The sequence below is a fragment of the Convolutriloba macropyga genome, chromosome 4, assembly GCF_964194025.1.
Source record: "Convolutriloba macropyga chromosome 4, txConMacr16.3, whole genome shotgun sequence".
Taxonomy (NCBI): domain Eukaryota; kingdom Metazoa; phylum Xenacoelomorpha; order Acoela; family Convolutidae; genus Convolutriloba; species Convolutriloba macropyga.
The window spans coordinates 44,549,330-44,621,418 of NC_134471.1; the positions used below are offsets into that span (position 1 = coordinate 44,549,330).

The 72,089-nt window shown below is 36.5% G+C and overlaps 1 protein-coding gene across 1 annotated transcript; it reads right to left on the minus strand.

Annotated features, from left to right (window-relative positions):
* Positions 1 to 1,985: 1,985 nt before the first annotated feature.
* Positions 1,986 to 43,283, minus strand: LOC142337701 (uncharacterized). The gene is made up of 2 exons (XM_075387148.1): positions 42,749 to 43,283; positions 1,986 to 2,746 (listed from the first exon to the last, which is right to left on the minus strand). Exons 1-2 carry the CDS (start codon positions 43,226 to 43,228, stop codon positions 2,006 to 2,008), a joined length of 1,221 nt encoding a protein of 406 aa, XP_075243263.1. The 5' UTR covers positions 43,229 to 43,283; the 3' UTR covers positions 1,986 to 2,005.
* Between the last annotated feature and the right edge of the window lie 28,806 nt (positions 43,284 to 72,089).

Sequence of the window (72,089 nt, forward strand, 5' to 3'; positions counted from 1 at the left end):
GTGTTTCCACCGATCTCAGTGTTTTCGACTGTATACCCATCACACGGTGTCCCATATACAGTCTCACAGCAGAGTTCATCCTTTTTAAGAACTGTGAATTTGGTTTTTTTATCTCACTTAGTTTCATAGTAATTCATCAAATCCTGAAAGGCGGCATCGCCGATCGGGGGACGTTCACTGGAGTCAGTGAGGAAGGAACCCCAAACCTTCCGTTTGCTAAAGCAACTTTACTAGACTCGATGATTTAACCACTACGCTAAGTGAGACAGAAAGTTTTAGTTTTAGATTGATTAAATATTGATTAGGGGATATTTTAAAACTTTATTATTCTAATATTTCTTACAATTTTTGTTCAAGTTTTCTTTTTTGTTCAAGTTTTTTCGCAAGTTTGTTTACGTGCTTGTTACACGGTCTCATCTGCGAAGCAGTTTCACTGATTAGTTTCATACTAGTATCTGGGGACGTCCACTGGAGTCAGTGGGGATCTGCGAAGCAGTTTCACTGATAGAACCCGAACTATCCGTCTGATAACAGTTAATTACCAGCTTAACTCTGTACTAGTGGTTTGCACTAAGTGAGACAAGAAATGATAGATTTAAAATATAAAAGAAGTGAATATAGAGCTAATATATAGTAGTAGATGAAACAAGGGATTCAACAAACAGTAAAATTTGGCCCGATACGACATGCGCGATTAGCGTTAGGAGAAAGGGACAAATTTTACTGGTGGTTGAATCCCTTGTTTTATCCACTACTTTTTAATTGATTCTCAAAATATGTTATATCATTAATCCTAGTTACTCTCAGGCTTTTTGCACAGAACTTTGAACCAAGGACCCTCGTCTCAAGGAATGAAGTCTTTCGTTCGACTAAGATCTACATTCTAACATACTTAATCAAGAAACTAAGTTTTCTGTCTTAGATATTTTAACTTGCAAGTATGAAATATGTTGTTGAATCACTGATTAACATTCTAGCATATACATAGCGAAAGCCCATAGACTGTTTAAAGCGACGTTAACAAAACCTGTTTAGGTAAAGTAAGACAGAACGAAAACTTTAAAACCAATTTCTGTAAAACTTGTCAAAAAGGAAACTCTTCTGCTCGTATCAAATAACGTACTTCAAAAAATGTCTGTTCATTCTTAGTAGAGCTGACTGGTCAACAATTTAATGTACTGCTTTTACAAGATATCATTTTGAATAAGCAAACTGAATTTTTTGCTTTCTTTATCGGATACCAAAAGACGTGTGCATCACAAAATACAGCCTCTACTGGTACTCATTCTGGCTAAAATAACGCGTTTTTCTTCATTTGCAGTAAGAGCTTAGGTACGTTTTCAGAAAAAACTGACAAAACTGGAAAAAATGAATGAAATATGGGGGACAAAGAGATGAAGAAATCGACGATGCAAAGAAATCACTATACTTATGAAGAACAGGCTGACTTGAGTACGAACTCAACTTGAAAATAGTCGCACTATTTTTTTTAACAAACCAATTTCCAGCAATACATTTTTAATTGTCCTCCGGCTGCAAGTAGATCAATTCAAGCTAAATTTTCTTTAGATTCACGCAAAGTCTAGTAGTAAAATGGAGGTAGAAAATCTGAAGCGTTGTTGAGTAAAACACCATTATTGATATTCTTTAAGGAAAGAAAAATGCCCAATGCGATGAATTGAATTGGTAGCCTCATAACATCTGTTTGTCTCTTAAAGGTTAAACAAAGAATGTTAGCCACTCGCCAGATTTTTAAAAAATTCCAGGAGAGCAGTTAGTCTAAATTATATTGATTTGTTTCTCCATTATCGATTTTGACACTCAGTTGCTCGAACTTTCTGAGCTTGTCAGTAAACCTATTTTCCGTCTAAATTTATCTCATTGATGGCGATGCGAACCGTAAAAGTGCCTCTCAAAACCTCAAGAATCTTAGGAAGCAATGATGATATGCATCCTCTAACTGCTAAATCCTCAGAGCAAAAAGGTTTTCAACAAAGAGTTCGCTTTATTTCCTTTGCAAAATCGGTTTATTAAGATTGGTAAGTAGCACAGTAACAGTTACAATTTTACTCACTAAAGGCTGCAGGTCACAAGGGATACAAGTCAGTATCTTAAACGCGAGCAGACGCTCCAAATATTTAGAGGCTAGTTGCCTTATTAGCACCAAATGAGGAGATTTAGCAAATTTAGAGCACACAATGTAATCTACATCTATTGAACCATAACAGTCTCTCACAGAGTTGGTTATTTCTGGGCCAATAATAATATCATCCTTATTGAAATCAGACTTTAATTTATCAAAAACATATTTCGACAAATCAGAGTTTTTAGAACTGCCTGAGATTACTTCAGAAATGAAATTAGCTGCTCCATTGGGAGTTATGCCAACAGTGAAAGACCACACTTTTGAAGTTGGCAAAGCACTGAAAGAAAACGGGTCCATCTCATATACAGATTGATGACTCTTTTCGCCCAAAATTTCCACATCCAATAGCAAAGTTCTGAGGTTCCTGAATTCGTAATCTTGGCTGAATTTCTTCGGTAGTTGCATGTTGACTTTGTGTCTAGAAGGGAATATTGGCATCTTTCGACGAGAAACAAGAGTTTCGTACATAAAATTCACCCAGGTGACAATGAGAGAAGATATAACTTTTGTTGGAATGTTAAACCTCTGAGCAAGATCAGCATCAAGTAGATTTAGGCGCAGTTTCGTCAGAAGCAGCAACAGTTCGTCTTCAAACGTCAACTAAAATACACCCAAGATCAGCTTCCGACACGCGTGGAAAGATAAAGCAATCCTTTCCCAGCAGAGGTTAACAAGGAGACTCGTTAATGTGCGTTCGCACATGATGTTCCGACCCCCGCTCATCTACATTTTGACAACTCTGAACCAAATGAAATAATGATCAAAAATAGATAGAGTTCAAAAAAATCGTTACACAAACTACTAAATGAATTACATAATGCCATGCCTCATTACAGCGCTCACGAAATCTCACGCCATTACTAGACTACGCGAGAAAAAATAAACAACATAATAAGCAGAAAGAAAAAATATTTTTTACGGCAAAAATTCATCATCTAAACTTAAAAGCACCTAGAAATAACATCAAAATACATTCACAAAAAAAACCTTAACTACACAAATTTACTTTTCCAAAACTACAAAGTCGATGGGACTATATATTAATGAGACTAGGTAACAAGTTGACAAAAAGAAGCAATAATGAGGCGAAATTCAAAAAACAACCAATATTAAACCAAATATTCACAAACGTCTTAAAAACCATTAGCTTTTCAAGAAAAATTTCTTGATAAATTTGCTAAAAAGTTAATACAAAACCATTAGAATCTGTCTTTGGTTAGACTAAGCCACAGAAATGGACAAAATATAAGAAAAGTTGAAAAAATTAATAACAATTTGCGAAAACACAAATTCTTGAAGCCATTGAAATCTTTCGCTGTTATCTGAAAATTAACTTTTTTATTTCAAATGTTAATTAAACAATTTCAGTTAAAACTATACGGAAAGATTAGGCATGTTCACTTGGGCCTCATTTGAAAATCATTGGGATCTGTTATTACGAGAACGTGCTTAAAGAAGAGAACAAGGAACAAATATTGACCACATAAAATTTTCATGAAAACGCATATTGTTCAACAAAAAAACATCAGTTACGACGTAATATCAACACTATGTTAATATTTGAACTACAGGGAAGTGGATTGGTGTCTCTCAGTGTTGAGAATTAGATAAAGTTAACGAATATAACAAAAAAAACTAAGTTTAAAAAACGTTTGAAAACAAATAATATCAGAAACTTTGAGGCTATTTGCTATAAACTAACTGCATATAGTAACTTCATTCGTTCAATATTCAGTTAGAGGCTTATGAGACCTCTCAGCTCTTTGTGACTACATAAAGAATAAACATTCAATGGAATTCGTTTTTGGAACAAGATGACTTCAAAAAACCAACAAATATGAACAAATATTAAAACCACGAAGATTTTCAGAAAACCCGTATTATCAAAGACATTAACTTCAATAACTTTTAACGGAAATCAATAAGTAATCAATTATAATAAATTAAGATTCAACGTGAAGGCAATAATTTGTGTCATATTTAAATTATTAAGTCATCACAATAACTCGTATGGCTATGAAAACGACAACAAATACAGGCAAAAACCAAAAAATCAGTAGAAAAGTGCGAGGAGAGATTGTCAAAGCCATTAAAACCATATGTTTTCTACTGCAAACTTTACTGATGATCTATTGAAAGTCCTCTCTATGCCAATGGGAACTGGCAATAAAAAGATCCAAAAATATGAAAATAACCAAGAAAAAAAAAGTTATGAAAAGTCGTGGCATCAGAGTCATAAAGGCAATAGTTAGAAGATAAAACCGCTGACCAGCTTAATTTTTGCTGCAGTAAAAACAAAGGGGTCATTTCAATGGTGAGACTGACTTACAGTTCACAGAAACAAGTTTAAGATCGGTTAAGGTTCAAAAAAATGCACCACACAAATTAGCTTTCCGCAAAAACTACTACATAGGTTCACTTACTGCTCTTTAGGAAGACTGTTGCACTTTTAGTCAGCGAGTCTATGTCACAGGACTATCAAATTTTATTAAAATCTCAATAAAGAAAATCAGAATTTCAATAAATATTACGAAAATTGAGTCGGAGCCATAAAAAATTGAGCTATTCCTTCAAAACGAATTATTTGTTCTTTGGTCATCAATTGACTGTAAGGGAGGTTTGTCATAAATAGAATCTGGATTTGAAAATTGACTAGTCTCTAAGTGACTTGAAAAAAAATGAAAATATGCAATGGTTTTAAAATATGCAATGGTTTTAAAATAGAAATTGAACTTTTTTAAAGTTAACTTCCCTTTGAGACAAAAACTACCCTTTTAATGGCCTTTCGTTTGTTAGAAACACAAGACTGTTTCATTTGTAGCATAAAATGTACTTTTGAATGGATATTTTATAGAAAAAATCTTAATTTGAACAAAAAAGTGAACAAAATCAGGCCAAACATGACGTGTTCACACAAAACTTTAATCCTCGAAAAACACGAAATTAAAAAAATCTTTTTAATTCCGAACTCTACGCTGGACGAGCTTTTTAATGATACCACTCATATTTCTCTACGATGAATATATCGATCGGCCAAAATTGTCTGAACAAAAAAAACCCATTTGAGCATATAGTTCCTCCCGCCACAAGTGGGGTCGGAACAATAAATAGATTCGTCGGTCGGATACGGGCTGGGGATTCGGTGGGCGTGGATCAATTACAAGTTCAGCAGGTTGAGACGCATTGCCTAAGGAGGGTGGAGGTATACGAGGGGAGGAGTCCAAACCCCAAAAAAACTGTCTTTTATACCGAGAATTTACGCCTGTAAAGCAGACTAATAGGGCTCGAAGACAGCTCAAAATTATTACCATTTAAAAATTTTAATACTGGACAAATTTTGTATAACGGAAAATCACGATGGCTAGAAATAAAAACGGTCAAAATTTTTCAAAACAACATTTGGGAAACATTTAACATGAAGATTAACATGATTTAACATGAATTTAAATAGGAGCCTTCAAATCCTATTTTTACCTATAAAAACGAACAGCAACAATTTGAAGATTACTATATTAATAACAATGCTGATTAATTTATTTAACATTTTAGAGCATGTAGATATCTAACCTTAGGGTTATAGTCTGAGTAATTTACATGTTTCAAAAAAAGATCAAAAAGACAAATACGAAAATACTTAAGAATAGAAAATGGTTGAAAACCACTGAATATTAAAGCAAAAAGAACAGAAAAGCTGTACACATTCTGTGAGGTAGTAAAAACTCAAAATTCGTTAAATTTTCAAGCACCTTCATATGTAGAATCTTGTCAAAAATGGATAGAACTCATCAAAAAGGGATGTGAAAAATTTTGGATGTTTGCTGAAATTTTTTGGAAGAGCATTTTTAGCTGGATATACCCAGAACAAGCCGCTGTAAAATTTTTCCACAGGAAAAAATACATTCTCAGACAAGTTGGCCCTAAAAAGCTCTGGAAGTCGCCAGACAACAAAAAAAATGTTATCCATCAGATGGATCACTCAAAATTTTTGAAAAATGAAGACTTTCATCAAATGTTTCAAATACTGCAATTTTCTGCAAAAATCGCATCTGAAATTGCGATGGCTAATTGCTTAACAGTGAGCTGAACAATAGCCAGAGGTGGAGACAAAGGGAAAAACTAATACAGGACAAAACGCACAAAAAGTGGATAAAAAATGCTTTCAACTTTCGGGTTTTTCTCCTAGATGAGTACGTTGACTCCCGCATTTTTTGCATCAAAACCATTTCTTCAATTTATATAGTTACAATTAGAGAGAAATGTTGAGATTCCAACCGAACGGTTTTTGAGATACCTGTAAAACAAAACAACTTGTGAGTAATATTGCGGTAGAATACAAAAAGGAGGGAAATTTCGATGGACTCTGATATCTGTTACTTTGACAATACCACATGATATGATTCAAAAAAATGGTCCTTGATCTCAAAAAGAGCAACTTCGGAATAAAATTTTATAAAAAAAGGCCATCATGTCTCCACTTCGTTTCGCGGACCTGAAATAGTGCCTCCATCTTTCAACAATAAACGATAATAGTAGTGAAAAATGGGGTGGTCTACCGCACAGAAAAAGGATCCCTCCACTCATTAGTCTCGAACAGAAATCTTTTGGTGCTTTCATATGTTTCTCATAGTTTTTTATCCTAAACCACCGTACTACAGGAGCATCATTTTGAAACGTTTTTGGCAATCATATACCAAACTTCATCAAGGCTGGTTCATACAAAGTTCCTTTTATTGCCCATTATTTACTGCTTTATCTTTGTGTTTGACATATCGCAAATTGACTAATTTGCTTTTGGTCCTTTTTGCTTCTGTGTCTTGTGTGCTCAATTTACCAAACCGCTTCTCGGTAAATTTGATTTTGAATCAAAAACTGTTTTTTTAGACAAAAGCTAAAACTCATTTATTGATGCACGTTTTTGGTATCTCTATCTTTGCCGCCTTTTATCTAGGGTAGACTCAAAGACTAAGAAATGCTACAATTTAAATGCGAAAATCTTAACCGTTCTCTTTCGCTCATACAATAGTACAGATTTCAAACAAGATTTCTAATCAAGAAGTAATTTGTAGCAAGAAGACAGCTGACTATATTCAATACAAGGAACAATACAACAATGCTTTTAATAATCAAATTTAATGTTATTGTTTTGCGAATGATAATTTCAAAATTATTCTCTTGAGTCTTTAAAGTTTATCAGAGGCATATAATCCTCTGAGGCTAAATCAACAACCTCGAGTGGGTTATTTTCGCTTTCAATCTCCTGCATTCTTTTCCTTGGTTTGACTTCGGCAATCGGAATCAAACGCTTATTGATTTTCTCTCGCTTAGCCCTCATATAGTTTCTATGGTAAAGCATCAGGCTGTAAATTTACGTAGATGAATGGCTGGGTATTGCAATGCCCACATATCACCTTAAAGCTGAACTTCTTCAGGTAGAAGAACACACTCAGTATGATGTCCTGCGGTTCGAAGTATTTGACCGCAAATCTGTAGTACGTGTTGTCTGTATCTAAAGAAAAACAAAATTGTCCAGACATTTATGTATCAGAACCCCTCTACCCATCCACATAGTTTTAATACGCATATTGCTATTCCACAAAAAACCCTAATTAGTTGAAACATATATAAAATATTACCCTAAATAGAAACAAAATTATCTAGACATTCACATCAGAACCCCTCTACCAATCCGCACAGTTTTAATAAGCAGCTTGCTATTCTACAATAAACCCTAATTAGTTGGAACATATATAAAATCTTACCCTTTATGTCTTGTATCACTTCGCAGTTTTTGCTGTCCATCCTCATGCGTTCGCAGACATTGAAATTAATCACGATTCGGCCTTCTGTGTTGAATTTACCCTCGGAGATTAGTCTCACTATATCAGACTCGAGAGTACAAGAGTCCATTAATTCTGAGAAGTGGTGTTCAGGTATCACTACTGACTGGTTCAGATATCGTTCGTCGTTTGCGAACTTAAACAGCGTTATCTCAATATTGCTCCCGTCCTCCGATTCATCTCTCGCAACTCGAAGAAGGCGGGTTGATGTTTTATACTCAAAGAAGTATCCACCGGAGACACTTTCCATCATCGGCTGGGACTGGAGTTCGGTTTGATTTTTTTGAAATTCGATTTGATTAAAATTTGAGTTTGTGGAGATGAATCGGTACCTGCGTGAGCCCTTTTTATACTACTATCTTTTATTGATAACGGTAATTGTCGCGTAAATCAGAAATATCTTGGCGTTTTTATAGCTTTTTGTACAGGTCCGTGCATATGGAAAACCTGTGTTACCACCTAATTTGGAGCCACTTAAGCCTGCTTTTTTACCGAAAGAGCTGAGCTCTTATTTTTGAGTTTAAAGATTCCGGTCGCTGAATATGAACTTCTCTGGGTTGTTCATTTTTTTCAGAAAAAAATTTCGCATTGATTTGTCAGCCCACACGCATCAACAAATTTTGGTGCCCTTTTTTAAGTGAAATTTTAAGTCCTTTTCGCTTCATACCTTGAAATGAAAATTTACTTCTAGTTAATCTATTGGACTGGCTGAAAAAATGAACTTTATGCAAAGCTAGTTAAATACGAAGAGTTGTGCTCTTCCTGCTTTTTTTCTCAAAAAAGATGTGAGTTTAATTACCAATATCCGTCAAGTTACTGAAAATTTTATGCATATTGACCAAAAGTCTGAAACTTTGAGTCCCGTTTGATTTTAATTGCTAATCAAGAACAGATCGGCATGCTATTTTGAGATGTGCTCTCAAAATTAATAGCTCGTGGTCTTGATATTACTGCTAAAAGCATTTAAAAATAACAACAGAAAAAAGCATTACAACAAAGAATTACAACAAAAGAAATTAGGAATCAGTAATTTTTGTGATGTGAGAGAGCTGCAAGTAACAAAGGGAACAGAGTTGAGGTTTTGAGCATCAGAGTGATGTTCAAAATGTTCGACTTTGTTATTTTTCTTATGTGAAGCTTTCTTATACCTCGCTAAGATTACTGAAATCAGTATACTTTTTGATTTTGAGAAAGCTGCAAGTTACAAAGAGAACAGAGTTGATGTTTTGAGCGTCAGAATGATGTTCAAAATTTTTGACTCTATTCTTTTTGTTCCTTGTAGTTTTCTTATACATCACTAAGGATACTGAATTCTCCTTCTGCCTTCCGTCAGTCTTGGCTACCTCTCGTCGAAGGGACCAAGCAGAAGTCGGGTGGGGGATAGTTGGGAAATAGACTTCGAAAAACTTATGTTTTTCGAAGTCTGTTTTCCGACTATCCTCCATTACAGGAATTAAAAAAAAACAGACGCTTGGACTCCCGGTTTTGAATAAACTGGACCCTTGCATCTTTTCTGGCTTTTTCAATTGAACAACGCCAGAGACTTCCTTGTAGCCACTTCCTACATGGAATAAATAGTAAAAATTGATTTAATTAGTTTGTTTAGGCGTTATGGTGAAATGCAATTTGTGTAATCAAGACTTTGCGAAACGACAAGATCTTCTATTACATAGGCATCAAAAACATTCCGAGCTGTCTGATCAGAGTTTTTGATGTGGCCAGTGCCAGACTGTTTTTACGCTTGCCAAAAACTTAGTCCGTCACCTAAAGAATGTGCACAAGTTTGATCGTTTAGTAAGATGCAACACATGTCAGACCTTTTTCGGTCAACAGGACGCATGGCAGAAACACTGCACGGATGAGCATTCAGTGACTGCTCCTTCTCCCAGAACAAATCCTGCTAGTCTTTGTCAAAACGATAATTTTTTATTGGAGCGTGAAAAAAAAGCTATTCGGGAGCACTTCCAGTCCTTTCGGCTGAAATTATCAGGAGACTCCAGTTTTGACCCTTTTGAGTTTCTTGTTAATAAGGAAAAAGATATTATTGATTTCGTCAACAGCAAACTGGAAGATCTGATATTGATCAAATTCGGAATGTGTATTGAAGTGAAATTTGTGAAGCCGTTGACCGATGATAGCACTGTTTGCTTTTTTCACAGTCCAATGGAAAGCCTCTCAACGACTTTAACAGCCGACGAAAATTTTTCACACCTCGATAAACAGTTTACTAAAATCCATGTTTTCTGCACAGCTGGAAGTGGATGGGTTATTGAAAAACTGCATTTAGTTGAGCTGAATGTTACAAAGTTTGCGCCTCTACGAGCCGGATCATATATAGCTACACCAACGGAACTTGAAAATCAACGAAAATCGGTTCTGAATATCAAGAATCTAAAGGATAACTTTTGTTTTCTCTACTCTGTGTTAGCTGCGCTTTTCCCTATAGAGCAAAATCAAGAAAGACCTCAAAGTTACCGTCAAAATTTTAGCGCACTTTACTACAATCCGAAAAAAATGCCAGTCGCTCTAACTGACATACCGGCTTTTGAGAAAAATAATCACCTTAAAATCAACGTCTTCGATTATGAACAGAAAAAATTTTATCCTGTTTATTTGAGCAAGTACAGAGGCAAAACCAAAAGAATAAATTTGTTACTTTAATCAGAAGAAAACAATTGGCATTATTGCCTGATAAAAAATTTGGATCGTCTTATGAAAGTTTTGCTGCGTTCGCCTGCCACCGCCAACTCAAAGAACAATGTACGAAAATTTTGCAACCGTTGTCTACAGAGCATTGCGCGAGAAAAGTTTAAGGTGCATAAATTTCTCTGCGAGCATCATCAACCTCAAGTTATTCAGATGCCTGAAGAAGGGTCAACGGTGAAAGTCAAAAATTGGCAAAAAAACTTTCAAATGCCCTTTCGTGGTTTATGCGGATCTAGAGGCTCTCGACGTTCGAACTGAGGCTTTTGAATCAGTTGAGGAACTTGTCAGAAATGGCTTAAATGAAGGCTCTGCTTCGAGTTTTTTCGTTGAAAAACAGTACCCTTGTAGTTTCGGTGCTGTATTAGTTGACAGCAGGAATTCCAACGTGCAACTAAAGAAGTTTTATAGAGGAGAAGACTGCATTTCAGCTCTGATGAGTACTTTGCCAAGTTGGGTTAAATGAACGGACTCCGAGCGACAACGTTATCGCTTTCTAAAAATGTCAAATTCTGCGAAACAAGACTTTGTTGAGAACCGGACAGCGCCGTGTTGCATTTGTGAAAAAAACTTTCTAATCACTGAGGAGAAAGTAGTCCATCACTGTCATTTAACTGGAACTGTGCTTGGAGTGGCGCACTCAGCTTGCAATTTAGCTGTTACAGTTGGATCGTTTTTACCGGTTCTCTTTCATAATTTGTCGCGATACGATGCTCATCACATAGTGAAGTACCTGTGCGGGAGGAAAACGAAATTCCCTCTGCAAAAACAAGAACCGAGGAGACGTTTATTTCTTTTTGGGTTCAATTTCCTGTTAAGACCTACATCAATAAATGTTCCGTTGAGAAAATTGTTCTAAACGAAATACGCTTTCTCGATAGTTTCAATTTTATGGATTCAGAACTTGATTCTTTGGCTCAGACGTTACAAGATGATGATCTTAAGTTGCTTCGTAGCCATTTTGCTCAAAACTCAGATGCTGATTTCAAAAGAATTAGAAGCAAAGGAATTTTTTTTCTACTATCTGGACTGTTTTGAAAAGTTTAAGCATGGTCTTCCCGTTTACGGTAAAGAGTGGAAAAACACATTAACAGGAAAGATAGATATCACAGAGGAAATGCATCAGAAAGCTGTTGAAATGTATCGGTTGTTCAAATGTGACAACTTTGGAGATTACCACGATGCTTATTTGGAAACTGATGTCTTTTTGCTGGCCGATGTATTTGAACTGTTCCGTTCAGTGTGCATTAAGGTTTACCCTCTAGATCCAGCATACTTCTACAGTGCACCGAACTTAGCTGGGACGCAATGTTGATTACAACGGACGTTGAACTTGGATTGCTTTCGGATGTTGATATGCTCCTTTTTTGTGAAAAAGCAATCAGAGATGGTCAACGGAGTAGGAGCCCTTCGCCACTTTCGAGCAAACAACAAGGATCTGAATGATTACAACAAGGATCAAAAGTCAGTTTATGGGGCGTTTTTAGACGTAATTTCGCTTTATGGTGGGATAATGATGAAAAAACTGCCAAGAGACGGATACCAGTGGGCTGAGTTTGCTGATATTGATTCTCTCATTGAGACTTATAAAAGCAAGGATAGTGTCGGTTACTTTGTCGAAGTTGATCTCAATTATCCTCCCTCAATTCATAACGATCATTCTGATTTTCCACAGGCTCCTGAGAAACTTTTTATTATCGACGACTGGTTGTCACCCTATAGTAAGCAGTTAGCTCAATACCGGGCATCTGTTCCGAAGCTTGTGGAAACTTTATTTGATAAGAAGAATTATATCTGTCATATTGAAAATTTGTTGTTTTATGTGGAACAGGGACTGAAAGTGGTTGCTCTTCATCGCGTGCTCCAGTTTAATCAGTCAGACTGGTTGCGTCCTTATATTGAAACGAACACTTCTATGCGTAAAAAAGCATCAACTACCTTCGAAAAAAATTTCTACAAACTTATGTCCAACTCCTGTTTCGGGAAAACCATGGAGAATAAACGAAACAGAAAAAACATTCCGTTTGTTTCGGATCAGGTAAAAGCTTCGAAACTAACATCAAAACCGAATTTCAAATCGTTCCAAAGTAGCAGTGACAACTTATGTTCCGTTTACTTCGTGCCAACTATTAAATTGGATAAACCAACGCCTGTGGGAGCGGCCATCATTGATCTTTCTAAACTCACACTATACAATTTTCATTACAACGAGATGAGACCAAGATACGGTTCGCGAATTTGCGTCACGCATAAGGATACGGACTCACTTTTGCATCGCATAGAGACTGATGATCTGTATAAAGACATGGAGGAGTTCAAACATTTGCTAGATTTGAGCGACTATCCAACATCTCATCCACGTTTCGGCCTGACAAACAAAAAGGTCCCTTTGACAATGACAGATGAATTAAATGGATCAGTTTTGGAGGAAAGTGTAATCTTGCGATAGAAAATGTATAGTATCAAATTTGTCAGCGGTGTTAAACAGAGTGCAAAGTGCGCCCAGAAGGTACCTAAGAAAACGCTTCATCACGACAAATACCTCCAGTGTCTTCAAACAGGTGTTAGCAGCAGGGCGCCAATGACCAGAATACATTCCGCTAATCATCAGATACAAGTTACCACTACAAATAAAACAGCTCTGAGCTGTTTCGACGACAAGCGGTTTATTCTTGATAATGGCATTGACACATTACCGTACAGTCATTATAGTCTTGGCCAGGAGCCACCAAAACCTTGCAAAACCAGTACTGACTTTTCAAGTGATACCGACGACGACGATCGAGCTTCACTGTCAACTGACGAAGAGAAGAACTTAATTGAGTTCAAAGAGCTCACTCCACATGAAGCAGATTCTGTCTCCACGGCATCAACTTCATCTTTCGGTTGTTAATGTTTTTTAAAAAAGGCAATTAGAACAAATTTTATAGTTGACTCTGTTTTAGCTCCACCTGATCCCGGGTTCTTTCCTTGAGAGTTTGATCAAAATGAACCTACTTTGAATTGGAGTGATATGAGTGACAATGAGCAAGAGGATGATAGCGAGAAAGAGTGTGGGACTGGGAACCCTTTCATTTATGATGAGGCGATAGAAGACGGATTGATTGGCGAGAGCGATGATGAAAGTTGTTCAATTAAAGTATTGCCTGCAAAGCGTTCGAAGCTGATTGTTCCTTACTCTGACTCAGACTAGAGAAATTAGAAATGTCAAATACAAATTTTTATTACATAACTTTGAACGTATGTTTTGACTGCAGTCGGCTATTAAAAAATCGTATCAAATTTACTTCATTAACCAAACCAATATTTTTAACTGCGCTCTCAACAAGGCGTCGAAATTGCTTCATCGCACTTATGCAGTATTTTGAGTCATTGTAGTAGGCATGTCCAATTATGTCAAAAATTTTCAATGCGGTGTAAAGACAGTATATGCCACACAAATTTGAAGATTGGGATTGTGGATGAGGTGATGGGGCAATTTCATGAATAGTATATTTGTCACAATTTGAATAAATAAAATGCACCCTTTCGTAGAAATCGACATAGAAACTTAGTGGAATTGGCAAGCTATTCCAAATTACAATATTAGTTATTGACTTCTTTGCTGGCCTAACATGACTAACTCTACCACGCCGCCTCTTATTTGAGTTTGTAGTAGTTCCAGAAAATGTTGAATGAATAGCAACAATCAGTATCCAATGTGTTCCCCTCATATAAGATGGGGAAGCGTTTATTATTTGGAAACGAGCGCTGCGTTGTGCTATTTTGGAAATTTGTTGGCCGACCATACCCCTCCAAAAGTAAACTTTAGCAGACAAAACTTTTTAGTTACTTTCTTAATAGACACGTTATACATCGAAAATAGTTTGGTTTTTAGAGACGTTTCTTTCTCCGTCAATAAAGACCTGACTGAAACTTTCTCCAATCAAAAAAAGTTCAACTGCCTGTGGGAGAGCTTCAGAGAAAAATATTTTGAGAGTTATTGGTGCTCCTGTCAATTCGGGGAATAATGTGAGGTTTTTAGACGCCTCCTGTGATGATGTCAGATCAAAGGTTACAATGAATTTGTTAGCAAAATCCTTCATAGAAATTTTGTTTCCACCGTTTTTAAATCCCAGAGCCGTTAAACTGTTGTGATATATGCGGACATTGCTCTCTGTGTCGACGGGAGTGCCTGCTATTGGTAAGCCGTTACCGCGTATTATTTCGATTCGTTTCATGTCGTACTTGTGATACAAGAAAGGGTTAGTGTCCTTCGAACTTCTTAACTTGTCGTTCGCGATCATGCACAACGTTAAGCGTCTGATTGGCTCAGTTCCAAATATGGACTCTTTAACAAAAGAGTTTTGTCCAGATTGCATGATAAAGCTTTTGCACAAGGATTCTATATAAGGATACCTTGCAGGAGCTTTTAGCAGTGCCCTTTCAATTGAAAGCCGAACGAACTCGGTCACAGTAAATTTGCGAACGAACAGCGAGGCTTTTTCAATAACTGCTGCAAACATTTTGTCTGAGTCGTCACCTAAGCTAATCAGACTTAACTCATTACTGGCGCGGTAGAGCTTTATTCGAATGTCAACTTCCGGGAGCATGTTTTTCGCAATTGAAAAAATCCGCATAGAGAGCCATAGAAATTGAACGTGTATTCGCCGGTCACTGTGTCCTTTAAGCGGTATTGCAGCCATTCTGATTTATTGGCATCTGATGAGGGTTTTGGATCGTAAGTGTATCCTTGACAAGCTGCCCAAGTCTCCTTACTATCACTGTTTAATGTCAACTCGGACTCCAAAAAAGCGCAATGATGGTACGTGTTGTTGCTGACCGAAATCAGAATTTCATTAGCGTACACTTCTAATTGTGAAAACAGATTGTGTAGCGCGTTATTTGCAAAAACAACCTTGCTTACGTCGCTTGTCTTGATACGATCTTTTCCATCGGGCGTGTAAATAGCCACTTGAAGTCCTAATTGTAAAAAAAATTGAGGTCGATGCAATTGCGTTGATCTCCACTAATCAGAAAATTCAAGGTTGGACGTCGTGAACCAACTTGTGGTTAGATTTCCTGGTCGAATCCGCTTTCATAATTAAGAAGAACATTGGATTTTGCGAAAAAACCTAGCGCTGTATGTGTTACAGGGTTGGCAATATCTGCTGCTAAGGTCGTAAACTCGGTCATTTAGTACTTTATATTTGACAAAATATCAGTTCGACCGCGTTTGGCTTTTGAATTTTTAAAAGTGCTGCCGTTGATCGATTTTGCAGTCCACTTGCGAGAAGTTGTCTTCCTTATCTCTCGTGTATTTGCTGATAAGGATTCCCTGGGGGGGCTGCCGCCCGCCGCCGGGCGCACGGACAGCGCGGCGACGCGGGCCCGGGCGCCCGATGCGTGCGTGGAGCGCGGTTGTTTCGGCGCCGCACGCGACCGGGACGGCTTCAAGGAGTCCGAGATTGTTTTTGAAACTGATTTTTTGATCGAGTATTTCACAACAGCTTTTAGCTTCTTTATGACGGCTATAATCTGACCAATTTCTGGAATTGCAGTACTGACAAGATTCCGTCCAAACTTCTTGGCAATCGGCAATGCGTATTTTTTCAAAACAGGGAATGTGCAACCGCCAATACGCACAGCTAGAGCACCAAGACCAGCGGCACCTGAACCAAATTGTCTGGCAGGGCCTACATGAGTAACAAAATTGTCTTGATTTCTTGCAATTTTAGCGTCGTAATGTGCGTCCCATGAGCGACTGCTTTTTGTGTTCGTAATGGGATAAATGATTTTTATTGGGGCAAAAGTTGGAATTTCAGAGTCAGCCAGCTGCGACCTATGGATAGAAAAGGCATAAGTTGGCCTGTTTCATCGCGAATAGTTAAGGTTATTGATTGAAATGACGACTTGACTACATCTTTCCACAGCAGGTTTGAGAAGGATTGGTGACAAATAGTTGCTACCTCGTCTAGTTTCCTATTTGCTGTACTATTGATCGCAATTGATCTAAGAAGTGATGTGAAAGTGTTGCCCAGTATTTCATCCTGTATGAGGTCACAATAGGCAAACATTGTATGGCGCCGCCCACCTGAAATGTCAACTGGAAATTTTGGGTTGACGCCAACTTTAAGAATGTCTGTACCCAGAATATTTTGAAGGTCACTGGAAATGAGTTCTATACTGGATGGTGTTTCAAAGTGTGTTGTTCCGTTCCATGTCTGTTGGCCTTCATCTTCACTTGAGCTGGCTGCTGTCAGAAAACCGTCCTCCTCGTTTTCTGTAGACTGGAAATCATCTTTTTGGTGACCTCGTGGCAATATTTTTAGCTTTTGACTGTGACTTGATATACACCAATTGTAAGGCCAATCAGTTTCTTGATCGAAAACTCTTAGCAAAAATTTTCCTCATCAAATGATCAATTGATGGGTAGTAGCCGGTATCAAATTGTGCATCTCAAGTTGGAAATTTTTGCAGGACTTTCCATCGCACCTGTAGGTCGACGCCGACGACGGCCTATGTCAACGTAGAGCTCGTCAGCACTTGTTGGCTCTATTACCTTATCGCCATCATCGTCATGATCATCGTTATCATCATCAGAGGACTCCCCATGATTAGTTTCTAGTAATCCTTGCGTAACGTTTTGAAATTTAGCGGGCCATGAAATTTGGAGCAATTCCACTTGCCAGCGGCCAAATTTTTTGTTGAGATCAATTTTTTTGGCAACAAGTTGGTAAAAGATGCCATTGTGTTACCGGGGTAAGTGTTGTGGACGAACTTGAAATTAAATTTATTGTGAAACTTCTAAGGCTGTCTAATGATGTCATATTAAATTTCTGAATATTTTGTGAGTTCAGCTTCGTAAAATCTACCGTCTATCGCTTCACTTGTTTCATGGGAAACTACATCGTATGTTGGAGGGCTGAGTGTGAGGATCTTATCTATTCGAAATATCTCGTTACTGAAGTGTATCTGATAACCACGATGAAAGGTTTTAATATTTCTCTTTATCCGTTGATTACATTGACAACGTTTTGTAGGTTATCTATGTAGCTGCTTGTATGGTTTTCATTCAAGTACTTGTAAATCAGAGACTTGATTGATCGGATGTTTCCTTCTGCAAAAGCGCTTTTCCTTTTGATTCTAGTTTGGTAGAGAATTATATTTTTCTGTTCGAAAAACAGTTTGAAAGAGCCTAAAAATTCCTTGCCATCGTCAGTCCACACTTTCTCCCGTCTGATTTTTGTTGTTATTGTTGCAAAAGCTCTCCTAGTTGTGGTGGCGTATTTGTCTTTCATTGGTTGAACACGCAGGAAAAGACTTAATTTGTCCACAGCGACTAAAAAATATCTGGTGTTTCGGTTGTCGGCAGATAGTGATTGCGTATCTGCGAGATCAAGGGACCAAATTTCATTCAAGCGGTATGATTGCACCTTCAGTCGGGGAAAACGGTGCCTAGTTTGTTTGAACTTGGTGTATGTTGAGTTTGTTTTCAGAAAGGTCTCTACAGTTTTCCGCCTTAGTCAGGTTTCTTTTTATCAACCTACTGATACTGCCGTAGGCTGAGTGGTAGTTTGAGTTGGTATAGAATTTTTGTGCAGTTTGTAGGTCACGGCTATTGGTGATTGCTGATGAGATTACCCTTTTATTTGAGCATTTTGTGCAAGTAAAAGTTTCGCTGGTTTAGTCATCTACATTTTGTAAGCCAGAGCACTGGTAATGCACCCAACCGCATATTGTGCAGTAGAAAAGCGGTCGTTTTCTTGTACTTTTCCCCAAAAGTTTCTTGCAGCTTACACATTCAAGGTTCCTGGCTGGTCCCGGGTTTCTCTCCACTAAGGCAAGTATTAGGAGCAATTCAATAAGAAGGTGTAGTGTTGAGATGTTCAGTATCTGGGAGAAAACATGGAAAGCCATGTGGTGTTCGAATCTCTCGTAAGTTTAGGGCTGACTGCCTTGGCGTTTGTATTTGCAACTAAGTGTTGAGCAATTTTCAGTGCTTTAATCAATTCAAGGTCTGCAGGTGAAAATTTTTTTGTGGGATGCTGAATGTTTATCAAAAGTTGAAATAAATTGCTGTCTGATGAAGGTCCTCCGGATTTGTTTTGTAATTTTCCTGTTTGCTTGTCAATTGCTATTGTTTCTGATTTCTGCAACAATTTGATTATTGCTTTTGATTTTTCAATTTTCCCACTTGACAGTCCAGTTGATAATAATTCTTCTACTATTTCGTTTGCTTCGTCCAAACTCAAACTAGTTTGCTGATGTTCCCTAGCTATCATTTCATCTGTTTCTTGGTTTGACCCACCAGGCTTAGGTACTTGATTGAGGGCGGCTGCAACACTCAATTGAGCTGCAACGTCTGTTTCGTTGTTTTTGTTGCTGTAAGAAAGTAAGTATTCTTTAGTGGCGGAGGATGAGGTCTCGTTATCTTGTACTGTTTTGTTTCCATTCAACAGCTCGTTTTAGGTTTGTAATGATATAAGTAAAAACTTTTTGGCTTCTACTTTAGTTTGCTGGCTCATCTCTCAAATGATTTTGAACGAGCTCATAAATTATTTTAATTAACTGCAATCCATGATTTGTTGCGAGAAGTTTTTGTTTCTGACTTAACTTCACTTTCTTATTGCAAACAAATGTTAAAATGTTTTTAAATTTTTGCTTGCTCATCTTTCAAATGATTTTGAACGGGCTCATAAATTATTTTAATTAGCTGCAATCCCTGATTGGTTGCGAGAAGTTTTTGTTTCTGACTTAACTTCAATTTCTTTTTGCAAAAAAATGTTACAATGTTTTTAAATTTTTTTAATTTGCTCTCATTTAAAGAAGTTTGAGCTAATGAGACATTCCCAAGAACAATGTTATAAATACAGTCCAGTAGAAACTTTATAAACTCATTATGAAGATGGAGAATTGCGAAACGCTTCAAAACAGGTTTGAAGCCCATAAGCAGTTTGAAAGTAGTCAGATGATGTGAATGATTCATCGAGTTGAATTTTATCATCTAAGGTTTGTGAACTGTAAAATATTGTAAAATTGTCCGTCAAGTTTGAACATAACCGTAGCTTCTCACAACATCGAGGATCCAGGTCAATCAACAAATGTCCAAATGGGTCCTTGGTTGCAGTTTTATACGCTGACAATAAAAGATTACGGCTGCCCAATTGACGGCCAAGAACGTCAATTTGTATAATATCTCCGGGGTTTTTCAGCAAAAGCATATGCGTAACATTAAGATCGATTATTTTGGAGTTTCTACTTTTTTGATACAAATTATGCTTCAATAAAATTGCGTGTCTGTTTTGATGGCGACCAGAAATAACTAGGTTTAAAAATTCTTCTTGTTCGCTGGCTTAATTTTACACATCGTCGAAAACCATTAGTTGACGATTTTTCTCATGAGTGGAGTTGATTTTGCTCCAATCAATTCCGTGAATGAAACTTATGTTTGTGTCAAGAATATTGACAAGCTCTGTATAAACTTTTTGCCAAAGCTGATATACATATGCCACTTTGTTAAAGCTGGGAGAAAATAAACGTTCTTGTTTGATGAGGATATCTGCAATCAGGCGTTTTTTTCCTGATCCACTGGGTCCGACGACCACCATCATCAAGTGAGGTTCAGTTACAATAACTTTATTCATTTGGGTGTGGGAATAAAACAGCCAATCCTAAATGCTAAAAGCGACCAAATTTCTGGTCTTTCGGTTGAGAATTTATTGATGAACAGAAAGCAAAGGCTCGTTGCAATCGCTCCAATCAAAAGAAAGATGTGAATACTCTAAAATACCAAAGATCTTTCAATGTTTCCACGGTTGGCGCTCCTCATTGCTATCATCAAAAACAATCTTACTGGCAAAATCCAACTGACAATCTGGTGAGTCGGCCATGACTATAGTGTACTCCTCGGCGGTGGCTCAGGTGTTGGCGTCTTATTCGATTGCTGTGATATAGCGATAAAGTATTCCAACAGTTTAGCTGCCTCAATTAGCAGTTCAATTTCATCTCTAGTAAGATCAATTTCGGTTTGAACGGGAACACATCTCTGACCCACCTTTTTCCAACACAGTTTCCGCAAAATAATTTCTTGATTTTGATTTTTAAATAATAATTGCAAAGCTGTGAGCTTTAAAATATGCAGTGTAAAGTTATCTAAGTTATTGCTAGTCATCTAAAATGGCAACGCATCAAAATAGGACCGAACAACTAGTTTGAATATTGTCCAAAAAAGAACACCGGTAACGTGCCCGCACAGAAAAGGGCTAGGAATGTTTGAAACAATGTATACATAGCCGGGCCCTGTTGCGTATTTTTCTTTCATGAACCCAAAGGCATCTTGAAATGCGGCATGCGTTCTCAAAATTTTCAAATGCTTGAGATATTTGTGAAGTCTGCTATCACCAGGTCCTATCAATCCAACATGTGGGGCCAGAATGTTGACCTGGAGATCCGAATTTGGTTCAATGAACATACAAACTGCCAAAAAGGCATTCTTTGTTGTTTCGCTCCTAGGAAAATGCTTGGAAACAATTTCAAAGTTGTTCAATACTTTATTAATATCAGGAATGTTTATCATTCAAATGCCCCAACCAACTGATTTACAGAGTGTATATAAAGAAAATGGTGTTAATGGTTACAGTTTTCCTTTGTTTGTTTAGATGATTCATCGGAATTTTCCACCTCTTCTTTGCACGCCCTGTTCTCCCAGTCCTCCTCTAAAGGAGCGTCCCAACATTCCCAGCAAGTACACTGCGCATTTTTCATTCCACATTGAACTTCCAAGTAGACCGAGTGATCCGATCTGAAAATTGATCCCCAGCCAGTCGCCAAAATATCAATGCAGTCTTCTAAAGTGTTCTTGAATGGAGAATCGGTACTCTCAAGGCTTTCAATTTTCGTCAGAATTCTCTGATAATCCGTCATGCCTGCTGGCTCTAATCGCCGATTTGGGCAAGATCGTTCAATTTCCCACACTAACTCCTTTGCGCTACATCTTTTGGGTGAAATGTCCATTACGGTATCAGCGTTTCTTGTGAATTGCTCGAAGATGTCTCCGCGTCTTGTAATGTCTGATATGTTGAGACACAAGAATTGCTGATTGAACGTCTGAAACGCGCTTGATGGTGCAAACATTCTTGCCTTGATCTCAAAGAGAATTTTGCTTTCATGGCGAATATAGGATTTGATAATCTTCTCCATATGTTTTGGATTATCGTTTGTATAGACCAGAATGTGTTGGTGCTCAAATGAGATGTCATCGAACCATCTGAAATGCTGTTGAGTCTTTTCTGGCTCATTTTGGTCGGTCTTGCGTCTCTTGCTGTTTGAATCGAATGGAAACTGAGAGGGAATGAGGACTTGAGCACTGTAGACTATGAATCGAAATTTATCTGAATTTTCTGGACAGCTATTCATGGTAACTGCTGAAATTGAGTGATTGTAAGTTTTGGAGCTTAGTATCTATAGGGTGGCTTATTTAACTCAGATAAAATTCCAAAATTGTGATAGCATTGTTTGTTCCATCATGATAAAAAGTAATTTTGGTTACAAGAAGGCAACTTAGCCCAGTTGGTCATAATGACGTACAATCTGGGCCAAGTTGCCTTAGAATTTGCGGTATTTAGAATTGTTTAAAAGCTAATTTGATGTTGTGTAGCTAAACGCATTTAAAGTGTCTGAATATGTGCATTAATCCAACAATCGCAAGTTGTGTTACCATGTATTAAACATAACAAAATCCAATAACCGTAAATAGTGATACAATGTTAGCAGTATTTGGGTTTTGTAGCTCAGAGCAAGCAGCTTTCTAGGTGTTAGATAGAGTGATTTTGGCGTAGCTTCGAGACTGGGTAGGGAGGGATCCTATATCTGTGCGGTAGATCACCCCATTTTTCACTACTGATAATGAATTTTATCGAGGAAGAACAAGCCAGCAACACCATATCTATCATCCATTGTTTGAAAATGTTCATTTGAAAATAAAACGAAAATCGAAATTTTTGGAGCTCAGCGGCATCCCAAGATTTTAAAAAGAACAAGTTTTATCCTTGTTTGGGCTCTCGCGCTAATGTTTACAAAAACTCACGATTCGGTAAATTGATCAAAACTATAGATCCTTTCCATGCAATATTTACAGAATGAAACTATTAAAACTTTAATTACTCAAACATAAACGACTAACGTCGGGCAAATTGCTCTCAAACAGCTGGCGAGCAGTGGGCTTCAGTAGTAGCCCGCTGGGTCTCAGGGATGAATCAGGTGAGTGTGAGCGGAGTGGGTGGGTGAAGCGATTGGGGGGGGGGGGACGGGAAGGGGTCCAAATAGCCGGGTTGGAGGGTGGACGGTAGGGGGGTCAAATATTTAAGACTAAGAATCGGCCTTCACACCTTGAAATATTCTCCTCAAAACAGTTTCGGTGAATCGCATACTTAAAAGACTAGTAAGGCGTGAGGCTTTAAGGAGCTGCTCGGCCCCTTAATGCCCTCCGAGTGTTACTTTTTTATCCCATTTTTGAGGATAAAAAGTCAGACGAAAAATTGGTCAAGCCCAAAATCACATTAAAAACACAGGGCTAATATAATTGCTACAAACTAAAAGCAATTAAAAATATTTAAGTTGCAACAAAATTCCGAAAAAAAATCCCATACTCAACGAGCAAAAATGCAGTCTGATGCTTCACAAAATCAACCTTCCGCAACTTCCGCACTCGAAAAATGAACGTCTTGCTCCTCAATTAATCTAAGGGGAGTTCGGTTGGCATTCGAAACCAGTCACAGTCGCATTTTCAATTAAATTAGTAACAGTGATATTAGTAATTGCCTCGCCAGTGATCGAGATGCTGCGATTTGGGAGGAGCATCGTCAAGCTTGAAGGAAGCTTGTGATAGACTGAAATCCAGCCAGTTTGCTACCTCTACTGTTCCTTCCCACAGGTCAGTGACATCCAAATCCGTAGTCTTCTTTGCGGTTGAAGATGTGCACATCATGGGACCTTCAGCACATTACATCAGCTCTTAATGTTTGTAGAGATATTACTAAGGAGTGATTACATTTAGGGCTTGTTGAATACTTGTGATGTGTAGCTTAACTATTCTCCTTGAGTTGGCCATGGGCCTTTATTTTGAAGCCTATATCGGAGCACACGTGTTTATTCTACACCTCAATTAAGTTTCAGTGGGAAGAGAGGCGGTCTCGTGAAAGACGTCTGGTTATGCGTTTATTTTGACATACGGCACGGAGACGCTGACACAGCCAGCTACGAATTGCTCCGCCCATATATCTTTTGAGCTTTCACGTGCAGCATTTTACCTTTGTTCTGAAAGTCGTTTCCTTCAGACATATCCAGTGGATAAGGCGGATGCCGTTATTTTGAACTTGTGGTTGGTTCCAATTTGAGTAGAAGGTTGGAGTGCACAATAGTTAATAATATTCCTATCAATGACTTGCTATCATGAGAAAATTTTGATCAACCACAGTCATTTTTTCATACTTTACGAGATTTTTAAATTTTGAAGCTCTGCCTTTTATTTCTCTCTATTTGCGGAAGCTTAGCATGTAGACAAAACAACACCAAGGATCTTCACTTTAATTTTCGTTGATATTTGTGTCATCGATAAACAGTTGAGGGTTAAAACTTGCCTTTTTGCTCAAGGTTGTCGAATCAATGGCACCTGATTTTTCAGCTGTTAGTTTTAGTTTTCTCATTTTGAGCCTGGATTTAATAAGAAATCTCGTGTCGAAATCCCTCTTCGTGTCTTTAGGGCATGATTTTGCGTGTGATTGAATATTTGGACATCGAAAAAGGTTCTACCAAAACGCCATTCCCGTAGGCCATTCGCTTTGATGTTAAGTGGAGCCTCACCTTCTGTGAATATTGAGGTGAAGCTTTGGCTCAATTTCGACAAGATCTGCTTCAGTAATTCTGCACACCGTTCACGTACTTCATTCTGTCATAGCTGTATGCACCCTCCCTCAGAATAATGCAGGAATTGTGCAAGAGTAAACTTTTTTACATGGGCAGTTCACGGCCATTCGATGAGGCTGCTCCCAGCAGCATCAAAGACATAAACCACCACGGAACGCCAACTTATTCAGATCATAATGGTATTTGTTCATGCGCATTGTATTCAACTGACCTGATGCCCCTTTTCGCAAGCCAACTTAGAGTATCTCTTACGTATTTAAGCTGTCAATTAGGTGCTTTTCTCTTTCAGAGAGGGCCTGATGGTTGCGCTGTGGATAATTGTGAATAATTTTGGCCTGCAACTTCTCTCCTCTGCCGCCATTGCCGTTCTTTCCATGGCCTCAGAAATCATATGCGAGTTATGACTATAACCTTTATGCACATGTAACAGTCTTACATTCAGGCCTCCTTGTTGCAAAGGTAGCGCTAGGATTTCTCTCATTTCTTTGGTTTTAACCTGCCCCTGACTGAGATAGGGAAGGTGTTGTACGGGAGATGACCATATTTTATTTTGAATACCTTTTGAATGACAGCTTTTGTACTTTTTTTTTTTGGGGGGGGGGGGGGGTGCTTGGCTACTGTTACGCACTAAATTTTAGCTTTGTTCCTCGTGGTGTTATTGATGTTAATATTAGGAGTAATTAACTTGAATAATTGCCGTTGTACAAGGACTTATTTAGTTGTTTCATAGTGCGATTTTTAGTGAATATAATTTGAATAAAGTTAGCTAGTAATAGCCGTTTATTGAGCGGTTCAGATGGGTGATATATCCGATAGTTGCCTTGTATTTTAGTGGCTTCTCGAGAGCCTAATTAACACCATCGAAGCGTGTTATAACTTAGCGTTTTATAAAGATTTTTCCAGTTCAATCTTTAATTATTCAACAGAAATTATAACAAAGTTTTCAGAGATAGAAATAAGAAGTTTCAAGATTATTGTCGAGTTTTGCTATCGACTGATTGTCAGGCTAGTTCTCCGGTGTTCTGGCCCTCGTGGGTTCCGCAGTGCTGAAGCTTGAGCTGTATTGGTCCCTCGTAAATATTTCTGATCTACAAGTTGCGCAATTTACGGCTTTTGTACGTCTCTTGATGTTTGTTAAGTACATATACAATTTCCGTATTTGCACCTACTTTACCAGAATAATTATTTCACCAAGTACATATTTTCTCTTGAAGTTATTTACCAAATATGCGAATTAATTGCCAGGTAACTAAAAAAAGGTGAACATTGAGGCTTTTAAGTACTTAATATGTATATCAGTAAACTGTCAATCTGCGGTTGTTTTTAGTAATCATAAAGGAATAAGGTTTTACAGGCCTACATGGAAACACTGCCTATATATTCACTTGAGATCTATCTGAATATGAACTAAATAATAGCACTATTTATTGATATTTAAAGGAAAAACATCACGTAACTATGAGGCACGAAATAGAGGCGTGACACTACCGGACTTTACAAAAATTTTGCACAAAAATTTTGAGAAGGAGCTGGGTTTTACAATTATTTTTATAAAACATAAATAATCTGCACTGATATCAGGATATACACATGTTTTTGCTGGAGCCACCCAATATATGTTTTCTTTAAAAAGTGGTTTGAACGAAAGCATTAAAGTTAAAGACAATTAAGAGAAAATAAAAGAAATAAAGCTTAAGACTAATTAAAATAAGGGTTAAGGTGAACAAAGTGAACACAAGATAAGAATTAGGGCTGCCGGAATGTTTAGACAATAAAGATGGGCTAATTCTAGAGAAGAAGGATAAGACTTAAGAGTGAGAAAACAGGTTGGAATTAGCACTGAAAATATCAAGATTAGTGTCACTGAAAAAAGGCTCTAAACTTGAATGAGATAGCATAAGTGTACTGGTTGAATAAATGGTTTAAAACACCTGCGTAGTTTCTTGGATTGAAGCACTGGTGTGAATATTTAAAGCACTGATGTATAGAGCCTATTTGAGCTTAAGTCTTGATGGCTGGTACTAGGGTGAGCTGGGTATGGTTTTTATGGCACTATTTGGATAGTGGAGAGTTGTACTAGGATAGTAGGGGGTATAGGTAGCATCAATTGGGTCAGGTGGGGCATAAAATGACAAAATTTTTGAAGCAGTGAATTGAAGCAGAAGCGCGATTTTCGTTCTTTTCGTGATTTTTCAACATATACCTAGAATTAACGTGTTTTAATAGTTGTTTGAGGTTCTACCATGTAAGTGGCAGCTGGGGGTAGCTGTAGGAGGCAGTTGGGTCAGATTTTGGCATATTTTTGAGATATAATTTACACTACATTTTGATCAATTTTAACGCACTTTGGCAGGGCTTGGTATTTTTTGTCATTAACTCAACTTTTATTAATTTCTGAAGTGATTTTTGGGTACTGGGGTGTCAAGCGTGAGCAGTAGCATGGTCTAGGACCATAAAATTGGTCAATTGGGGAATTTTTGTTGGAGTTATCAATGAATTCGAGCGGATTCGAAGTTAAATTTCAGGGTCGTCACTCAATTTCTAAAAAGCTCCAAATTTCTTCAAAATTATCAGGTTGATTCCCCTGCTTGAAAAAAACCCTGCAGCGCAAAAATTTGGAGTGATCAGGGCGCTTTTGACAATTTTTACTGTTTTACTGAGGTGAACCAAGGATTTTTGGAAACGTCAAGTTTGGGCTAAAATTTTCGTACCTAGAACGGGTTGGAATGGGTCGATTACCAATGGACTTACAAAAGGGCTTTTCAGAAGATTAGGTTAATCCAGGTTCGGACGAGTAATTTCTCGAGATATATCAAAATAACTTGACTTTGAGGTCGATTTTCGAATTTTGGGCGTTTTATGGGATTTAGGATCAAGTTCCTCGGGCCTGTTGGGCTTTTGGGGCGGGTAGAGGGTACTGATATACTTTACTGGGTCTGTACGTGCTAATAGATGTAGATGGTTATGGGTAGAGGGTCGAAGACTTGACATAAAAGCTCAAAAACTATGTTGAAGTCAAAATTATCATAGCCACTGGCGATTTTCGGAAGACTTAAGTGTTGAATTCCGGCATCTATAACTGTTTCTCTCACCCCATAAAGGCTTGCTAATACTGATTCGTATGTGGGCTTGCGATAGTATCTAATTTTTTAGTGTAACTAAACTGAACACATGACGCTCAAAATAGGGGTCAAGGTATATTAAAGCTGAGCCAATATTTGGTGGATATAAGCACGACGGCACTTGGTGCTCCTGGGTACCAACTTTTGACATGTCTAGCTAGTCCTTTTGTCATTACAAGGTCTGCTGATATACAGTGTGTAAAAGAGTGCGGAGAATGTAAGATATCTGTTGGTGAACTGAGATATGTTCCATTTATTTCTTGACTGAAATGATTTAGATTTTCATTAGATGAGCCTGGTGAAGAATTTATTGTTTGCTGAGTAATTTGCTAAACTTGCTCTCACTTGGTCTAATTTTGTCTCTCTACTTGGTGTATTCGATTGTTTTGCTGCTTGTGCTGATGCTTATATATGATCTTCAGTTGGTCAGAACAGTGAGAATTTCTCGAGTCTTCTGGATGCAATAAGATTTCTATCCAATTTGAAGCCACGTACATTTTTTAGTTGGTTACTCTGGTGATTCAAATGAACTTCTCTGCGGCTGTCGTTTTGGGTGAAAAGACCGAGCTCTTATTTTCCTTTCGTTTAATGCAAATTGTTCATGTGTTTCTGGAGATGACTCAATATCGAATGGTACTATTGTTGGTTGGGGCTGTTGGAGAGGAGGGAACAATTCGTCATCTGAGGTACACCAGAGGTACACGAACTTCTGGTTGTTGTTGCCTAATTTCATCTGCAATCAACGGATCAACCGGTATTCTGGCTATTTGTTCGGCATCTAGGTTTAGGTCGGCTAGATTCTCATCCGAACTGCTATTTTCTTCAAATAAATTTGGAATTGCTCCGTCCGAACTTGAAGATTCAAACACCAGATGATGTACTGCATCCTTTACTTTTCTGGAGAACCTAATATCAAGGGGTTTTATTGGTTCTCCGCCTTGCAATAAAGTTTAAGGACAACAATTAATCGCTGAATGATATGAAGTTTTACGAATAGATGTTGCGAGAGGAACATATTTGTGCCAGTCTTTCCATTGTTCCTCACTATTGAGCTTCAGAATTCGTTTTAACGGTCCATGTGATTGCTCTACAGTGCCAATTGTTTGAGGGTGTTTTTGTGAGGCATGCTTCAACTTTACTTCTAATAAACTTGCTCATTCTGAAATTAATTCCGAAATAAAGTTTGTTCCTAAGTCACTAAGCATTGTTTCAGGAATATAGCTGTGTTGGAGGAACACCTTTACTAGTTCTCGAGCTACTGTGTCGGCATACCCGTTTTTAAAAGGGATGCGAAAAGATTTTGTGAAAACATCTATTCCACTCAAAACATACTTAAACTGTGTGGACATAAGAGGGCCTACTAAATCAATTTAAAGCATATCTCCTGGGTATGATTGTAACGAACTAACTCGTTGCAATTTTAGTGTGATGTGGCTTTTTGGAATTCTGTTTAATTGAAGGCAAGTGAGACAATTTTTAATGAAACTAATGAAATGTTCAGTGAAACCTGGATAATAGAATAGCTTTCTAGACTCTTGAATTCTTGCTTTGATGCCTAAAAGTCTTGCTGTTTGTGAATTATGGAGCCTATATATAGTCTCTTTCCACAATTGCTTGGGTACACAGAATTGTTTATGAAGTACTTTTTCTGTATCATCATAAAAATTCCGGTAGAATACATTCCCTTCAAGAATTTATAATTTATCTATTTAAAGGCTTGTGATACTTTTTTAAATTTGTTGAAGCGTACTTTAAATCTGGTCATTTTGCTGAATCAAGCCTATTACTGTTCTTATATCTGCATCTTTTTGCTGCTCTTCTGTTAAATTAAGACAAATTAAGTTAGCTGTGAGGCCCGAAAACTCATCTAATGAATTTGGGTACTTAATTGAATTTATTTTGTGTTTCCTTTTTGATTTTTAATAGCTCATGAATTTCTGTTATTGGGAAACTACTTTGTCGTTTTTTGCATTAATCATAGAGTATGTTTTTTGAGGAATTTTACTTCATCATAATTTATTTCGTCACACATAATAATTTATTTCGTCACAGAGATTTTCAGTGTCAAATAACACGTTCAGTTCAACATCAGGGTTTTGTGCTTCTTTAGAAATTCCTTACTTTAACTGGAATTCAATCTGCTAACTTAAAAGACATTGTTGTTGTTTTATCATTCTCCATTCTAGAGAGAAAATCTGCGGCATTTGGAATTTATCAAGGAACTTTCTGGTGATACTCCTTTTGCACTAATATTATTTCCCAGAAATTTAATTGTATCAACTGCTATTTCACACTTTTTGTGTGACAGTTTCAGTCCCGATTGACGTTTACAGAAAAATATTTCGTAAAGAGGACACGAATTGTTCAAAATTTGTTACTGCATTTCCAATATCCATAAACTGGGTACAATTTCCTGAGGCTAAGCATGGATCCAAGTAATGTCTAATAAAAGAACTAAATCCGGTTAATGACTTCTTTAATCTCTGGGCAAGACATCTATATGCATAAGTTCTTGAAGCAAAGTTAAATGCTGGCAGTTGCACTGATATATCGTCTGCCATTTGCACAAAATGGTATGCTTGAAAACAGTCAAGTTTCGTAAACAACTTTTTCCCGGCGAAGTAGTTTATTGCGTCGCTCATGTTCGAAATGGGGAAGTTTATGTTCACATAGTCATTTTTCAGCAAGTGATTTATTTTCAGCAAGTCAATTAACAGTCTAAGTCTTCCTGAGTTTTTTCGTTGTGCAAAAAGGGGACTACTATACTTGATTGCGACAAAGTCGTTATTAATCCGTAATAATGCTAGCTCTACATGCAGTTCAGCTCTCAATTGAATAGGTGTTTGAGTGCCTTGTCCATAAACTGGTAGGCTTCATTCTGGAGTTTATTTACTTTATTTTAAATCTGTATCATATCCGACGTCAAATCTGTGTTTTGCAAAGATATAACTAAATTCAAGTAATATTTCACCTACTACAGCCTTTTGATCCTCATTGAGGGCCAATTTTTCCCACAAGACCTTGCTCCGAAAAGTGAATTTGTCCTGATGGTTACCCTTTGGGTGTAATTTTTCCATTTCCTGCAGTTTTAGCAATTGTTCAAAGATTTCTCGCTGCAAAGGCGACAAATTTGTCGGTTCAGGGCACGTTTCAGGCGTTGGGAACCACAATTTTTCATATTCTGGGGCCAGTTTTGCTGGTTGCACTTTTCTTTTGGGAGTATCTGTCACTTGAATTAATTGGTTTATTTCTGTTTAAAAATTTTCACGGATTTTCGCAACATTTATTAATTGAGGATCTACTTCTAGTAACTTTTCAGCTTGGTCAGACGTTAAGAAATAGAATTTGGCTATTTCCTCGCCTTTATTTACAGTAACGGGGTGTTTAGTAATGTTCAGGACATAGATATAAAGAATATTATTTTTAGCAACTTTACTCAAAGAATATTACTTCGCTATCTGTTTCAAAGATTTCATTCGGATTTACTCCACAGAGGTCAGTGAATGATTCTAATTTGTTCTGAAGCTTGCATTCTAGATTTGCTTGTTGATTTGGTTGTAATACTTGCTTTTTCTGGGCATAAACTCCAAATTTGTTCCGCTTTACTACCCTTCTAGGTTGCTTTTCTGGCTTAATTACGTTTACTTGTAGAGTTTGATCAGGGAATTTAACGTAGCTTTGTCCTGGGAGATGCTAACTTGATGTATAACAAAAAATGGGCTGCCTAATTTAACAGGAGTTGTGACAATTAAAGCAAGGAAAACTTCAGTGAATATTTGTGTGCCAAATTTAAATGTAACTTTAATTGCTCTATCAATTTTAACTATATTTCCGTTTGCCATTTTAACTTTATCCAGATCAGGCTTTTCTATTTCTGTAATTGTATTACTATTAGTGTTAATACGTTCCTTGTAAAACTCATGGCTCATCACGTTTGCAAATGCTCCTGTATCAATTAGTGCGCGTCTATCTAATTCTTCATTAAATTTAAATTTAACATAGGATAATGTTTTGCCTAAAAGTGGAACAATGCTGAATAAATGCTGAACATTTGTTACTGGTTTTGGTGCAGGCTAAGGTACTTGTGTTGGGAATTGAACAGATTTACTTACTTTATTTTTATTACTTTCTTTTGAGTTTTCTACGCTTTTTATTAGTTTCGTTATAAACTGGTTTTATTACTTTATATAAACTAGGACTTCAAGTGCTTTCGTTATAATTATTAACTGAGTTTTGTGGCTTTTTATAATTTTTAATTATGATTTAAGGATTGGGTGGCTTCATTAGTTGTTTTGTTGATTAAATGGGTAATTCATACCTCTTGTATTTTTGTGCTGAATTGGACCAGCGCGATTAAACTGATTTGCTTGTTGAAAACCGTAACGGTTTTGTGCTGGCTTTGTGCTATCAGAAACTATTCCCTGTCGAAGGACATCTGCAGGGGTATTTTTGTTGGGAACCGATAAATAGGTCTATTAACGTAAGATGGGCGATCAAATGGGGGCTATCTGAAGGTTCACTCCAATAATTCCAAGTTTGAAGCTGTTCATTGTAATAAAATGGTCTAGGAGCATTAAATTGTGGTCTAAACTCTCGGTATTTATTAGAACGGGGGCGTACTGTTGCTGAAGCCAATAATTGGATTGAAATTGACGATAATTAGGCTGATATTGGCGGTAATTTTGCTGATAACTTTGATTTTGCGGGCAATAATTTGGTCTATAACTTTGTTTGTAGACTTGTTGAGGGCAATGTGGTGTGTAAATGTTTGCTGGGTCTTGTTCTGATGCCTCATTTTAGGTGCTACTTTCTGCTCAAGTTCTTTTTGATTATTTGGGGTAAGTTATTGCTTTTAACATTTTATCAGTGTTCGATTCAGTTATTTCGGTAAATACGTCATCAAAATACTCTTCTCTGTTACACATCTCCCTTATTGCAATCTGTTGGCTAGCTAAGGTGCATAACTAATCTATTGTGTCCGTATCTGGTCTTTCTAACAGCTTAGCCTTAAGCCAATTTGGCATAGACTTAAGAAAGAAGCGCTTTATTTGTTCATAGTCATTTTTCAGCAAGTGATTTATTTTCAGCAAGTCAATTAACAGTCTAAGTCTTCCTGAGTTTTTTCGTTGTGCAAAAAGGGGACTACTATACTTGATTGCGACAAAGTCGTTATTAATCCGTAGTAATGCTAGCTCTACATGCAGTTCAGCTCTCAATTGAATAGGTGTTTTAAAGCCTTGTCCATAAACTGGTAGGCTTCAATCTGGAGTTTATTTACTTTATTTTCAAATCTGTATCATATCCGACGTCAAATCTGTGTTTTGCAAAGATATCACTAAATTCAAGTAACATTTCATCTACTACAGCCTTTTGATCCTCATTGAGGGCCAATTTTTCCCACAAGACCTTGCTCCGAAAAGTGAATTTGTCCTGATGGTTACCCTTTGGGTGTAATTTTTCCATTTCCTGCAGTTTTAGCAATTGTTCAAAGATTTCTCGCTGCAAAGGCGACAAATTTGTCGGATCAGGGCACGTTTCAGGCGTTGGGAACCACAATTTTTCATATTCTGGGGCCAGTTTTGCTGGTTGCACTTTTCTTTTGGGAGTATCTGTCACTTGAATTAATTGGTTTATTTGTTTAAAAATTTTCACGGATTTTCGCAACATGTATTAATTGAGGATCTACTACTAGTAACTTTTCAGCTTGGTCAGACGTTGAGAAATAGAATTTTGCTATTTCCTCGCCTTTATTTACAGTAACTGGGTGTTTAGTAATGTTCAGGACATAGATATAAAGAATATTATTTTCAGCAACTTTACTCAAAGAATATTACTTCGCTATCTGTTTCAAAGATTTCATGCGGATTTACTCCACAGAGGTCAGTGAATGATTCTAATTTGTTCTGAAGCTTGCATTCTAGATTTGCTTGTTGATTTGGTTGTAATACTTGCTTTTTCTGGGTATAAACTCAAATTTGTTCCGCTTTACTACCCTTCTAGGTTGCTTTTCTGGCTTAATTACGTTTACTTGTAGAGTTTGATCAGGGAATTTAACGTAGCTTTGTCCTGGGAGATGCTAAGTTGATGTATAACAAAAAATGGGCTGCCTAATATTACAGGAGTTGTGACAATTAAAACAAGGAAAACTTCAGTGAATATTTGTGTGCCAAATTTAAATGTAACTTTAATTGCTTTATCAATTTTAACTATATTTCCGTTTGCCATTTTAACTTTATCCAGATCAGGCTTTTCTATTTCTGTAATTGAATTACTATTAGTGTTAATACGTTCCTAGTAAAACTCATGGCTCATCACGTTTGCAAATGCTCCTGTATCAATTAGTGCGCGTCTATCTAATTCTTCATTAAATTTAAATTTAACATAGGATAATGTTCTGCCTAAAAGTGGAACAATGCTGAATAAATGCTGAACATTTGTTACTGGCTTTGGTGCAGGCTAAGGTACTTGTGTTGGGAATTGAACAGATTTACTTACTTTATTTTTTTTACTCTCTTTTGAGTTTCCTACGCTTTTTATTAGTTTCGTTATAAACTGGTTTTATTACTTTATATAAACTAGGACTTCAAGTGCTTTCGTTATAATTAATAACTGAGTTTTGTGGCTTTTTATAATTTTTAATTATGTTTTTAGGATTGGGTGGCTTTATTAGTTGTTTTGTTGATTAAATGGGTAATTCATACCTCTTGTATTTTTGTGCTGAAGTGGACCAGCGCGATTAAACTGATTTGCTTGTTGAAAACCGTAACGGTTTTGTGCTGGCTCTGTGCTATCATAAATTATTCCCTGTCGAAGGACATCTGCAGGGTTATTTTTGTTGGGAACCGATAAATAGGTCTATTAACGTAAGATGGGCGATCAAATGGGGGCTATCTGAAGGTTCACTCCAAAAATTCCAAGTTTGAAGCTGTTCATTGTAATAAAATGGTCTAGGAGCATTAAATTGTGGTCTAAACTCTCGGTATTTATTAGAACGGGGGCGTACTGTTGCTGAAGCCAATAATTGGATTGAAATTGACGATAATTAGGCTGATATTGGCGGTAATTTGGCTGATAACTTTGATTTTGCGGGCAATAATTTGGTCTATAATTTTGTTTATAGACTTGTTGAGGGCAATGTGGTGTGTAAATGTTTGATGGGTCTTGTTCAGATGCCTCATTTTAGGTGCTACTTTCTGCTCAAGTTCTTTTTGATTATTTGAGATAAGTTATTCCTTTTAACATTTTATCAGTGTTCGATTCAGTTATTTCGGTAAATCCGTCATCAAAATACTCTTCTCTGTTACACATCTCCCTTATTGCAATCTGTTGGCTAGCTAAGGTGCATAACTAATCTATTGTGTCCGTATCTGGTCTTTCTAACAGCTTAGCCTTAAGCCAATTTGGCATAGACTTAAGAAAGAAGCGCTTTAATTGATCATTTTTTTTCGATTTTCTGACATTTCAAGGGCAGAATCTCTTGCTGCGGTCTCTCTTTCAAATCTACGGGCTCAGTATCACCTACTCCTGCTGGTGCTACAACTATTTTAGGTAGTGGATACGCTTTAATTGCCTCAGTTCTCAACTTTACTAAGAAATTTTTCACTATCCGTCTTTGGGTTGAACTATATTATTCTAATTTCTCTCAAGTCAACTTGCGTGAATCTATTTCTTAGGGCAATTATACTATCTGCAAAAACTAGTCTGGTAGGCTCTGGTAGGGTTAAGAAGTATCTTAGAGCATCTCCTTATAAGTGTAACTGCAGAAAATTCAATTGTTGCGCCGCTACAATTCCTGCAACTCCGATTGCTCCCGATATTAACTGATCAAATTCCTTGAACTTGTCTGTTTCTGATCTAGAGAAAAAAGTGATGACGATTTGCGCGTGTGTCATTTTGCTTTTTATCCGTTTAGATTATATACTTATCGATCAATCAGTCTTATTTCGTTCTAAATTATGAAATAGCACACTTAACTTAACTTAATGAGGAGATTAATTGGTTAAAAGAGATAAATGAAGTGAAGAAAAAATTGTCCTTAATGATTAATGAGTAACACAAGAAGTCAGAAAAAGAAACTACTGAAACCATTGGCTTGAAAAAAATAAAGATGGGCTGCTTGAGAAATTAGTGCCTGAAGCTCCGGTCGAATAGTCCGACTGTTAACTTTGAAGCCATAAGGGCCGCCGACGTCTCACCATTAAAGAGTGTCCCTTAGTCTAGCAAAATTCGTGGGGACCACGATTGCACACGCCTTGTGGAAGCTGCACTCATAATTAAGCTTATTCTGAGGTTATCTGATAGTCAGCAATAATGTAATCAAGGTTAATTTCAGTATCTGATTGCAGTTTTTTACGAATAAGGCCAAATTTGCGAGATTTCTGATTTAAGCTTTTTGCTGTCCAATAAATTGCTACACGTTTATCATCTTTATCTAGCACATAAATTACAATGGATTTATAAAGAGAAGGGGAGAAAGCAGTTACTATCTGAGCTTGGGTTTTGTTGCTGTTTTGTGTGTAGTTAATGTTATTTCCTTCGATATGTTCAACAAAATTGGGGGAAGCGCGGCAATTATTAATAGCGGGGAGAATTTGTTCTTTATAAATTGACATAAATAAAGCACCAAAATTAATTTTACAAATTCATTTACTCACAATATCATCATTTGCAAATACCCTGTGTTGTTTTTGCGCACTTTTTGATTTAGACTTTTCACTATCCAATAAATTACAACACGTTTATCGTCGTTATCTAGCACATAAATTACAATAGACTTATAAATTGAAGAGGAGAAAGCGGTTACTGTCTGAGCTTGTCTTTTATTGCTGTTTTGCGTGTAGTTAAAGTTATTTCCTTCGATATGTTCAACAAATTTGGGGGAAGCGCGACAATTATTAATAGCGGGGATAATGTGTTCTTTATAAATTGACATAAATAAAGCACCAGAAAGTAATTTTACAAATTCATTTAATCACAAAATCTTCGTTTGCAAAACCCTGTTTTTTTGTCCGTTGTGGCTGCTGTGGTTGAGTTTGTTCCACTTGTCCACTCCAGCACTTTTGAATTATTGTAGCTTTTAGTCCACAAAGACACAAACACAGTTTCCAACCATTCTTTCCTTTTTTACTGGGATCATCCTGCTCAGAAGAGGTGTACTGGATGCTGGATGAAGATTCTTGAGGTAATGAAGTGAAGGAAGTAATGAAAAGAATCAAAAGGAAGAAAACGTCAAATTTATAAAACAATTAATCGAAATTTCGGTCCGTTAAACTGGAAAAAAGTTAATAACTCATGTAACCATGTTACGCACTAACTTTTAGCTTTGTTTCTCGTGGTGTTATTGAGGTTAATATTAGGAGTAATTAACTTGAATAATTTCCATTGTACAAGGACTTATTTAGTTGTTTCATAGTGCGATTTTTAGTGAACATAATTTGAATAAAGTTAGCTATTAATAGCCGTTTATTGAGCGGTTCAGATGCGTGATATATCCACTAGTTGCCTTGTATTTTAGTAGCTTTTCGAGAGCCTAATTAACACCATCGAAGCGTGTTATAACTTAGCGTTTTATAAAGATTTTTCCAGTTCAATCTTTAATTATTCAACAGAAATTATAACAAAGTTTTCAGAGATAGAAATAAGAAGTTTCAAGATTATTGTCGAGTTTTACTATCGACTGATTGTCAGGCTAGTTCTCCAGTGTTCTGGCCCTCGTGGGTTCCGCAGGGCTGTACCTTGAGTTGTATTGGTCCTTCGCAAATATTTACTGATCTACAAGTTGGGCAATTTCCGGCTTTTGTACGTCTGAGGTTTGTTAAGTATATATATATATACAATTTCCGTATTAGCACCTACTTTACCAGAATAATTACTTCACCAAGTACATATTTTCTCATGAAGTTATTTACCAAATATGCGAATTAATCGTCAGGGAACTCAAAAAGGTAAATATTGAGGCTTTTAAGTACTTAATATGTTTATCAGTAAACTGTCAATCTGCGGTTGTTTTTAGTGAACATAAACAAAAAAGGGGTTACAGGCCTAGATGGAATTACTGGCTATATATGGCCTTGAGATCTATCTGAATATGAACTAAATAATAGCTTTATTTATGGATAATTAAAGGAAAAACATCACGTAACTATGAGGCACAAAATAGGGGCGTGACAGCTATTTTCCCAATTTTTTTAAAATCTTTTCACAATTTTTGTTTATGAGTATAATCTTCCTCTTCCTTTTGAATTTCAGATAACGGTTCATCCATAATAACTGAAATCAGAACACCAACGCTATCTTTAATTTCCATGAGTGCTCCAGAACAATTGTTCGGCTTGTATTCGGTGTTGCCTTTTGAACATTGGCTTTTACTTTAGTGCATTGACCTGATATCCGAAATGTCTGTCATGCTCTGTGAGATCATCAGACTTTTTTCAGCTCAGCCAGTTTTCCAATCCCATTACCATAATCTGCGTACCGTTTTTGGACTACATGCATTATATCCATATTCCTTATCGATGGAATTAATCTGATTCATATATAGGCATTCCCAAGGGGCCCCTGAGTGCTTCCCTTTTGTGAGGATAAGATTTTTTTGTCAAATAACTTTGGGGATTGCTAAATGAATCGCGGATGATGGGCGTTACAATTGAAGAGCACACTATTTCAATGTTTCTCTGTGCTAGTTGTTTTCTCGTCGCTAATTATCGATTAAGTACACTGAATGCTTTAGATGCGTCAATTAGAAGAATTCCTTCGTTATCACTTCTATGGAACTTCTCTCGCATGGAGTGAATGGCATATTCATTTTCACATTTCTGAAAACATGAGTGTCATAATTCCGTTGCCACCAATTAGTCTTAAATCTTTTAACGCGCTGAGACCTTGCCTGTCCCCAATTGGATGAACTCTATCTGCTCTGCGTCGTATGTTTCCAGATATTGAGGATCTATCAACTCAGTGGCATGTCTCTTCGAAAAACGGGCTATCATTTTACATAGATCTGTTCAACTTTGTCCAAAACTTGACAGCATTTTCCGCCATTCATCTGCAGCTATGCGAGATTGTCTGTTGCTGCACTGTTTTCAAGGCTGATAACCTGATCATTGCAGGACTTGTCCTTTTAAAGATTGCTGCACGATGAAGCATTGAGTCTTTGGTGAGAATGATATATCTTCCGTCAACGCTTGCGCTAGGTGGATGTTTCTTTTGCACGATTTCGGGTACCATTTCATCAATTTTGTCTCTTAAGGATATGATTCCCTATCGTTTGCCTTCTGATAGATAGGAGATTACGCTTGATATTTTGCCTTCTTGCATAAGATTATCGAAGATCTTCAGCTCACTATCTTTGGGACTCTTTTCTGGATTGCCGTGCTTCATCTAACAGGGCTTGAAGATCCCAATTCATAAGGGAATCCAATAGTCCCAGGATTGTGCAGTTAGCATGTTCTGTTTTGTTTCTGGATAGAAATAACAGCATTTCCACAAATGTATATACAAGACTTTTTTCTCAGAAGAAACAATTGCTCCGCCAATGTACCATTTCGTCGTAAATGAAGCAGACCTGGTCACATTGCAGGCTATTGGGCAACGGTCAGAAGCCAGTTTCACTGTTGCTGTCTTGGTGCTGTTCATCCCTGCTTGTCAGTTTTCTGCGGAGTGTTTGTTGTTGTCGTTGGGGCGCAATTATTACAAATGAAAACATAAATCGACTAAGGCCGGATGAAATGTTCTCGAACGACAGACAGGGGCAAATTAATTTAGAGGGGGTGCAGCTAAGAAATGTTTCATGGATGCAAAAAACCAACCGACAGCAAATCAAAGCCCGGACTTCCACGGTAGCATTCTCATTCTGACATCTTAGCCACTCAGCTACAACTGCTTTTGTTTCCTTTCGCTCACAATCGCTTTTATCAAACAAACTTCATTTCAGAAAGAGAGCAAATTACATCCCTAAAAATGAAGAACTAAAGTGTAAAAAAGTCACTCAGGAAATCATAAAAAGTTCTAGCAAGAAAGCGCAAAAACTTTCAAATAAAAATGTTGCATAAAGAAGACCAACACTTCAACATCATGCTTCAAATTTCGTTCGACAGCAATTAATCAGTATAATATTGTTCAACAGTTCATTTTGAAGTCACTGCATAATTCAATTCAAGTTCATGTCTGCAGTGATTTGGTCTCACAGTTCTGGATAACGAAGTCCCTTTTAAGAACAAAGCAAAGGACCTAGGTCTCGTTAACCGATAGAGCTGGGGCGAGAATACGAGAATTCGTTTATATAAATCCTTGTAAGCGTGGTTCCTGATAAAGCGTAACAGTGCTCCCTCGTTACCAGTGGAAACCACGATCCAACTCTACCGTGCATAAATATGTCAAACACTGATACATGCGTCAGAATGCAGAGATCTAGACAAGAGTGACCTTAGGGCCATTGAGAGCTTCAACAAGAAAGTCGTGAAGTGGACATCCGACTGCAACGACTACAAGACCGCCATTATGCGTTGTGAGCTTCTCCATCCCCTGTATTTCAATGTACTCAAGGATCTATTGCGCCACAGCATCATCATCAACAATCATTGATTTGACGGAATTCTATGAAATAAAGGGTGACGGTGCCAGAACCAAACTGCCTTTTAATCAGCATGCAGCTCAGACAAAATTTCCGGGATCAAACGGGCTTTCGAATCAACATTCTGCAGAAACAGACCAACTTTTTTGACCGCATGAAATTGAAGATCAGGCAAATCAACATCAAGCGGAAATACTTCTTAGCCAACTCGGCAAACAACCCCTGTTAATTAAAAATTCGTATTGTTTAAATCTATCAATGAAACAATAATATACACAAAGATCAGCTGAGAGAAAGTAAAGATGACAGACAGCAATTGAAAAACATAGCTGGCAGATTGCCAGAAAATAGCCGTAAGAGCTTCGTAGACGAGCAGTCTCAAACTCAAAATATAAACGAAACAGACCCCAAAAAAAACTCTTTCTTAACCTTTTTATGTAATATTTTGATTAAGAATCCGATTAACTTAAAACTGATTCTAATAGACGCCCTCAAATAACCTTCATTAAGATCGACACGCACTCATTTGACCTTATTTCTTCGAGTTATAGTAAAGAAGAGCCAATTTCACAGTCAGGAAGTCATTTTTGAGCGTGAGAGATGTCACGTGTGACCAAAAACTTGTTTTTTTTCCGAATGAACAAAAAAACTCGCTCCACTAAGAGTCAAAAATGACGTCACACACAAAATTCAGTTGAAATTGCATGAACGAATGAACAAAAAGCAGATCTGAAATGATTGTGACGTAATATGGTCGCAACAAAAATCTTAACAAAATAACAAAAAAGAAGAAGGGCACTAATAGCCTCAGCTATCTTTCGCGGCTATTAACAAACAACTAATGGCGAAAGTAGATGAATCAAACTAACAGCCTCCCTTCTCCAACCACAGCTCCCACTAAAGTTTCAAAAACTTCCCGCAAACTAAGCGACTTTGAGCCTCCAATGGAACTGCATTCATTTTCCAAAGCTCGTTGTCCTTGATATCTAACCTTGCATCATCATCAGTTGTCGTTGATTTAAGAGCAAAGATTCCCCATGCAACGGCTGACGATGAGGTTCGATCTCGATATCACATAACAAGTTCGGCGAAGTTCATTGTCTCATGTGGGTGTATCATCCTTTCGGACAGTGGAGGGCATGTGCAACAGTGAAGTTTTCATTGCATGTGAATAGTGATGGCATATTCACTGGGTCCCAGCCATAGCGAATGGCAATGCCAACACTATGATTTGTTGTTGCTTTAGTTTAGCTTTGCGCACAGATAGGGATAAGGGACCTGACAATTGAACTGATTGTTCATACTCTTTAAAACAGTCTCCAGGTTTAAGAATGTTCAGGCCACCCTCCCCTATTGGTAACGAAAAGATATTTCGGTATTTGATTGTAGGTGGGACTCTTTAATAGAATAGGTAATAGCTCATCGTTAATAGATTTCTCACATTCTTTTATCAGGTCTTCAAAAGTAGGTGTTGTACGAGCTATGAAGGTCAATTTATGCTGAACCGATGAAGTGAACGATTTAAAAACATTTTCAGGAGAAAAATTGGCACGAACGGCCTGCTTTTTAACAACGATATCTGCTGTTTTAGTGATCTTTCTACAAATTTCTTTTAATTTGCATTATCAGAACCTATTACACTATCAAGTACTCTACAACTGTCAACTATTTCCAATTCGTCGTGAACAAAAATCTGCTGTGCTTTTTCAAAAAGATGTTTTTTTTGGTAATGATACGTCACTTGGTAAGATGGTAACCGAAAGCAGGACCATATTTTTCAATGAGTCAAAGAGTTTTGGCAGGTTATCGCCGACAGCACTTCCATCGTCCGCATACCACTTTTGAACTGTGAAGCAATCGTCAAGAAGTTCAATTCAGGGGAGGGCAATGCCATTACGAAACCGCTGTTCATGGATTTTTCTATGTCTGTGAAAGATGTCGGGCCAATCCTATGTCTCAACTCAGGGAGCTAAAAGTCACCTTGACTAATTTGTCACGAAGTCTTAATAATAATAATAATAGGTGCGGCACACTCTTTTCTCGTCTACATAAAGTAATTCTACATCTCAGCTCAACATTACATAAAGCATTTAGCGTTTTACAAATCAAAAAAAGAAGACAATTAAAAAAAAAGACTATGCCCAGCAGAATCTTAAATAGTTCAAAAAAGTTTTTTCTTTAATGTTTTTTTTTCAGACTGTCTAGAAAGTATCATTAGGAGCGCCAGGCACTCCAGTCAGTCAAAAGGACCTGTCATAAAAGCCCGGGCATGCTCAACAATTCAAAAGAAGGAATTCAACAACGGAAAAGGAATTGAACGATAACAATGAAAGATTGACTGACAGAAAAGCCAAAAAAAAACAGATGCGCTACGAACATCAGCTGAAAACACACTTTCAGAAAAACATTACAAAAAAAATTCTCGTCAAATGTGGTTTTGTCGTTGCTTTTTTAGAGTACTAACCGAATTAGCAAGATGTTTGCTCCCATAAACGGCGCAGCGAGAAATTGACTTCTCGCCCTGCAAAGTGCAGTACGCCATGTTGGGACAAATCTTGTCACAGTCTAACAAACTGTAGAACTGCCAAAATGTATCGATGTTTGGTAACCCGGTCAGCATTTCGAATTCCTCGTCAGTCACAGCTGCAAGACTGTCAATGCAGAATGGCGACTCTTTTTTGCTTTTTCGGGACACGCCCAATTCAACCATTTCCTCCTCTGGTTTTTGCTCATGTGATACCCCAGTTGTTTCTAGCTTCCCATCATCTGCAATTTCTGGTTTCTTATATGACGCAAATTTCGGATATTCGGGTTGACAAGTTTGCCTGAGTCCTTGAAAAGATATTTGAGGCTCGTAGCGGGCACATTTGCCAACAACTTCATTTCCATTCACTTCAAATTTTCTTCTTATTCCAGTAAGATGCATATTTTCTGCATCTCTCATCTTTCCATTAGCATAATAAATCAATTGATTTGGAGACCAGCTGTATGAAACATTGCGTACTTAAAACGAAATTCCCAAAAAGTAGAAATGAAGAAGTAAATTATAATATCCGCATATACATACAGACAGATCTTTCAAACGATAAAACGAACATTTTTGGCAAAAAAAACATCACAGGGAGCACAAGAGTTAGTTGAAGTTGCAATAAAGATAGTAAGCAAAGCAAACATTGAAAAAATCTAACTAAAACCGCTCGGAGGTGATCAGGCAGGTCTCTTCAATTACGTATGCGGAAAGGTCGTGAATCAATTAGAAGAATACGACAACAATACACAAAGACTCGCATAAATCATAACCAAAAAATCTCAACCAAAAGAATCAGTGCGTGAATAGGACAGTTCGCCACACAGGTTTCTTAAGTAATGTAAAAGAAGCCAATTTGTCAAATTAAAATTCTGATAGTTAAAAAAAAACGTTTTCGAACATTACGTTCATCGTCAGGTTAAAACTGTTGGACAAATTGTTAAAGGATAAAATGATTAAGTATTCACATTTGTCTAAGACCACAATTTAACCAATTCTAGAAACTATCATACATTAAATCGAAAAATTTTCATTTATACAATAGAAAGCCTATTTACAGCTTTTTATCATTTTCTTTAAAAACATTCCTATTCCGGATTTTTCGATTTTGACCATGTGTTTGTATTTCTAGGGTAATTCTGAATTTTCCTTAACCCTAAGTATCCCTCGTGTGTAGGTTTTGCAAATTTTGCATTGTCATGCACAAAATGTTTTTTACCCTATTTGTTTCCCACGTCAAAACTATGATTTGAACTAATATTTTAGCGTGAGTTCCCTCCCCCTATATTTATCGCGTGTGTTTAGTCCCGGCTTCAACTTGCTGATGTATATAGCTTCGATAGTCATGAGTTTCTCTATTGTGCGACAGGCATCCGGAATTTTTCAATCGATGTCATTCGTGGAGCCATTAAGTTCAACAAGATGCTGAACCACCTGCGATCCTTCTTTTGATGTGATATCCTAGTAGTAACATGCCGGCTTGTCTGCCCCACATCGATGGATCCGCATCCATTACATTTCATCTCTTATACCACATGGGATTTCCGTTGTCTTTCGAAAGATGATTTTAGTGTGGGGAGGCATGGTCTTAATTTCCGCGTTATGAATAACCCATTAGAGTCGAATAATTTCTTCAATTTGCGAGCAAAGTTTCGAGTAAGGTTGCCTCTGTATTGTGAGAAAAAACTCTGTTGGTGTTTTTTTCAATTGATCTTTACTGCCAATTATTAAAAAATTAGATCGAAAGTTTTTCATTACCACATGTGAGTGTCACACGTATGTAAAAAAAAAGTTGTACTAAAAACCTTGGGTTTCAAGGTCAAAAATTTAGTTTATATTTTAAATTATTACTTGGCTAATGACTGACACAATCTTAATAGGTGTCGCCAGATTGAAATAGACAAAGCTCGGGCTTCGGGCAATACTAACAATTGTGACATATCAGTATTTACTTGGTTAATTTACCACGGTGATAGAACCGATATTGGGTCAGGACAAACATGAGGATAAAATTCATTCATTGAACAATAAACCTACCTTCAGAGTTAATCACTCAATTAGATCTTAATTAATTTGAAACCATTCTCTTCTGCTTTTATCTACTTATTAATTAAACTTCAATCCTTGTATTTTAAACAAGTACCACGCTTAATTACAAAAGATAATACATATTGCGCACGGGCGGCTGCTATATTGGCGACAGAGATTAAAAGTAAATAGAAAACCACCACCCAAAAATATTGAGCTCTGTACTAATTTCCAGGAAAAATCTATTTTTGTGTTTGAAAACCAATTTTCAAACTCGAGTTCGACGTCTTTACATCACGACCCGGAAGAGGAATTGTGGACTGCTGTCGGGATTCGACAAGAACAACTGCCATCTTGGAACTTTCAAGTGAGTACTCCCTATAAATTCGAATAGTATAAATCAGGGCGTACATGTTTTTTTGATAACAAAATAGCGTTCAGAAACATCAGTATTTGACTTAATTTGACTTAAACTCAAGCATGAATCCTCGATTTTTTTTGCATTTATTGAAGAGGGAATTAGAGTTTCAATTATATTTAAATGCTGTTAACTAGAGTGTCGGAAAAAATAGTTCGAGTTTCGAACAGAATTAGTGAAATACTTTGAATAACAACAGCTTTTAAATAAAATAAGGATGGCGCGGCACTCCTCAGAAACGCTGTTACCGGAACCGTTTACTGGATCAATTGATTTTGAAATTTATGTTACACACTTTGAGCTCTTGTCACAACTTCAAAAGTGGCAAAGAAAAGAAACCGTAAACGGTGCCGAGACCAAAATTGATGAACGGCCGCATTATTTCGCGTTAAGGTTACAAATGTCGGCTATTGATTTCAATCGTACACTTTCGTAGGACACTAGAAATAGTTATGACGAGACCGTAAAGGCTTTTAGACAACATTATAATGAGAAACCAGTAGTGTTCTGGGGGAGGCTATCTAGGAGAGTCCAGCAGCCCTGTGAAAAATTAACAGATTTTCTCGGTTATTTGCAAACTTTAGCCTTGAAAGCATACCCTCAGTAGTCTAATGAGATAAGGTAACATCTCGTTTTGAGGGGATTCCTCGAAGGCACAGAAAATAGTCAGGTGCGACTCGACCTGAGAAAGAACTGGGGTGACGCGGATATGACTTTAGACAAAGCTTTAGAAAGAGCACTACCCATTGAAGTAGTCACGAGAATTGAGGAGGAGGATAATGAGCCGCGGGTTTCTGCCATCCAGTCGAATGAAAACACACAACTAGTTAATTCGACTAGGGATTTAGTGCAAACACTGCAGACTAATCAACCTAATAGGCAAGAGAATCAAAAGTTTCCATCGCAAGGAGCGCGGCCAAAAGAGTTTCTGCGCGGTAGTGAGCGAAGTTCAAGAGAGAACGGAGATAAAAATAGAAGTACTAAGAGCTATACCGGAAGCAGCGCTGAGCATAGACGAAACAATTACGAAAGTAGAGCGAGTTCGCTAACACCGGGAGGTGAGAACAGAAGCCGAGATCGATCGCACGAGAGTCGTGCCGAGCAGTTGAAGGCAGCGGTGAGTTTCGAGAAAGAAAAATGTCGCCGTTGCGGTCAGCGAAACCATGCATCTAGGGAATGCAAAAATTGTTTCGAATGTGGGAGCCCAAATCACTACAAACGAAGTTGTCCGTATTTAAACGAGAACTGGCTGGAAATGGAGGGCTTCATTTTCAGCCGGCTACGTAAAAACTTGTTGTGGCAGAAAGAGCCCAGTGGAGGCGTTGTTTGCAAAAACAATGATAAAAGACAGCTCGATAATGGCCTAAATTGATAGTGGAAGTAGTGTTAATATTATAAGCGACACACTTTACAAGCAATTGGGGGAACTGAGCCAGATCAGAAAGTGCAATAAAAATATAATAGCTGCCAACAACGGGAAAATGCCTATAATGGGGTCAGCAAATATTCAAATTCGACTTCAGAAATTTACATGTGAAATAAGAATTAAATTTCTAGTGACCAGAATTGAGATAACGCCTTTTTTATTAGGCATGGAATTCTTGTACAATTTTGACTGTATTTTAAATCTCAGAAAGAACGAACTTTTTGCGGGGCAATTGGGAAAACATTAAAATTGTCCCCATCCCAAGCAACTAATAAGAATCTGTTTTTAATTGCTGCTGAGGATCACAAATTACCTCGTCGCTGCGAGGGTTTCATTAAATGCAAAATTATCGATGAAGAAGGTAATATAACACAGCAAACAGAAATTATAGTCGAACCCATGAAAGAGTTTTGAGACAAATCACACTTATTAATAGCGAGATTGCTGAATGACATGGTTGATGATGTCGTATGGTTTCGAGTTTTGAACCCTACATTAGAACCAAAGAAAGTTTACAAAATTGCAAGAATCGCAGGTGCGGAAAACATTGAAAAAATTTCAAGAGTACAACAAAATAACCCTGACAATAATAAAAAGCATAGGGATGAATTTGATTTTGAGAAACACATGACCTCAAGTTCAATGAGCTTGTCTTGTGATGAAATGACAAAAGTGAGGTCACTTCGCACAAATTATGAAGTGATATTTTCACAAAATGATATGGGATTTTGCGACCGAATTTCTCATAAAATAAAATTAAAAAAGGATGCTGTGCCATTCAGACGTACATACGGCAGCATGAATTTGAGAAAAGAAAAACCATGAAGAAAACTGTTGAAGACTTGGAACGAGATGACTTAGTCGAACCAACACACTCTGATTGGGCAGCACCATCATTACTGGTACCATTAAAAGACGGAACCTACCGCTTAGTTGTAGACTACCGTGGTCTAAACAAACAAATAGAGAAAACATGCTGGCCTTTACCACGAATTAATGAGGTTATTGATTCACTGGAGGGAAACATGTGCTTCTCAAACACTGATCTTCTTTCGAGATACTTTCAAATCGCGCTGGAAGAAGAGAGTCAAAATGTAACAACTTTTATAAAACTTTTGGGCCTATATAAGTGGAAAAGGCTCTCTATAGGACTAGCTTCTGCACCAGGAGCTTTTCAAAACCTAACGGAATTAATTCTTGCTGGTCTTGCTTACGAAGTAGCTTTAGTTTATCTGGACGACGTTATCGTTTTCGGAAGAAATTTCGAAGAGCATCTTAAACGGTTAGAGCTTGTTTTCCAACGTTTATCGGAGAATGGATTAAAGATTAAAGGATCAAAAAGCAATTTCTTCCAAAAGCGCGTCAACTTTTTAGGACATATTATATCTGAGAGTGGTGTCGAGGTCGACCCAGAGAATGTAAAGACCCGGTAGAAAAAATGAAAGAACCATCATCCCTAAAAAACGTCAGGGCTTTTCTGGAACTTGTGGGCTATTATCGCAATTTCATTCCGGGTTTCGGACAAACAGCAGAACTACTTCACTGGTTACTAAATAAATCAAATAAATTTGAATGGAGTACAGAGTGCACAAGTGCGGTAGCAGAGTTGAAGAAAAAGCTTTTGGTAGCCCCAGGTTTTGGATATCCAAACTATAGGGATCAATATACATTAACTACCGATGCATCGTTGACAGGCATCGGAGCAATTCTTATACAAAAACAAGGAACTGAGGATAGAGTTATTGCATATGCTAGCAAAACTTTGAGTAAAAGTCAACGAAACTACTCAGCAACTAAGCGGGAATTATTCGCAATATTTCATTTTACCCATTGTTTTAATGCTAACTATTTTCTTGGTCAGCATTTTTTTATTATAACGGACCAAAGGGCTCTCGTGTGGATCTATAGTTTAAAAGAACCAGACGGTATGGTTGCAAGATGGATAGAGAAACTTGGGAAATTTAATTTTGACATCAAGCATAGAGCAGGAAAGAAAATCCCACACGCTGACTGTCTTACGCGCATAAACACAGAAGATGAGGATCAAACAGCTTTCGTTAACGCTATTGCGCTAGACGTACAGCAAGACGATACCGACTATAGTAGTCGAAGTTGGCAGTTACACAAACTACAGAGAGTAAAACTGAGAGATTCGCAGCAAAGTGACAATATACTCAAAGAAGTTTATACATGTGTCATAGACAAAAAAAGACCCGAACCACGCAAATGAGAAACGGAGCTTCAGAGGAGCTATGGAAATACTGGGTTCATTATAAAAATCTTTTTCTCATAGAAGTGATTTTGTATCGAAAACACCAAACAGAACCTAACTCTGAAACTGTTTACCAAATGCTGGTACCCTGGGGTAGAGTGTCCAACGTTCTTGAGCTGTTGCATGATTCGCCTAGCACAGGACGCTTTGGCCTAGAAAAAACGTACAAAAGAGCTTGCGAAAGGTTTTATTGGCCGTGCATGAGAAGGGACGTAAGAAACTGGATAGAAAGCTGAGACGTTTGCCTAAAAAGGAAAGGCACTAAGCAGAAACATCGGCATTCACTCACAAAATGGCAACTTAGTCATCCATTTTAGCAAGCATCTTTTGTTATCATGGGTCCACTTCCCGAGTCTCAGGGAAACAAGTACATTTTGCTTATCTCTATTATGTCTAAATTGTTTCGTAGTCTTTGCAGTGAACTAGAAGTTCAGAGGACATCAACCACATCCTACCACCCACAAGGGAATGCGATGATTGAATAAAAAAATCGAACAATAGAAGAATGCCTTTCCAAATATATAGGACAATACCAACACGAGTGGACTAATTTTCTACCCTTAGCGATGATGGCATATCGATCATCAATTCATAGTGTAACAAAATACAGCCCAGCGTATATCGTACTGGGTTCCACTGTCTCTACCTATAGACTGCATCTATAGCACAACACAGACCGCAATATATGCAACACCAAGAGGCTATGTTTTCAAAATGAAACAGAAACTACAGGAAACGCATCAGTTGATGCGAGAGTATAATGATGTCGAACAAGAACGCCAGAAGTCGTATTATGATCGCAGTAAGTATGGGCCGAGCTATGAAGTTGGCGAAGAAGTGTTAGTTTTCAACCCAACGGTTAAAAAAGGAGAAAGAAGAAAATTTACATCTTTCTTTAGAGTACCATACATAATTGTTGAAATTATAAACAATTTGATTTTCAAGGTAGAAGATAAAAAGACGAGGAAAGCTATCAAGGTCCATTATGACCGACTGAAGAAAAATAAAACACAAGAAAAACCATTCACGCCTGAGCCTCAGGCGAAACGAAAAACAACCATTAAGAAGCAGAAGAATAGCAATTTGAACAGCTCAGACGATGGCGATATAACTGAAAAAGAATCATCAACAGACAGTAAAAGCGATTAAAACACAGAAAATCAATCCGAAGCTGAGTATGCCAACGATTCACCAAATGTTACAAATGAAACGTCTGAGAATGAAGCTAAAGAATCAGAGCAAGAAACCTCTAAAGGGCAAGAGAAGGCACAAAATCTTCCCGAGGGAGGAGGTGCAACTTCATCAAAGCTACAGAGTACACTGAAAAAAACCAGCAGAAACAAAAATTCCCAAACCAGAAAAAAAAGCAACAGGAATCTAGTAGTAAAACGAAAAGTGCTGAAGAAAAATTATTAGTAATCCCAAGGCACCAAAAACGGCTACAAGGTCTAGCAGTCGATTAAAATTGGTGCCTGAGAGATAAAAAAAATTACTTTACTGAGCAAGCTGGGGAGTACTTTAGCAGCCAGGAAACTGATGATGTTTTTGTTTCAGGAAAATCTAGAAAGAAATAATGGAATCGAAAAGAAAGACAAGTTCGTCTAGAGCATGGTGTGATGGATTATCAGTATGTTTGTATGTGGCATTGCTAGCCATTTTTGCTTCTCCTTCACTTTGACAATATCGTATCAACAAAAATATATTCTCTGGATCACAGTACAAACAGTGACAAAAAAGTTAGAGTATCGAAAACAATAGAAGAAGGTAGTTTGATATATGCTGAGGTTCAGCCCGAGATAAAATTAAGATTTTGCATGTATGAAGCGGCATATACTGTGTCTGCACTTAAAAAGAGCAATGTATATGACGATGTTGTCTTTATTACCAAAAACTCAAGACTCCTAAAATCCATATATCTATTTGACGAGGGAACCTGTAGGAGCATTTGGCAAAACAAAAACTTTGCTTTACCAGGTTTTGGAGACAAAACCTTTAATGTCAACAATTCAGTAACGGAAAAGGTTTTACAACGAGCAAGTGAAACTAATTATGTCGAGGAGCATAGCCAGAGCTTCATGAAAAAAAATAATCGTGAAGGTGCTATGTATGCTCAGACTGTAGAGTAGGTTTCACCTACAGGATTAAAGTTTATTGGAAATGTGATGATCAATGCAAAACTTTTGATCGGAACAATTTGGGGAAAGCTGATACAAAGAAACCTCTTAAGCTTTAAGGATCCCCTAGGTTTTTCGAAAACTGTTTTTATCAGAATCACATATTTTGAATACGACTTAGTAAACTACTTTTTTGAAAATAAAGGTGAGCAAGCATGTCAAACGATCAAACACTTTAACAAGGAGGACCCTCTAAAAATTTTTGGTAACAACAAGACCACTTTTATCAGCGGAAAGATTTTATACAAAAACAAATATGAAGATTTTGCATTGGAAATCTTAGAGGAAAAAGCAATTTGTTTGTGTGGATAGCAGGTGAAAACAACCGGAGTTCCTGGTGTTTTTTACTCCGAGGAAAGTTCAAAACTGAAAACTGGTAATCTTAAAATAACCATGGAAATGTTTCTTTCAAGCGTTGTTGACACCTTAAATTTCGAACTTCTCAAGGAGAGAGAAACTTTTTGAATGAAAATTAGAACGCTCCAATGCGAGATTCAACGACTAAAAATTCAAACTATGATTGAAACATCAAAAAACATTGTCAGTCCATGGGTAACGCACTTCGAGAAAGGAACTCACGTCGAAAGAGCAGGATCTGTGTTATATGATCATAAATGCGCAAAGATGTTAGCAACAATACCTAAACTTCCTTTTTGCACAGAAGTTCCTGTGTTAGTAGGGGGTCAGAATTTTTCTTCTATTAGATATATGGACCCTATTACAAAAATTTTGTATCACAATAATACAATCGCTGCATGCAACCCGCTGTACCCAAATGTTGTGAAATTAGAAGACGGCAGTTTTCAACAATATGGAGAAACGCTGAAGAAATTCAATCGTGAGATATATCAGTGGTCGATAAATAATAACTTAAATGTTTGTGATGAAAACCTGCATCGCAGCCTTTTCTCCATACCAGACGTAAAACAGAGTCAAATTGCTCGAACAATTCGCCATAATAGTAAAAGAATCATCAGTCGGGAAGCGTTCCAATATTCGGATGGAAAATACAGTCATTAAAATTTTATTCATTGGAACGCTCAGTTCCAAAAACAATTTTTTCTAACAAATGAAATAACAATTTTTCGTAACTTAAAAACTGAAAGCTTATACGTTTGGTTAAAAGCTAAGGACATTGCTGTGTCAGTCTTAACAGTCTACCTCATATTCCAGGTTGTGAAAAATTTTCCTAATTTGTTCATCTATTTAGGATTAGTCATTAATGTAGCCTCCTGGCAACAACTGTTGCGGAATCTCGACCCTGTAACGGGAACACGTATGTATAATCAACTACTCAAATTAATTAATGAGCGCCGAGAACAAAAAAAATGATTGAAAAGAAAGAGTCCCTGAAAGAGTGGGTTGAAAAAAAAATGAAAATGAGTTGTCTTGAGTTCAAGATCAAAAAAAATGAAAATGACTTGTCTTGAGTTCAGGACCAAAAAAAAGAATGAAAATGACTTGTCTAGAGCTCAAGACCAAAAAAATTAAAAAGAGTTGTCTTGAGTTCAAGGCCAAAAAAAGAAAAAAATGAAAAAGAGTTGTCTTGAGGTCAAGACCAATAGAAAAAAGAGAAAAGTCTTGAGATCAAGACCGAAAATATTGAGAAACTTTAGAACCAAAAATTGTTTCTATTAAACATAGCAGGCAGTGAGACCCCACAATTTGGTGAATATGTGTACTATATGCCAGAGTTGTGGAAAGTTATTTCGGAGTTTTCCCAGGGAGTGTACCGAGTGGAATGTTGTCTGTCACGAACTCGGAAGTTGTCTACACTAGAACTTCTGGCTCCCGCCAATATTCGGTCCCGAGCTCTGCAGACTGAAGTGGAACTGCAAAACCAGTGCGCGCCGTTAGAGAAATTGAAGAGTACAAACTCTTTACTCCAAAAGGATCTTGTCGAGATTCGACAAAAACTAGACAAACATTGCGACAAAGCCAAAGAGGCAACAAGAGAAGCATTGGGAAAACTGAGCGCCGAGTGTGAGGCGCTAAGAGACAACCTAAATGCACCGGCAGCTAGAAATGCCGAACAAGAGCAGTCAATCGACTTACTTAAGCAGGAGTTGGCCGATCTAAAAGTCAATACTGATAAAAAAGAGCGAAGCCATGGAGAAAATGGAGAAAGAGAATGACCAATTGAGGTCAGAACTTCAGCAGTTGGAGAACTATAACCAGTACTTGGCGAGTGAGTGCCGAAGGAAAGACACTATAATTGATAGACAAAAGCATTCTTTGAAGAACGAGAAAGCCAAAATGAAGGCCACAGAAAAGTGTTCATTTGAGATTTGGAATAAAAATGTATTGAATCGGCCTGCGACATTGTACCAGATTTTGTTGGTAAAAGGATCTGCTTCAAAAGATCAGATCAAAAAACACTACCACAAAATGAGCTTGTTGACGCACCCTGATGCTGGTGGAGATGAGGAGTTCTTCGAGACCATTAATTGAGCATACCAAATACTGATGAACGATGGGGCGCGAGAAGCATACAACAATTTTTGGCTGGACAACGCAGAGAAAGTCATGAATGGCAAAAACTGATACCTAAACTTTTTATATGAAAAGTACACACTTTTTGTATTTTAAAACGTTCATGCATCAAGAACTGTAAAATTAAAATTTGTTTGATTTTATGTGAGTGAGTGGCACACTCTATTCTTATTGAGAGGAGGGCAGTGTGAGTGTCACACGTATGTGAAAAAAAGGTGTACTAAAAACCTTGGGTTTCAAGGTAAAAGATTTAGTTTAAATTTTAATTTATTATTTGATTATTGACTGACACAATCTTGATGGATGTCGACAGATTGAAATGGACAAAGCTCGGGCTTCGAGCAATACTAACAATTGTGACATATCAGTTTTTACTTGGTTAATTTACCACAGTGATAGAACCGATATTGGGTACGGACAAAACTGAGGATAAAATTCATTCATTGAACAATAAACCTGCCTTCAGAGTTAGTCACTCAATTAGATCTTAATTTACTTGAAACCATTCTCTTCTGCTTTTATCTACTTATTAATTAAACTTCAATCCTTGTATTCTAAACAAGTACCACGCTCAATTACAAAAGATAATACATGCTGCGCACGGGCGGCTGCTATACACAATATTGACCCGAAATACAACCCATTTATGTAGCCTATTCAACCAGTTCTTAAGATCTATCCACATTTTGCGTTAACATTTGACCAATTATCCTAACGAAAATTGCACCACTCTAATTTTCTTCGAGATCTTCAAACAAAATTAGAGTTGTTAGTGAAAGAAATATTTATTTATTGTTGTTTTTGTGGGGGACTTTTAGCTATGCCGAAGGGTCTAAAGTCCCAATCATCAAACAAAAAGCAAGTCCAATAATCTCTATAGTTTTGACAATTGCTGAGCAATTGCCAATTGCAAATATTTTGCTCAGAAAATTGCTTCTCGAAAAAATTCCACATTCTACGTAATTTTCGGTTTTCAGTCCAACTGGTTCTCTTAAGTTTATTAGATTTTTTTAGGCGGTTTCCAAATCGACAGGTTTAAAAGTTGATTTCCTTGTGCGCTTTCTCTGTTCAAGTTTTCGTCATTCCGAAAATATTCTTCGTTTCTTGTTCCTTTCGTATGTACTTCTGGTAGTTCGATGCCGCTATTTTCATTAAGAGTTTTTGAATCTAGTAAACGATCGTTAAGCTGGATAACTATTGGTAGTGATAAAATGTATAGTAGTCGAAGTGGGCTTTTGTATTTTGTATCTTTATTTCCCGTTATCCAGTTGATTACCTTTTTTTGAAACTTTTCCAGATTTTGAACTTCACTTCTTCCTGCTGTCAAGCACGTGAAACCATACAAAAGTACCTGCAAAACTTAAAACTTATAAAACCTCAATTTCACAAACGTGTTTACTTTTATTGCAACATTTCGCTTAAGAATGTACATCACTGTATTTGCTTTCTCAAATCCTTCTTCAATATGCTTTTTGTCTCCACGATACATGAGCCGCCACGTGAATACCAAGATCTTTAACAGTCAAAGTTTTGCCAAATTCTTTCCCATCAATTTGTACTGATGGTCTCTACCTCTGAATTTCAGATATGCACACTTGTCCATTGCCAGCTCTACTTTATTTCAGATAAACCAGTTCAGAATCCCATGTAGACCATGAACTTCCCAGTAGCTTCTTTGCTAAGCCAAAAATTTAAAATTTTAAGATCATCAGTGAACACAAAGAGCTCAGACAACATCAGGACATCTGGGAGATCGTTAATAAATATACAGAACAGTAATGAGCCTAGGAGTCACCCCTGTCGTAACCCGCTTGTTATATTGAGTATCTTAGAACTTTTATTGTCCATAACGTTCATTGGTACCATTAAAGCTAACAGATTCTACCAAAACGTTTTTTCGCCAGAAATAATATTTCAACAAAGAATCCATCTCTCTGCAGTTAATCCAATGTCAACAAGGGATAATAAATGTCTATGCTACAACTCAGCAAGTGCTTCAGCTTAAAGTTTTTGTTGTTGGTGTCTGATTCTTGGCATAATAATTTTTGATCTAACCAGTACTCAAAAACATTGAACACATACTAATGAAGCAAGTTCAAATCCTTCTCCCATGGAAAAACAAAGCAGCATATGAAACTCATGTTCAAACGAGGGTTTTAGTTAAAATAGTTTATCTTTGATTTTCTCAGGCAACATATTTATCTTAGCTAATTCATGAAGGTCCAACACCACTCAACCAACTGGATAATGATAGCTAAATGATATCTCTTCTCAATAAAGACATTTTCTGCCAAATTTTTTATTTCAGCCGTCACTACATGCAATTATAGTTTAAAATACGTGCAACCACGTAAATAAATTCAGATAACATTGAATGTCGTATCGTGTAGCATAGAAAAGATATGTCTATGCAGTCAACTTTTGAATTAATTCATAAAGTGGAACATTGTCAAAAAAATTTTCAGAAGTATGTGTAGAAAGCTATTATCTCAGTGAGAGCTGCGATCAAAAGCTTCATATATTCATTTGAAAAACAGCAGTCTATTTGTTTGCACAGATCTTCTCATGAAAAAATCATGTTAACTTTCAGAAATGATTGTACAATGCAATGTGTATAAATTTTCCAGCATCTTTCTAGCAATGTTCAATAACATGACAGGCCGGTAGTTTTCAACTTTTCTGCGATCTCTTTTCATGAAAACTGCCATTACGGCAGCAATTTTCCAGCTGTCGAGTGTTTTTCGCAGCGTCTTTATATTCCATAAGACTGAAAGTATGATGTTGCAGAGATTCTTGCTAGTCTTGGCGTAAAAACCCGGAGGTATACATTTCAGAATTCTGGATTTTGTGCCATCAATTTCATCTATAATATTTCTGATTGTATTCTTCGAGAGGTCAAAACTTGTAAGAGAGGGTTTCTGTACTTTGAAATCTTTCAAACGGAAATAAGTTTATGCGGAGAACACGGAGTGAAAGATTTCATTCAACATTTTTACTTGTTTGCATCGAATTAAACTTTGCTTGGTATCATTCATCAAGACTTCGGGCAGGCAGGCAGATTTGTTAAGGTCATTCCGATGTTTAAAAATTCTGTTTTTATTTTTCAATCCTATTAACTTTTCTTGGTACACAACTCTGTCTTCTTCGGCTGAATCAGTGACTTGGGTTTCCAGTTTTAAAACCAACTAATTTCTGTAGGATGTTGGTTTATTTTCCAATAAACGTTTCTGTGTCTTTAGCTTATTAATCATATTTGAAGTACCACAGGAAATCCAAGGTGGCAGTGATTGTCTAAGCTTTGTTCTTTTCGGGAAATACAAATACAAAATTTTGTCAAGATACCTTGTGAATAATTCGCTCATTTTGTTGATATTGCTGTAAACTATTGCCTGGAAGGTATTTTCAACAAAAAGCTCGTTTATAGCGTCATAGTCGGCATTTCCAAATCTTTCAAAAATCTGTATTAATGGTTTTGTTTCATTAACTGGGCTTTTTAATGATAGACGAATGGCGTCATGGTCAGTTAGATTGCAGACAGCTGGAAATGATTTGTCTAATTCAGCTGATAGATGATAGTTTTGATAGAAGGCAGTATCCAGAATGTTGTTTCCACATATCAGGAAGTCGACAATTCTGTCGGAACGATTTTTCTTCAGAAATTTTGATTACGTTGTCTTCAGTCTCGATGGGACTATAGTGTCTTCCAGTTTGCTTCTGGGATATTAAGGTCTCCACAGATGACAATTGGTTTGTCTATAGGAATGTTTCTCAGGAACAATTGGAAATCGTTTATCGTGTATTTATATGAGCTTGATATGGGTGGATTGTAGAACGCACATAGAAATACTTGATTGTCATTAAGAGGAACTTCACAAGCTACACATGAGTTGATTAGAGTGCAATTCATTTTTCCGATATCAGATTATTTTTCACAGCGATAAGGGTACCTACATGCGCAATTTTATCTCCAATCGTGGCCCGATCACTTCTATAAGTATTGTAATCTCTAAAAAAGAGATCGGATGCATTGATCTCATCGTTCAACCAGGTTTCGCATAGACGTTGAACATCATGTTCTGAATTAATTACTGCATTTATGAATTTTTATCTTTTCTATAATTACTTAGCTCTTTGTTTTTAATACGGGGATATGTAGAAAGCAGAGTCATTGGGAAGGGTCATTTTGTATATCCAAATGCACTTTGGCTCCATCATTGTAAAGTTCTGGATTTCAAAATGTCAATATCTCCTTATGTACACCTCTGTCAAGCAGCTCACTTCGTTTTTTTAACATTTGATTCTTTTCAGTGCGTCATCCCTCATCAACCTTGGAAGGATGTAAATGTTAAATGTTTGTTTCAACCAAACTTTTTCTGAATTCTTGCATTTTTGCAAGAGTGATACTTGCTTCTTTTTCGACTGTCAAGGTTACTAATACCGCCCTTGGCTTTTTTCTATCATATCGACATGTTCCGAGTCCTTGCATTTCAGTCACGTGTTCATTTGCAACTATCGATTCGAGCAGATCGTTAACTTTATTGTTTGTTGGGACAAAATGTTCGCCCTTCATTTTATTAAGATCTTCAGGTATCCCTCGTTTTCTTATACATTCATTCATATTGCCATTTTTCAAATTTACATCATTTTTAACTCCTATGGGTTTTCCTGTAGTATATTCAACAGCAACGACAGCAGCATATGGTTTTTCAATTTTGTCACACGTTGTTTTTGTGGCATTCCTCATTTTTTCATCCACTAAGTCCATTAGTCACCTTTCCATATTCTTCAGTTTTTCCCCATTATCAAGTTATCGATTTTTTCATCAATTCTTGCCAGGTTTCGACAACGAATAAAGTTATCCCTTTCATTTTGTTTAACACACTTATTGCAGAATAGCATGGAATTCATACCAAGCACTTTATTGCCAGTAATAGCAGCTGGCGAAAGAGCTGTGCTTTCAGGAGTCAGAAGAATGTTACAATTACATGCCACACAAGTATGACTCTTTTCGATTGCGTTAACTGCCCTCTTGAAAGTTTTAATTTTTCCCCATTTCGTGTTATATTTTTTTCTGAGCAAAACCAAGAAACTTAATCTAGGAATTTCTCTAAAACAAATTCAACGACTTGGACTTCAAGTTAAGAGCTCTGATCCGGACCAAGGAACCTAATCGCTAGGAACTTCACAGAAACTAAACTAACCGCAAAGTTGATTATTTGCTTGCAGTTTTTTCGTTGATTTGGGGTTTGCTATTCTTCTTTTCGCAAATTTTCTTCTAATCACCTTTGTTTCGTACAATTGTGAAGAGCATTTTCAATTCGAGAAATGAATCCAAGTGAAGCTTGCTGTGCGTCTTCAACATTTTTTTATCCTTTTGTTTTCGGCGACATAAAACAGTCATGACAATATGCAAAACTGGTATCTCAGTTTCGTTCAATTTGTTATAGACGTCAGGAGCGCCTTATCTGACAAAATATAATTCCAACTATTTCTACCTTTTGTTGTAGAAATTCGATGTCAACTTTCATTTGATCATAGTTGAGGGCTTTTCTATTATCGCTTTTCGGGCTGGTTACTAAGTTTTTGACAATATCGTGCCACAATAAAATTTTGTTAGTATTTTCAATGTATTGCAATCGATTTTGAAATATGTTGTACTTATATGTAGCGTTGGGATGTAAATTGTGTCCTGGCTTCAAGATGACCTTCCTTTTGAGTCGTCTTCGAATGTTATCCCACTTCTGCAGAGAATAAAGTGATGCGCTAGCTCCAACAATCAACAATACAAAAGGACAACCACGGCTACCCTAACATTCAATTATAGCTATTTAATATCCGAACCATTATCTGAAACTATTATCTTCAACTAATATATGATCTGTAAAGAAGTTAACTGGAAGTCATTAACAGTTCAAACCCATTGAACTAATCTGACCTTACCAAATGGCAATGCCAACGCCAGTGCTCTTCAGTAATTACAAATAATGTTCTTCATTCATTTTTGTCAACCTCAATGTTCCTTCAACTGGCATCAAGATATCCACAGCTACGGGCACTATACTCAAAACAACATAATAGAATTTTTTTTTGTTCACAGGAGACAGGCAAAAAAGAACTAACTTATACGTTAGAGATGTGAAATTGAAGAAAACGCGCCGTTTCATTCAAGCAGCAACATCAGATGTATGAAAACAAACAGCTAAACAATCTTTTATAAAAAAAATACGGAAAGCGTGCTGTCAGTTTTTTACGAGAGAAACATTTGGTAAGCCCGTTTATGCTTCGAATTGCAATGAGAAACTTTGTTGTCATCATTGGAGACGCAGAAAAAATTTATAAGGTAAAAAGATGGTGCCTTTTTATTTTTTAAAAAAGTGATAGTGTCTAAAGTTGTTTTTTATTGCAATCAAAAAAATACTGAAAACAGCTACGAAATCACTGAATTTTTGCGGCTACAATGCAATTGAGTCATTGGATCATTTGCGGCTGTAAAAGGTCAACAACATGAAGATATGTTCGAATAGGAGCAACTCAAAAAACTGATCTTTGCTTAGGTATATCGTTCATTGGTACCATTAAAGCTAACAGATTCTACCAAAACGTTTTTTCACCAGAAATAACAATTCAACAAAGAATCCCTCTCTCTGCAGTTAATCCAATGTCAACAAGGGATAATAAATGTCTATGCTACAACTCAGCAAGTGCTTTAGCTTAAAGTTTTTGTTGTTGGTGTCTGATTCTTGGCATAATAATTTTTGATCTAACCAGTACTCAAAAACATTGAACACATACTAATGAAGCAAGTTCAAATCCTTCTCCCATGGAAAAACAAAGCAGCATATGAAACTCATGTTCAAACGAGGGTTTTAGTTTAAATAGTTTATCTCAGGCATATTAATTTAAATAGTTTATCTCAGGAATATATTTTCTCAGGCAACATATTTATCATAGCTAATTCATGAAGATCCAACACCACTCAACCAACTGGATATTGATAGCTAAATGATATCTCTTCTCAATAAAGACATTTTTTGCCAAATTTTGTATTTCAGCCGTCACTACATGCAAATATAGTTTATTCTATTCATTTGAAAAACAGCAGTCTATTTGTTTGCACTGATCTTCTCATGAAAAAATCATGTAAACTTTCAGAAATGATTGTACAATGCAATGTGCATAAATTTTCCAGCATCTTTCTAGCAAGGTTCAATAACAAGACAGGCCGGTAGTTTTCAACTTTTCTGCGATCTCTTTTCATGAAAACTGCCATTACGGCAGCAATTTTCCAGCTGTCGAGTGTTTTTCGCAGCGTCTTTATAATCCATAAGACTGAAAGTATGATGTTGCAGAGATTCTTGCTAGGCTTGGCGTAAAAACCCGGAGGTATACATTTCGGAATTCTGGTTTTTGTGCCATCAATTTCATCTATAATATTTCTGAATGTATTCTTCGAGAGGTCAAAACTTGTAAGAGAGGGTTTCTGTACTTTGAAATCTTTCAAACGGAAATTAGTTTATGGGGAGAACACGGAGTGAAAAATTTCATTCAACATTTTTACTTGTTTGCATCGAATTAAACTTTGCTTGGTATCATTCATCAAGACTTCGGGCAGGCAGGCAGATTTGTTAAGGTCATTCCGATGTTTAAAAATTCTGTCTTTATTTCTCAATCCTATTAAATTTTCTTGGTACACAACTCTGACTTCTTCGGCTGAATCAGTGACTTAACCAACTAATTTCTGTAGGATGTTGGTTTATTTTTCAATAAACGTTTCTGTGTCTTTAGCTTATTAATCATATTTGAAGTACCACAGGAAATCCAAGGTGGCAGTGATTGTCTAAGCTTTGTTCTTTTCGGGAAATACAAATACAAAATTTTGTCAAGATACCTTGTGAATAATTCGCTCATTTCGTTGCTGTTGCTGTAAACTATTGCCTGGAAGGTATTTTCAACAAAAAGTTCGTTTATAGCGTCATAGTCAGCATTTCCAAATCTTTTAAAAATCTGTATTAATGGTTTTGTTTCATTAACTGGGCTTTTTAATGATAGACGAATGGCTTCATGGTCAGTTAGATTGCAGACAGCTGGAAATGATTTGTCTAATTCAGCTGATAGATGATAGTTTTGATAGAAGGCAGTTTCCAGAATGTTGTTTCCACATATCAGGAAGTCGTCAATTCTGTCGGAACGGTTTTTCGTCAAAAATTTTGATTACGTTGTCTTCAGTCTCGATGGGACTATATTATCTTCCAGTTTGCTTCTGGGATATTAAGGTCTCCACAGATGACAATTGGTTTGTCTATAGGAATGTTTCTCAGGAACAATTGGAAATCGTCTATCGTGTATTTATATGAGCTTGATATGGGTGGATTGTAGAACGCACATAGAAATACTTGATTGTCATTAAGAGGAACTTTACAAGCTACACATGAGTTGATTAGAGTGCAATTCATTTTTCCGATATCAGATTATTTTTCACAGCGATAAGGGTACCTACATGCGCAATTTTATCTCCAATCGTGGCCCGATCACTTCTATAAGTATTGTAATCTCTAAAAAAGAGATCGGATGCATTGATCTTATCGTTCAACCAAGTTTCGCATAGACGTTGAACATCATATTCTAAATTAATTACTGCGTTTATTAAATTTGATCTTTTCTATTTTTACTAAGCTTTTGTTATTTACTACGGGGATATGGAGAAAGCCTAGCCATTGGGAAGTGCAGTACATCAAACTGCACTTTGACTCCATCATTGTAAAGTTCTGGATTTCGAAATGTCAACACCTCCTTATATACAACTCTGTCAAGCAGCTCACTTCGTTTTGTTAACAATTGATTTTCTTTCAGTGCGTCATCCCTCATCAACGCTGGCAGGATGTAAATGTTAAATGTTTGTTTCGACCAAACTTTTTCTGAATTCTTGACTTTTTGCAAGAGTGATACCTGCTTCTTTTTCGATTGTCAAGGTTACTAATACCGCCCTTGGTTTTTTTCTATCATATCGACATGTTCTGAGTTCTTGCATTTCAGTCACGTGTTCATTTGCAACTATCGAATCGAGCAGATCGTTAACTTCATCGTTTGTTGGGACAAAATTTTCGCCCTTCATTTTATTAGGATCCTCAGGTAGCCCTCGTTTTCCTATACATTCATTCATATTTCGATTTTTCAAATTTACATCATTTTTAACTCCTATGGGTTTTCCTGTAGTAGTTGCAACAGCAACGACAGCAGCATATGGTTTTTCAATTTTGTCACACGTCGTTTTTCTGGCATTCCCAATTTTTTCATCGACTAAGTCCATTAGTCACCTTTCCAAATTCTTCAGTTTTTCCCCAACATCCAAGTTATCAATTTTTTCAGCAATTCTTGCCAGGTTTCGACAACGTATAAAGTTATCCCTTTCATTTTGTATAACACAATTATTGCAGAATAGCATGGCATTCATACCAAGCACTTTATTGCCAGTAATAGCAGCTGGCGAAAGAGCTGTACATTCAGGAGTCAGAAGAATGTTACAACTACATGCCACACAAGTATGACTCTTTTCGACTGCGTTAACCGCCTTCTTGAAAGCTTTACAATTTTTCCCCATTTCGTGCTATATTTTTTCCTGAGCAAAACCAAGAAACTTAATCGCTAGGAATTTCTCAAAAATAATTTTAACGACCGGGACTTCAGGTTAAAAGCTCTGATCCGGACCAAGGAACTTAATCCCTAGGAACTTCACAGAACCTAAACTAACCGCAAAGTTGATTATTTGTCGGCAGAGTTTTTTTCGTTGATTTGGGGGTTTGCTATTCTTCTTTTTGCAAATCCGCTTCGAATTACCGTTGTTTCGTAAAATTGTGAAGATCATTTTCAATTCGAGAAATGGATCCAAGTGAAGCTTGCTGTACGTCTTCAACACTTTCTTATCTTTTTGTTTTCGGCGACATAAAACATTCATGACAATATGCAACACTGGTATCTCAGTTTCGTTCAATTTGTTATAGACGTCTGGAGCGCCTTCTTTGACACAAAATAATTCCAACTATATCTACCTTTCGTTGTAGACATTCGATGTCAACTTTCATTTGATCATAGTTGAGGGCTTTTCTATTATCGCTTTTCGGGCTGGTTACTAAGTTTTTGACAATATCGTGCCACAATAAAGTTTTGTAATTATTTTCAATGTATCGCAATTGATTTTGAAATATGTTTTACTTATATTTAGCGTTTGGATGTAGATTTTGTCCTGGTTTCGAGATGACCTTCCTTTTGAGTCGTCTTCGAATGTTAACCCACTTCTGCAGAGAATGAAGTGATGAGCTAGCTCCAACAATCAACATTACAAAAGGGTAACCACGGCTACCCTAACATTCAATTATAACTGAAACTCTTTAATATCCGAACCATGATCTGAAACTATTATCTTCAACTAATGATGATAATCTCAGATGATCTGTAAAGAAGTTAACTGGAAGTCATTAACAGTTCAAACCCATGCAACTAATCTGAGCTTAACAAATGGCAATGCCAACGCCAGTGCTCTTCAGTAATTGCAAATAACATTCTTCATTCATTTTTGTCAACCTCACTGTTCCTTCAACTGGCATCAAAATATCCACAGCTACGGGCATTATACTCAAAACAACATAATAGAAATTCTTTTTATTCACAGGAGACGGGCAAAAAAGAACTAGCTTATACGTCAGAGACGTGAAATTGAACAAAACGCCCCGTTTCATTCAGGCATCAACATCAGATGTATGAAAACAAACAGCTAAACAATCTTTTATAAAAAGATACGGAAAGCTTGCTGTCAGTTTTTTACGAAAGAAACATTTGTATCCCTGTTTATGCTTCGAATTGCAATGAGAAATTTTGTTGTCATCAAGGGAGACGCAGCAAAAGTTTATAAGGTAAAAAGATGGTGCCATTTTCTTTTTTAAGAAAATGATAGTGACTTATATTGTTTTCTATTGCAATCAAAAAAATTACTGAAAACAGCTACAAAACCACTGACTTTTGAGGCTACAATGACTGCGAGACTACGGTAGACATATGTCTACACTCAAAGTCGGTTTTTTTTGTGTTTTAGTTTGTATGTGTGTTGCCCATTATTTATATTCCTATAAGTAAAACTTCCATCTATACCTGGCGTAGATTTATTACAGTTGCTAGTATTCAGAAAACTTGAACGCAAAGGAAGCCGATAGGCAAGCAAGCCGACAGAAATGCTAGCCGAAAGTTTTGTAACAGTTATGTAATCTACCAGAAATAATACATTGTTAGCCGTTGCAATCAATAATGCGCGTAGTATTATAAGGCATAATGTATTCAGATGCACTAAAAGAAACAAAAATACGTCAATTTTTAAACATCTAGTGGGTACGGGCCTTAGCGGACCGCTGCCCATGGCCATGCCTCTCATTCGCTGTGGGATGTTATCCGGAAACCGCGGGCCGGTTATCGCGGCAAAGCCGCGACGCGCGCGAAGCGCGCCCACCGGCCCGCCAGGGGCAACTTAAAATACGGGTATCCGAAAATTTTTTGGCTTACTTGACCTCATTTGCAAAATTCGGCTTGCTTGCCTATCGGCGTGCTTGACCACCACCCACAAAATTTTACACATCAGTTCCTACAAGGAGGAAACGTTATAAATGTCTCTTCTTCAAAACTACACTGACCACTAATTACAACATCCATTACCTTATATGGAGGCAGCGAGGATTGTTTACCTAGCTTACCAACCATAATCGTTTTATTGTCATATAATGGACTGTGGAAGACGGCTTGCTAGTCAAATATTATAGTTTTGCAGTTACTTTACTCAAGGGTTCTTAACTTTCGTTCTAGTCTTGATTCAGAGCGAACAAAAAGAGAAATACTAATAATTTTACCGTGAAAAATGTTTGAAGTAATTAATCAGTTGCTAAGGCTGTTTCTCAAATCTTCTGTTCCGGGGATTCGAAATTTTGCCTGCACGCTTCCCAAAAGGTTTTGAGCCATTAGTTATTCAGGTTGCTGTAAGGAGTGACCCAATCCAACCAGTATCTGAATCACTCCCCCCTGGAGTCAAATATGACTTCCAGAAAATACTATTTGAAAGACTTTTTTATTTAAATAAATAAAGACTGAAAATACTCTTCCCTGATTGGATTAAAAGGGAATAATATCTTTTCCTTTGTTTCCTTTAGATGTTTACCCATTTACCCCTCTTCTCAGAAGAGAAAGTTATTTAGTCAGTACCAGTTAACCACCTGATATAATAATAAAGTATATTTCTCTCTCTCTACTCCGCTCTTGTTTTGTATTGAGATATACGTTAGACTTCAGCATTGGGGCCCGTGCACTGTCTACTGAAGCTCAGATAGAAGAGTAACAGACTAGAGATATAGAACTTTAGTTAGTCAGGTAAGCCTTAAGGGTACACCTTATTCTTGAGACAACCATAAGACAGTTCCAGAAGTATCCTAATAAAGGTAAGCTCAGCACACGTCTTACCCCCTTTTAAAAGATTTAATGCACACATTTAATTTCGAACAAGAAACGCCTTCAATGCATTTTCGGTAAAGAGACACAAACACTTTTCTCTAAAATATTCAAATCAGCTGTCAGGTTTCCTCAAATTCTTCCCTACAAACATAGGATGTTCCCAACATAGAAGAAAATATCATTATAAATGAAGAATAATTGGTGTCACTAAAGAATTATCTCCCTGCAACACTTTCAAATATCTTATATGTTCACCTGTTTTGCTGAAATGTTTTTTATCATTTTTCATTGATGCTTTTGGTATTACAAATTACATTCGAACTCGTATGTTTTTATTGTTGCTTTTTCAAAATCGCAGTAATATTGAAAAACTATAGACCAGTGCTGAACTAAATTGGGTAAACAAACAGAAAAAATAACGAATAAATAACAAAAGTATTGTTGGTAAACATAACGCATATAAAGAAAAAAGAACATTAAAATGGCTTACAACTACAATGAACAAACAAATACTAGCAATTTCTTAATACCATTTACAATTGCTAACGATTGTCTACAAGAAAATCGTGAAATTATATACAGAATAATAATAAACTTGAAAAACAACTTCTTTAAAGAAACAAAACATATACAACAGATTAACATACATAGAAACCATCTAGTAAATTATTTACCAGTAATACTACTGGATAGAGATCAATATAACAAACATTACACATTCACACTAACAGATGAAAAAGGAAATAAAAAGATATTTTTTAATTTCCAAAATGAAACATCACTATCGGATATGTTTAAAATATTCTTGAAAAGACATGAGGAATCACAAGACAAAACAAAATTGACAGCTGTAACATCCACTACGTACGAAACACTAAGGAATACAGCCGGATAACTGAACGAACATCGTCAACAAATACAGTCAGTGAACGATAAATTAAGATCAGACATAAAAAATTATAACAATTGGCTAACAAAAATAATTGAAATAAAACCAGATTTGAAAACAACAACATTAGATATAATAAAAATAGTATCTGAATTTACATTCCTATTTTGGTTAGATAACTTCGAACACATTAATGAAAAACGAGTCCAATTCGGGGAAACATTTCCGGAGGAAATTAGTCATTTATGTGACGAACTCCAGAACATTTGGAATAGCGAACACTATTCAGAAAATTTTGAAAGCACATTAAAAATATGCTCCGATAGCATAAACTTCATCGAAGGATTACAAAGTCATGTAAAAATCACGGATCAAAGTCAGACAGGATCTTCTTCCTTTACCTTATCAAGAAGCCTAACATCGACATCAACACCTAAAGACATTCAAACAAATAATAGCTTACAAATAAAACAGAAATCAACACTAAAACCTGATAAACAATTAACATCGAACTTATTTGGAAATCAACAAAATATAGACGAAGACATTGATATCTCAGATTCCGAAGAAAGAGAGATAAGATTTGAAAATTAATTACCACCATCAGTGAACCAAAATGCTCGACGGAAACACCCAATGAGAGATAATAGAAACAATATCTATATTAGTTCTCTAAATGATAACCAAGAATATCACGAACAATATTGGAGACAACAAACAAATAATTACATAGAACTAAAAAATGAAATAACAGCTACAGTAACAAATCACACAACTAAACTAATAGATGATCTGGAAATGAAATATCAACAGATGAATAGAAGAATGGAAAAAAGACAAGAAGAAGCACTAGAAATGGTATTCGACAGACTTGATAAAACTCTGGATAACATAAATAGACAAACAAACCTCAGAACAGAAAATGAACAATTATTCACTAACAGGAATATAGACAATATTGCGAACGAAAATATACAAATTAATAATAGACAACACAATCGACAACAAGAAAATCGGAATAGAAGAACCAATTCTATCACAACAGAAGAAAGAGAAACAACCGTAGTAGAACCTCCTCTACTCTTTTATAAACAATTGACATCAATGAGTATAAACGAAGAACCTCAAATAGAACAAAGCATCAGCAGTGGTTCAGTACCCACAACAATAAGACCTTTCGATGGTACAGACCCAGCATATACTGTTGAAGAATACTTAAACAGTATAGTTGCAGCTATGATATTTAGCAGTGGAATAGAACCAGTAAACAAACCTGGACATCATCAATGGAAAGTAAAAAGAGCAGCTTTAATACTACATACCCTACAAGGACCTGCACAAAAATGGTATTCAACACTTCCAAGTGAAACAAAATTAGATTGGGAAACATTTTGCAAAAAATTTTCAGATATGTTTGACTCTGAAAAGTCAAAACAACAAGCAAAAATAATATTACAACAACTACAAAAACATACAAACGAATCACTAAGATCATTAGCACTGAGAATGGAAACTCTCGTAATAACTGCATATTCATTGTACACAGAAGATTACGGAAATAGCGTAATGAACCAAACATTTATTAGATGTTTAGATAACGAACTATAAACAGCAGCATTAAAAAAGCATGCGAATCATAAACAAACGCCAAGAGAACCGGAAATGCCATTCCAAGCATTGGTAGAAAAAATAGACTAGATGGATCTAACAAGAACTATAACAAATAATCACACACGACTATATAAAGGTAATCAGAGTACAAGTAATATCAATGACGATCTAAAACAAATGAATATAGACTATAACAAAATCAACGAACTTAATCAAAACGATCTAGAACAATTTGAAGGAACAATATGTAACGTCCTTAACGGAATTAATAGTACATATGACAAAAAGAATTTTAAAGGTAGACCAAAATTTGCATTGTTTTGTAGCTATTGCTGCTCATACGGACATACTAAAGGTAGATGCTTCAAAAAGCCACGTCGAGAAAGCATAGCACGACCAAAAGAAAGATCATTCTATGGTCATATGAGAAATAATCAAAATGTACCAAACAGAAAGATTGATTCAAATAACATTAACGGAAGACAATTACCACCAACGTCACCGATATATAACAATTCACGAAGTCGAACCCCATACAGATCACAATCAAGGAACAATTATAATAACAACGTAAATCCTAGAGATAATAGGAATTATCAAGGATATCGGAAATCACATAATTACAATAACAGAAGTACAAGTTATAATAGAAACAATTACAGTAGAAGCAGAGGAAACAGCTACAATAGAAATAACAATCATAACAGATACAATAGTAGATCAAGTTCAAGATATACAGACAGAAACAACTCAAGACAACAATCACCATATAACAGAAATAATAATTATAATAACAATAACAGACAAAGATATAACAGCAGAGATTCAAACAGAAACGACAGATTTAGACAACGTTCAAGTAGTAACAATAGAAATTACTCAAACAACAATAACAGAGACGACAGGAAAAATTCATCACAAAGAGAACAAAATCAAAGGAATTACTCTACAGAACGACGAAATGAAGGAAATAAATATAACAATAATAATAACAAAAACAGAATAAATAACATTCAATCAGAAAAACAAAACGATGACCCACCAGGAATTGACGAATACGAATACACATCAGAGTCATCAGACGAAGATTAAGAGATATTAGGAAAATTCTATAACGCAAACGAAGATACATGCAATACATTAATAAATACATTAGAAAGTAACCCAACATGGATATTACCGATGTATCAATGTAATAAATTTGAACAAGATTTCACTAAACAAAAACCAATTTTAGAAATCGATTTTCTACTGGATTCTGGAGCAACATTAAATTTACTCAATGAAGATACTTGGAATGAGATAAAATATAACAACCCAGAAATACAATTGGAAAAAGCAAACAAAACATTAACTGCAGCGAACAGCACCACAATAGAAACATACGGAACAGTCAAATTACCTCTATCACCAGATAGAATCTCGAATAACAGAAGCAAACCACAAAACAATTTTTACATTCATTTTTATATAACTTAATGCAATCATAACATCCTAGGCACACCTTTCTTCAAAGAATATATTGAAACGATAAATGTAAACACAAATAGACTAACCTTAAATACAAATACAATCCTAGATAACGATATTATATTCTATATGAATAGTACAAAAGGTTACCCGCATTACTCTCAATTATACCCAATATTTAACAGAGAAACAATTTATATCGAACAGAACCAAAATAAAAGCATAACATTTCCAATACCTATATTTAAACAAATGAAAAAATCAAATGAAAAAACAATTCATAAATCACATTTCTATTTTGAACCGATAAACAAATATCACAATATATCTTTTACAGATATAAAAGACTTCACAGCAGATGAAGAGTACTTCATAGACATTTTACTAGTTAACAAAAATAGACATAGAATAACCATAAATACAGGGTTAATTGGTTTCATGAATAGAAATATTATATTTAAAAAACAAGATAACGAAATATATCAAACAAATTCAATTGACTTATTCACAGCATTGTATCATCTAACATACGAAAGTGAACACGATATTAATGAAATACTAAACATACAAGAAAACGAAAAAATCGAACAAGTAGCAACATTTGAAAGAAAACCAAACTTTAAATGCAAATTTAATATTAACAAATATTCAGAACAAGAAAAAGAATTTATACAAATGTTTGATTTTCAACATTCACACTTAACACAAGAAGAGTTCGAAAAAGTAGTAACAACCATATTACAATACAAACAAGTATATGCAACAACAAAATTTGACGTCGGAAAAACAAAAGTAAAATTGAACCTACCGATGAAAAAAGATGCAATTTTCAAAAAACAACGAATAAGCAAAGTACGGATACACCTTCGGGAAAGAATACAAAAACTATTAGATATATTAAAAAAATACGACATCATTGCACCCGTTAACAAAGAACAACTATCAACAGGGAACACATTCACAAATCCAGAAATAATACTACGAAAAGGCGAATCTCTAAAAATCGTGCTAGATGCAAGATACTTGAACAGCATGATAGATGAATCCAAATGTAACTGGCCAATCGAACCAGTTGATGTAGCCCTAACAAGGATTAATGGAACAATATTCACAGCAGCTGATCTAAATAGCGCATATAACCAAATACCACTAGACGAAGAGTCAATGCGATATACACATTTTACAATCGAAAATGAACAATACTGTTTTAAACGCTTATTCTACGGAATATTAATCGGACCAGCAGCATTTGCATCAATACTAACACATTTTCAATATCCTTTAATTAGAAAAGGAACAGTCATTACATACGTAGATGACATATTTATCCAAACAAATTCATATGAACAAATGTTCGAAACATTGATAGAATATCACAAAATACTACTTAAAGAAAACCTCACAGCAGCACCCGACAAAAAATATTTTATGTTAAAGAAAGTAAAATTCTTGGGACATATAATTGAATATAAAAAAGTGAAACCACTTACATCACGGATTGATGGATTCCAAAAACTGGAACCACCAACGAGTATGAAAGCTTTACAGCGATACCTGGGAACAATAAATTTCCTAGCGAAATACGTATATGGTATGCAACCATTACTACAACCATTTCGTAATCTCTTACACAAAGAGAACGACTTTAAATGGACAAAAGAACATCAAACAATTTTTGAACAAATGAAAAGAACAATAACACATAAACTCGAATTAACAATGCCAGACACTAAAAAACCATTTTACATCATAACAGATGCATCCAACACAGGCATTGGAGCAGCATTATTACAACAGCATCCAACTGAAAAGAAAATGAGATTAATATCAGCAAACTCTAGACTTTTCACACCAATTGAAATGCGACTATCTACATTAATTAGAGAATGCTCAGCGATCATATTCGCCCTAACAGAATATGAATTCCTACTAACAGGTTCAAATCATCCAATTATTCTTTTTAGAGACCACGAACAAATAATCTATCTATTTACACAAAAGAATAAACCGAATC

Coding starts and splice junctions, on each gene's coding strand:
- LOC142337701 (XM_075387148.1), bottom strand. CDS start 43,228: ATGAGAGATGCAGAAAATATGCATCTTACTGGAATAAGAAGAAAATTT. Junction 2,747..42,748: donor GCAAACATCTTGCTAATTCG/GTTAGTACTCTA, acceptor GGTGTATTTTAG/TTGACGTTTGAAGACGAACT.